The following is a 72,089-nucleotide window of genomic DNA, read 5'->3' as shown; positions in this document are numbered from 1 at the left end:
ACCACTTCGTGATCGTCCCACTTCTTGCTCCCGAGGTTGCGCACTTGGTTCACCAAAGTCTTGAGCCGGTTGTACATGTGTTGTGGCTCCTCTCCTTTGTGAAGCCGGAACCGACCGAGCTCCCCCTCGATTGTTTCCCGCTTGGTGATCTTGGTGAGCTCGTCTCCCTCGTGCGCGGTTTTGAGTACATCCCAAATCTCCTTGGCGCTCTTCAACCCTTGTACTTTGTTATACTCCTCTCTACTTAGAGAGGCGAGGAGTATTGTTGTTGCTTGAGAGTTGAAGTGCTCGATTTGGGCCACCTCATCCTCATCATAGTCCTCATCCCCTACGGATGGTACCTGCGCGCCAAACTCAACAACATCCCATATGCTTTTGTGGAGCGAGGTTAGATGAAATCGCATTAAATCGCTCCACCTAGCGTAATCTTCACCATCAAAAGTTGGTGGTTTGCCTAATGGGACGGAAAGTAAAGGTGTATGTTTGGAAATGCGAGGGTAGCGTAGGGGGATCTTACTATACTTCTTGCGCTCTTGGCGCTTAGAAGTGACGGAGGGCGCATCGGAGTCGGAGGTCGATGTTGATGAAGTGTCGGTCTCGTAGTAGACCACCTTCCTCATCCTCTTGTGCTTGTCGCCTTTCCGATGTGGCTTGTGGGAAGAAGATTTTTCCTTCTTCTCTTTGTGGTGAGAAGAAGATTTCTTCTCCTTCCCTTTGGAGGAGCTCTTCTTCTTCTCCCTCCTTTTGGTGCGGGATTCTTCCGATGAAGTGCTCCCGTGGCTTGTAGTGGGCTTTTCGCCGGTCTCCATCTCCTTCTTGGCGTGATCTCCCGACATCACTTCGAGCGGTTAGGCTCTAATGAAGCACCGGGCTCTGATACCAATTGATAGTCACCTAGAGGGGGGGGTGAATAGGGCGAAACTGAAATTTACAAATATAAACACAACTACAAGCCGGGTTAGCGTTAGAAATATAAACGAGTCCGCGAGAGAGGGCGCAAAACAAATCGCGAGCAAATAATGAAGTGTGACACACGGATTTGTTTTATCGAGGTTCGGTTCTCTCAAACCTACTCCCCGTTGAGGAGGCCACAAAGGCCGGGTCTCTTTCAACCCTTCCCTCTCTCAAACGGTCCCTCGGACCGAGTGAGCTTCTCTTCTCAAATCAAAGCCGGGAACAAAACTTCCCCGCAAGGGCCACCACACAATTGGTGCCTCTTGCCTTGATTACAATGGAGTTTTGATCACAAGAACGAGTGAGAAAGAAAAGAAGCAATCCAAGCGCAAGAGCTCAAATGAACACGGCAAATCACTCTCACTAGTCACTAGGGTTTTGTGTGGAATTGGAGAGGACTTGATCTCTTTGAATGTGTCTAGAATTGAATGCCTAGCTCTTGTAGTAGTTGGGAAGTGGAAAAACTTGGATGCCATGAATGGTGGGATGGTTGGGGTATTTATAGCCCCAACCACCAAACATGACCGTTGGCTGGAGGCGTCTGCTCGATGGCACACCGGACAGTCCGGTGCACACCGGACAGTCCGGTGCCCCTGCCACGTCATCACTGCCGTTGGATTCTGACCGTTGGAGCTTCTGACTTGTGGGCCCTCCTGGATGTCCGGTGCACACCGGACATGTACTGTTTGATGTCCGGTGCACCGGTATGGGCATGTCTGCCGTCTGCGCGCGCTGTGCGCGCATTAAATGCACCGCAGGGAGCCGTTGGCGCCGAAAAGAGCCGTTGCTCCGCTGGTACACCGGACAGTCCGGTGCACACCGGACAGTCTGGTGAATTTTAGCGGAGCGGCTGCCACGCGAACCCGAGGCTGGCGAGTTCCGGAGACCGCGCTTCCTTGGAGCACCGGACATGTCCGGTGCACACCGGACAGTCCGGTGAATTATAGCGCGCCGGCTTCCGAGAAATCCCGAGAGTGAAGAGTTTGAGTCTGAGTCCCCTGGTGCACCGGACAGGTACTGTTCACTGTCCGGTGGCACACCGGACAGTCCGGTGCGCCAGACCAGGGGTGCCTTCGGTTGCCCCTTTGCTCCTTTATTGAATCCAAAACTTGGTCTTTTTACTGGCTGAGTGTGAACCTTTTTACACCTGTATAAACTACATACTTGGGCAAACTAGTTAGTCCAAATATTTGTGTTGGGCAATTCAACCACCAAAATTATATAGGAACTAGGTGTAAGCCTAATTCCCTTTCACAAGACACCGGACAGGTTTTGGGCCGAAGCGGTCAACACCGCCAGCTACGCCATCAATCGGTTATATCTTCACCGAATCCTCAAGAAGACATCCTATGAACTCCTAACCGGTAAAAAGCCCAACATTTCATATTTTAGAGTATTTGGTAGCAAATGCTTTATTCTTGTTAAAAGAGGTAGAAAATCTAAATTTGCTCCTAAGACTGTAGAAGGCTTTTTACTTGGTTATGACTCAAACACAAGGGCATATAGGGTCTTTAACAAGTCCACTGGACTAGTTGAAGTCTCATGTGACGTTGTGTTTGATGAAACTAACGGCTCTCAAGTAGAGCAAGTTGATCTTGATGAAATAGGTAATGAAGAGGCTCCGTGCATCGCGCTAAGGAACATGTCCATTGGGGATGTGTGTCCTAGGGAATCCGAAAGGCCTCCAAGTGCACAAGATCAACCGTCCTCCTCCATGCAAGCATCTCCACCAACTCAAAATGAGGATGAAGCTCAAGTTGATGAAGTAGAAGATCAAGCAAATGAGCCACCTCAAGATGACGGCAATGATCAAGGGGGAGATGCAATTGATCAAGACAAGGAGGATGAAGAGCAAAGGCCGCCACACCCAAGAGTCCACCAAGCAATACAACGAGATCACCCCGTCGACACCATCCTCGGCGACATTCATAAGGGGGTAACTACTCGATCTCGGGTTGCTCATTTTTGTGAACATTACTCTTTTGTTTCCTCTATTGAGCCACACAGGGTAGAGGAAGCTCTCCAAGATTCGGATTGGGTGGTGGCGATGCAAGAGGAGCTCAACAACTTCACTAGAAATGAGGTATGGCATTTAGTTCCACGTCCTAACCAAAATGTTGTAGGAACCAAATGGGTCTTCCACAACAAGCAAGATGAGCATGGTGTGGTGACAAGAAACAAAGCTCGACTCGTGGCCAAAGGATATTCACAAGTCGAAGGTTTGGATTTCGGTGAAACCTATGCACCCATAGCTAGGCTTGAGTCAATTCGCATATTATTGGCCTATGCTACTTACCATGGCTTTAAGCTTTATCAAATGGACGTGAAAAGTGCCTTCCTCAACGGACCAATCAAGGAAGAGGTCTATGTTGAGCAACCTCCCGGCTTTGAAGACAGTGAGTATCCTAACCATGTTTATAGGCTCTCTAAGGCGCTTTATGGGCTCAAGCAAGCCCCAAGAGCATGGTATGAATGCCTAAGAGATTTCCTTATTGCTAATGGCTTCAAAGTCGGCAAGGCCGATCCTACACTCTTTACTAAAACTCTTGAAAATGACTTGTTTGTATGCCAAATTTATGTTGATGATATTATATTTGGGTCTACTAACGAGTCTACATGTGAAGAGTTTAGTAGGATCATGACACAGAAATTCGAGATGTCGATGATGGGGGAGTTGAAGTATTTTCTTGGATTCCAAGTCAAGCAACTCCAAGAGGGCACCTTCATTAGCCAAACGAAGTACACTCAAGACATTCTAACCAAGTTTGGAATGAAGGATGCCAAACCCATCAAGACACCCATGGGAACAAATGGGCATCTCGACCTCGACACGGGAGGTAAGTCCGTGGATCAAAAGGTATACCGGTCGATGATTGGTTCATTGCTTTATTTATGTGCATCTCGACCGGACATTATGCTTTCCGTATGCATGTGTGCAAGATTCCAATCCGACCCTAAGGAATCCCACCTTACGGCCGTAAAACGAATCTTGAGATACTTGGCTTATACACCTAAGTTTGGGCTTTGGTACCCTCGGGGATCCACATTTGATTTGATTGGTTATTCGGATGCCGATTGGGCGGGGTGTAAAATCAATAGGAAGAGCACATCGGGGACTTGCCAGTTCTTGGGAAGATCCTTGGTGTCTTGGGCCTCAAAGAAGCAAAATTCGGTCGCTCTTTCCACCGCCGAAGCCGAGTACATTGCCGCAGGTCATTGTTGCGCGCAATTGCTTTGGATGAGGCAAACCCTGCGGGACTACGGTTACAAATTAACCAAAGTCCCTTTGCTATGTGATAATGAGAGTGCAATCAAAATGGCCGACAATCCCGTCGAGCATAGCCGCACTAAGCACATAGCCATTCGGTATCATTTTCTTAGGGATCACCAACAAAAGGGGGATATCGAGATTTCTTACATTAACACTAAAGATCAATTAGCCGATATCTTTACCAAGCCTCTTGATGAACAAACTTTTACCAAACTTAGGCATGAGCTCAATATTCTTGATTCTAGAAATTTCTTTTGCTAGCTTGCACACATAGCTCATTTGAACACCTTTGATCATATCTCTTTTATATGCTATGACTAATGTGTTTTCAAGTCTATTTCAAACCAAGTCATAGGTATATTGAAAGGGAATTGGAGTCTTCGGCGAAGACAAAGGCTTCCACTCCGTAACTCATCCTTCGCCATCGCTCCAAGAAAAGGACCTTGTCTTTGGGGGAGAGAGTAAAAGCCCAAAGCAAAAGGACCGGACTTCGTCTTTGGTATAATCTTAACTCATTTACTTATGACCAAAGAGGAAGATAGTACTTCGATGGGCTCTAATGATTCCGTTTTTGGCGATTCATGCCAAAGGGGGAGAAAGTATGAGCCCAAAGCAAAAGGACCGCACCACCACCAATTTCAAAACTTAGTCTTAGTGTTTTCCAAGAAGTATTTATCAATTGAGATCCTGTTGTGTTCAAAAGGGGGAGAAAGTAGTATTTCAAAATGGTATATCAAAACCCTCTTGAACACTAAGAGGAGGATTTAATTTTAGGGGGAGTTTTGTTTAGTCAAAGGAAAAGCATTTGAAACAGGGGGAGAAAATTTCAAATCTTGAAAATGCTTTGCAAACTCTTATTCATTTACCTTTGACAAAAGATCTTTGAAATGGATTTACAAAAAGAATTTGCAAAAACAAAACATGTGGTGCAAACATGGTCCAAAATGCTAAATAAAGAAACATTCCATGCATATCTTGTAAGTAGTTATATTGGCTCAATTCCAAGCAACCTTTACACTTACATTATGCAAACTAGTTCAATTATGCACATCTCTGTTTGCTTTGGTTTGTGTTGGCATCAATCACCAAAAAGGGGGAGATTGAAAGGGAATTAGGCTTACACCTAGTTCCTAAATAATTTTGGTGGTTGAATTGCCCAACACAAATAATTGGACTAACTAGTTTGCCCAAGTGTGTAGATTATACAGGTGTAAAAGGTTTATCCTCAGCCAATAAAAAGACCAAGTTTTGGATTCAATAAAGGAGCAAAGGGGCAACCGAAGGCACTCCTGGTCTGGCGCACCGGACTGTCCGGTGTGCCACCGGACAGTGAACAGTACCTGTCCGGTGCACCAGGGGACTCAGACTCAAACTCGCCACCTTCGGGAATTTCCAGGGGCGACTCGGCTATAATTCACCGGACTGTCCGGTGTACACCGGACAGTGTCCGGTGCACCAAGGGAGGTCGGCCTCAGGAACTCGCCAGCTTCGGGAAACTCCAACGGCTAGTCCACTATAATTCGCCGGACTGTCCGGTGTGCACCGGACTGTCCGGTGCGACTCCGGAGCAACGGCTATCTCCGCGCCAACGGCTCTCTGCCGCGCATTTAATGCGCGCTCTGCGCGCGCAGATGGCAGGCTCGCCCATGCTGGCACACCGGACAGCAAACAGTACCTGTCCGGTGTGCACCGGACACCCAGGCGGGCCCACAAGTCAGAAGCTCCAACGGTCAGAATCCAACGGCAGTGATGACGTGGCAGGGGCACCGGACTGTCCGGTGTGCACCAGACTGTCCGGTGTGCCATCGAACAGACAGCCTCCCAACGGCCACATTTGGTGGTTGGGGCTATAAATACCCCAACCACCCCACCATTCATTGCATCCAAGTTTTCCACTTCTCAACTACTACAAGAGCTCTAGCATTCAATTCTAGACACACTAAAGAGATCAAATCCTCTCCAATTCCACACAAAGCCCTAGTGACTAGTGAGAGTGATTTGCCGTGTTCATTTGAGCTCTTGCGCTTGGATTGCTTCTTTTCTTTCTCACTTGTTCTTGAGATCACAACTCCATTGTAATCAAGGCAAGAGGCACCAATTGTGTGGTGGCCCTTGCGGGGAAGTTTTGTTCCCGGCTTTGATTTGAGAAGAGAAGCTCACTCGGTCCGAGGGACCGTTTGAGGGAGGGAAGGGTTGAAAGAGACCCGGCCTTTGTGGCCTCCTCAACGGGGAGTAGGTTTGCAAGAACCGAACCTCGGTAAAACAAATCTCCGTGTCTCACTTGCTTATTCGCTTGGGATTTGTTTTGCGCCCTCTCTCTCGGACTCGTTTATATTTCTAACGCTAACCCGGCTTGTAGTTGTGTTTATATTTGTAAATTTCAGTTTCGCCCTATTCACCCCCCCCCTCTAGGCGACTATCAATATTCGATTTTAGTATGGATGCCAACGGAATGTATCCAAATCCGAGTCCCTTGTACTAAGCCCATGGCTCCTTTGATGGCTCTACACCAAGGAAGGCTAGGTCTTCACCACCGTCCGGGTACGAGATGAGGTCAGGGATGGGAATTCTGAGGCCAATGAAGGGCTCCAAGTGGCTATGCGATGTTAGTGCTCGAAAGGATTGTCCTAAACACTTAATAGACCATGTCTAGCAGGTTATCTAAAAAACTGTTTTGCACTGTTTGCATAGTAGAGTTTGAGTACAAGAATGCTGATAGATAAGCTGCTTGAGATAGTCTTACTTTATTATCATAGTGATAGTCGCCTAGAGGGGGGGGGTGAATAGGGCGAAACTGAAATTCACACAAAATAATCACAACTACAAGCCGGTGTTAGCGTTAGTAATAATAAATGAGTCCGCAAGAGAGGGCGCAAAACAAATCGCAAGCAAATAAAGAGAGTGACACGTGGATTTGTTTTACCGAGGTTCGGTTCTTGCAAACCTACTCCCCGTTGAGGAGGCCACAAAGGCCGGGTCTCTTTCAACCCTTCCCTCTCTCAAACGGTCCCTCGGACCGAGTGAGCTTTCCTTCTTCTCAATCAACCGGGAACAAAACTTCCCCGCAAGGGCCACCACACAATTGGTGCCTCTTGCCTCGGTTACAATTGAGTGTTGATCACAAGAGCAAAAGAGAAAGAAAGAATGCGATCCAAGCGCAAGAGCTCAAATGAACACGGCAAATCACTATCTCTAGTCACTAGGGTTTTGTGTGGAATTGGAGAGGATTTGATCTCTTTGAATGTGTCTAGAATTGAATGCCTAGCTCTTGTAAGTGGTTGAGAAGTGGAAGACTTGGATGGCAATGAATGTGGGGTGGTTGGGGTATTTATAGCCCCAACCACCAAATGTGGCCGTTGAGGAGCCAGTCTGCTCGATGGCGCACCGGACAGTCCGGTGCACACCGGACATGTCCGGTGCCCCTGCCACGTCATCAGTGCCGTTGGAATCTGACCGTTGGAGTTCTGACTTGTGGGCCACTCTTGATGTCCGGTGGCGCACCGGACAGCTCCTGTTCATTGTCCGGTGCGCCAGTATGGGCAAACCTGACGTCTGCGCGCGCTGCGGCGCATTTAATGCCTCTGCAGGTAGCCGTTGGCGCGGGATAGCCGTTGTGCTGGAGTCACACCGGACAGTCCGGTGCACACCGGACATGTCCGGTGAATTATAGCTGACGAGCCGTTGGCTTTTCCCGAAGCTGAAGAGTTCCTGAGGCCGCTTCTCCATGGCGCACCGGACACTGTCCGGTGTACACCGGACAGTCCGGTGAATTATAGCGCGAGAGCCCCTGGAAATTCCCGAAGGTGGCGAGTTCGAGCTGGAGTCCCCTGGTGCACCGGACACTGTCCGGTGGTGCACCGGACACTGTCCGGTGGCACACCGGACAGTCCGGTACGGTTGGCTCTTTGCCCTTTTGTTGAACCCAACACTTGGTCATTTTATTGGCTATGTTGTGAACCTTTGACACCTGTATAACTTATACACTAGAACAAACTAGTTAGTCCAAAGATTTGTGTTGGGCAATTCAACCACCAAAATTATATAGGAACTAGGTGTAAGCCTAATTCCCTTTCAATCTCCCCCTTTTTGGTGATTGATGCCAACACAAACCAAAGCAAATATAGAAGTGCATAATTGAACTAGTTTGCATAATGTAAGTGTAAAGGTTGCTTGGAATTGAGCCAATAAAACTACTTACAAGATATGCAAGGAATGTTTCTTTCTTATATAACATTTTGGACCACGTTTGCACCACATGTTTTGTTTTTGCAAATTCTTTTTGTAAATCCATTTCAAAGATCTTTTGCAAATAGTCAAAGGTACATGAATAAGAGTTTGCAAAGCATTTTCAAGATTTGAAATTTTCTCCCCCTGTTTCAAATGCTTTTCCTTTGACTAAACAAAACTCCCCCTAAAAGAGATCCACCTCTTAGTGTTCAAGAGGGTTTTGATATACCATTTTTGAAATACTACTTTCTCCCCCTTTTGAACACAATAGGATACCAAATGATAAAGACTTTTGGAAAGCACTAAGTTTTTGAATTTGGTGGTGGTGGTGCGGTCCTTTTGCTTTGGGCTCATTTCTCCCCCTTTTTGGCATGAATCGCCAAAAACGGAATCATTAGAGCCCTCGAAGTGCAATCTTCCCCTTTGGTCATAAATAAGTGAGTTAAGATTATACCAAAGACGAAGTCCTTTTGCGTTTGAGCTTTTACTCTCTCCCCCAAGGATGAAGTCCTTTTCCTTGATGCTCATTTCTCCCCTGAAGAAGAGAGAGTTGCTCGGAGTGATGGCGAAGCATGAGTTACGGAGTGGAAGCCTTTGTCTTCACCGAAGACTCCAATTCCCTTTCAATATACCTATGACTTGGTTTGAAATCGACTTGAAAACACATTAGTCACAGCATATAAAAGAGATATGATCAAAGGTATTTAAATGAGCTATGTGTGCAAGCTAGCAAAAGAAATTTCTAGAATCAAGAATATTGAGCTCATGCCTAAGTCTGGTAAAAGATTGTTCATCAAGTGGCTTGGTAAAGATATCGGCTAATTGATCTTTAGTATTAATGTAAGAAATCTCGATATCCCCCTTTTGTTGGTGATCCCTAAGAAAATGATACCGAATGGCTATGTGCTTAGTGCGGCTATGCTCGACGGGATTGTCGGCTATTTTGATTGCACTCTCATTATCACATAGCAAAGGGACTTTGGTTAATTTGTAACCGTAGTCCCGCAGGGTTTGCCTCATCCAAAGCAATTGCGCGCAACAATGTCCTGCGGCAATGTACTCGGCTTCGGCGGTGGAAAGAGCGACCGAATTTTGCTTCTTTGAAGCCCAAGACACCAAGGATCTTCCCAAGAACTGGCAAGTCCCCGATGTGCTCTTCCTATTGATTTTGCACCCCGCCCAATCGGCATCCGAATAACCAATTAAATCAAATGTGGATCCCCTAGGGTACCAAAGCCCAAACTTAGGAGTATAAGCCAAATATCTCAAGATTCGTTTTACGGCCGTAAGGTGTGATTCCTTAGGGTCGGATTGGAATCTTGCACACATGCAAACGGAAAGCATAATGTCCGGTCGAGATGCACATAAATAAAGCAAAGAACCAATCATCGACCGGTATACCTTTTGATCCACGGACTTACCTCCCGTGTCGAGGTCGAGATGCCCATTAGTTCCCATGGGTGTCTTGATGGGTTTGGCATCCTTCATCCCAAACTTAGCAAGAATGTCTTGAGTGTACTTCGTTTGGCTAATGAAGGTGCCCTCTCGGAGTTGCTTGACTTGGAATCCTAGAAAATACTTCAACTCCCCCATCATCGACATCTCGAATTTCTGTGTCATGATCCTACTAAACTCTTCACATGTAGACTCGTTAGTAGACCCAAATATAATATCATCAACATAAATTTGGCATACAAACAAGTCATTTCCAAGAGTTTTAGTAAAGAGTGTAGGATCGGCCTTGCCGACTTTGAAGCCATTTGCAATAAGGAAATCTCTAAGGCATTCATACCATGCTCTTGGGGCTTGCTTGAGCCCATAAAGCGCCTTAGAGAGCCTATAAACATGGTTAGGATACTCACTGTCTTCAAAGCCGGGAGGTTGCTCAACATAGACCTCTTCCTTGATTGGTCCATTGAGGAAGGCACTCTTCACGTCCATTTGATAAAGCTTGAAGCCATGGTAAGTAGCGTAGGCCAATAATATGCGAATTGACTCAAGCCTAGCTACGGGTGCATAGGTTTCACCGAAATCCAAACCTTCGACTTGTGAATACCCTTTGGCTACGAGTCGAGCTTTGTTCCTTGTCACCACACCATGCTCATCTTGCTTGTTGCGGAAGACCCATTTGGTTCCTACAACATTTTGGTTAGGACGTGGTACTAAATGCCAGACCTCATTCCTCGTGAAGTTGTTGAGCTCTTCTTGCATCGCCACCACCCAATCCGAATCTTGGAGAGCTTCCTCTACCCTGTGTGGCTCAATAGAGGAAACAAAAGAGTAATGTTCACAAAAATGTGCAACCCGAGATCGAGTAGTTACCCCCTTATGAATGTCGCCGAGGATGGTGTCGACGGGGTGATCTCGTTGGATTGCTTGGTGGACTCTTGGGTGTGGCGGTCTTGGTTCTTCCTCATCCTCCTTTTCTTGATCATTTGTATCTCCCCCTTGATCATTGCTATCATCTTGAGGTGGCTCGTCTTCTTGATTTTTCTCTTCATCATTTTGAGCCTCATCCTCATTTTGAGTTGGTGGAGATGCTTGCATGGAGGAGGATGGTTGATCTTGTGTACTTGGAGGCTCTTCGGATTCCTTAGGACACACATCCCCGATGGACATGTTCCTTAGCGCGATGCATGGAGCCTGTTCTTCACCTATCTCATCAAGATCAACTTGCTCTACTTGAGAGCCGTTAGTTTCATCAAACACAACGTCACAAGAGACTTCAACTAGTCCAGTGGACTTGTTAAAGACCCTATATGCCCTTGTGTTTGAGTCATAACCAAGTAAAAAACCTTCTACAGTTTTAGGAGCAAATTAGATTTTCTACCTCTTTTAATAAGAATGAAGCATTTGCTACCAAAAACTCTAAAATATGAAATGTTGGGCTTTTTACCGGTTAGGAGTTCATATGATGTCTTCTTGAGGATTCGGTGAAGATATAACCGGTTGATGGCGTAGCAGGCGGTGTTGACCGCTTCGGCCCAAAACCGGTCCGGTGTCTTGTACTCATCAAGCATGGTTCTTGCCATGTCCAATAGAGTTCGATTCTTCCTCTCCACTACACCGTTTTGTTGTGGCGTGTAGGGAGAAGAAAACTCATGCTTGATGCCCTCCTCCTCAAGGAAGCTTTCAATTTGAGAGTTCTTGAACTCCGTCCCATTGTCGCTTCTTATTTTCTTGATCCTTAAGCCAAACTCATTTTGAGCCCGTCTCAAGAATCCTTTTAAAGTTTCTTGGGTTTGAGATTTTTCCTGTAAAAAGAATACCCAAGTGAAGCGAGAATAATCATCCACAATAACTAGGCAGTACTTACTCCCGCCGATGCTTATGTAAGCGATCGGGCCGAATAGATCCATGTGTAGGAGCTCCAGTGGCCTGTCAGTCGTCATTATGTTCTTGTGTGGATGATGAGTGCCAACTTGCTTCCCTGCTTGGCATGCGCTACAAATCCTGTCTTTCTCAAAATGAACATTTGTTAGTCCTAAAATGTGCTCTCCCTTTAGAAGCTTATGAAGATTCTTCATCCCAACATGGGCTAGTCGGCGGTGCCAGAGCCAACCCATGTTAGTCTTAGCAATTAAACATGTGTCGAGCTCAGCTCTATCAAAATCTACTAAGTATAGCTGACCCTCTAACACACCCTTAAATGCTATTGAATCATCACTTCTTCTAAAGACAGTGACACCTATATCAGTAAAAAGACAGTTGTAGCCCATTTGACATAATTGGGAAACAGAAAGCAAGTTGTAATCTAATGAATCAACAAGAAAAACATTGGAAATGGAATGGTCAGGTGAAATAGCAATTTTACCCAAACCTTTGACCAACCCTTGATTTCCATCCCCAAATGTGATAGCTCGTTGGGGGTCTTTGTTTTTCTCATATGAGGAGAACATCCTTTTCTCCCCGGTCATGTGGTTTGTGCACCCGCTGTCGAGTATCCAACTTGAGCCCCCGGATGCATAAACCTACAAAACAGATTTAGTTCTTGACTTTAGGTACCCAAACTGTTTTGGGTCCTTTGGCATTAGATACAAGAACTTTGGGTACCCAAACACAAGTCTTGGAGCCCTTGTGTTTGCCCCCAACAAATTTGGCAACTACTTTGCCGGATTTGCTAGTAAGCACATAAGATGCATCAAAAGTTTTAAATGAAATGGCATGATCATTTGATGCATTAGGAATTTTCTTCTTAGGCAACTTGGCACGGATTGGTTGCCTAGAACTAGATGTCTCACCCTTATACATGAAAGCATGGTTAGGGCCAGAGTGAGACTTCCTAGAATGAATCTTCCTAATTTTGCTCTCAGGATAGCCTGCAGGGTATAAAATGTAACCCTCGTTATCCTGAGGCATGGGTGCTTTGCCCTTAACAAAGTTAGACAAGTTCTTAGGAGGGGCATTAAGTTTGATATTGTCTCCCCTTTGGAAGCCAATGCCATCCTTGATGCCAGGGCGTCTCCCATTATAAAGCATGCTACGAGCAAATTTAAATTTCTCATTTTCTAGGTTGTGCTCGGCAATTTTAGCATCTAGTTTAGCTATATGATCATTTTGTTTTTTAATTAAGGCTAGGTGATCATGGATAGCATCAACATTAATATCTCTACATCTAGTGCAAATAGAAACATGCTCAACATTAGATGTAGAGGGTTTGCAAGATTTAAGTTCTACAACCTTAGCATGCAACATTTCATTCTTGGTTCTAAGGTCGGAAATAGTAGCATTGCAAACATTAAGATCTTTAGCCTTAGCAATTAAATTTTCATTCTCTAATCTAAGGCTAGCAAGAGATGCATTCAATTCATCAATCTTAGCAAGCAAGTCAACGTTATCATCTCTAAGATTGGTAATTGAAACATGTGAATCAACCTTAGCATTTAAAGTAGCATTTTCATTTCTAAGGTTGTCAATCATCTCACGGCAAGTGCTTAGCTCACTAGATAGTTTTTCACATTTTTCAACTTGTAGAGCGTAAGCATTTTTAACCTTAACATGTTTCTTATTCTCCTTGATTAGGAAGTCCTCTTGGGAGTCCAAGAGGTCATCCTTTTCATGGATGGCACTAATTAGTTCATTTAATTTTTCCTTTTGTTCCATGTTAAGGTTAGCAAAAAGAATGCGCAAGTTATCCTCCTCATTTTTATCATTATCCTCATCACTAGATGTTTCATATTTAGTGGAGGACCTTGATTTTACCTTCTTTTTGCCGTCCTTGGCCATGAGACACTTGTGGCCGACGTTGGGGAAGAGAAGGCCCTTGGTGACGGCGATGTTGGCGGCGTCCTCGTCGTCGGAGGAGTCGCTTGAGCTTTCGTCGGAGTCCCACTCCCGACAAACATGAGCATCGCCGCCCTTCTTCTTGTAGTATTTCTTCTTCTCCTTTCTTCTTCCCTTCTTGTCGTCGCCCCTGTCACTGTCACTAGACATAGGACATTTTGCAATGAAGTGACCGGGCTTACCACACTTGTAGCAAACCTTCTTGGAACGGGGTTTGTAGTCCTTCCCCTTCCGTTGCTTGAGAATTTGCCGAAAGCTTTTGATGATTAGGGCCATCTCCTCGTTGTCGAGCTTGGAGGCGTCAATTGGTTGTCTACTTGTAGACTCCTCCTTCTTCTCCTCCGTTGCCTTGAAGGCCACCGGTTGCGCCTCGGAGGTGGGAGGCTCGTCAAGCTCGTTGATCTTCTTGGATCCCTTAATCATGCATTCAAAACTCACAAAATTCCCGATAACTTCCTCGGGGGTCATTAGTGGATATCTAGGATTCCCACGAATTAATTGTACTTGAGTGGGGTTAAGGAAAATAAGAGCTCTTAGAATAACCTTAACCACTTCGTGGTCATCCCATTTTGTGCTCCCGAGGTTGCGCACTTGGTTCACCAAGGTCTTGAGCCGGTTGTACATGTCTTGTGGCTCCTCCCCTTGGCGAAGACGGAAGCGACCAAGCTCCCCCTCGATCGTTTCCCGCTTGGTGATCTTGGTGAGTTCATCACCCTCGTGCGCCGTCTTGAGTAGGTCCCAAATCTCCTTGGCGTTCTTCAATCCTTGTACTTTGTTGTATTCCTCCTTGCTTAGGGAGGCAAGGAGGATAGTTGCGGCTTGGGAGTTGAAGTGCTCGATTTGGGCCACTTCGTCCGTGTCATAGTCCTCATCCCCTATTGATGGTACCTGTACACCATACTCAACAACATCCCATATTCTTTTGTGGAGAGAGGTTAGATGAAATCGCATCAAATTACTCCACATAGCATAATCTTCACCATTAAAAGTTGGTGGTTTGCAAAGGTGTATGTTTAGGAATGCGAGGGTAGCGTAGGGGGATCTTACTATACTTCTTGCGCTCTTGGCGCTTAGAAGTGACGGAGGGCGCATTGGAGTCGGAGGTAGAAGTTGATGAAGTGTCGGTCTCATAGTAGACCACCTTCCTCATCCTCTTGTGCTTATCGCCTTTCCGATGCGGCTTGTGGGAAGAAGATTTTTCCTTCTTCTCTTTGTGGTGAGAAGAAGATTTCTTCTCCTTCCCTTTGTTGGAGGAGCTCTTCTTCTTCTCCCTCCTTTTGGTGCGGGACTCTTCCGATGAAGTGCTCCCGTAGCTTGTAGTGGGCTTTTCGCCGGTCTCCATCTCCTTCTTGGCGTGATCTCCCGACATCACTTCGAGCGGTTAGGCTCTAATGAAGCACCGGGCTCTGATACCAATTGATAGTCGCCTAGAGGGGGGGGGGTGAATAGGGCGAAACTGAAATTCACACAAAATAATCACAACTACAAGCCGGTGTTAGCGTTAGTAATAATAAATGAGTCCGCAAGAGAGGGCGCAAAACAAATCGCAAGCAAATAAAGAGAGTGACACGTGGATTTGTTTTACCGAGGTTCGGTTCTTGCAAACCTACTCCCCGTTGAGGAGGCCACAAAGGCCGGGTCTCTTTCAACCCTTCCCTCTCTCAAACGGTCCCTCGGACCGAGTGAGCTTTCCTTCTTCTCAATCAACCGGGAACAAAACTTCCCCGCAAGGGCCACCACACAATTGGTGCCTCTTGCCTCGGTTACAATTGAGTGTTGATCACAAGAGCAAAAGAGAAAGAAAGAATGCGATCCAAGCGCAAGAGCTCAAATGAACACGGCAAATCACTCTCTCTAGTCACTAGGGTTTTGTGTGGAATTGGAGAGGATTTGATCTCTTTGAATGTGTCTAGAATTGAATGCCTAGCTCTTGTAAGTGGTTGAGAAGTGGAAGACTTGGATGGCAATGAATGTGGGGTGGTTGGGGTATTTATAGCCCCAACCACCAAATGTGGCCGTTGAGGAGCCAGTCTGCTCGATGGCGCACCGGACAGTCCGGTGCACACCGGACATGTCTGGTGCCCCTGCCACGTCATCAGTGCCATTGGAATCTGACCGTTGGAGTTCTGACTTGTGGGCCACTCTTGATGTCCGGTGGCGCACCGGACAGCTCCTGTTCATTGTCCGGTGCGCCAGTATGGGCAAACCTGACGTCTGCGCGCGCTGCGGCGCATTTAATGCCTCTGCAGGTAGCCGTTGGCGCGGGATAGCCGTTGTGCTGGAGTCACACCGGACAGTCCGGTGCACACCGGACATGTCCGGTGAATTATAGCTGACGAGCCGTTGGCTTTTCCCGAAGCTGAAGAGTTCCTGAGGCCGCTTCTCCATGGCGCACCGGACACTGTCCGGTGTACACCGGACAGTCCGGTGAATTATAGCGCGAGAGCCCCTGGAAATTCCCGAAGGTGGCGAGTTCGAGCTGGAGTCCCCTGGTGCACCGGACACTGTCCGGTGGTGCACCGGACACTGTCCGGTGGCACACCGGACAGTCCGGTACGGTTGGCTCTTTGCCCTTTTGTTGAACCCAACACTTGGTCATTTTATTGGCTATGTTGTGAACCTTTGACACCTGTATAACTTATACACTAGAACAAACTAGTTAGTCCAAAGATTTGTGTTGGGCAATTCAACCACCAAAATTATATAGGAACTAGGTGTAAGCCTAATTCCCTTTCACATAGGACGAGGGAGCAATGAGACTTAGGCTTACAAATGCTCCAGACATGAGGAGCATGAGAACTTATAACTACAAGCGTCCTAGAGCATAGGATGCCTGAAAACATAGTCTCATGGGTGCCTGAGGGGATAGGAGGCCCGAGACATAACCTCTAGTTAGTGTACCTTAGGTTTCAAAACGTTAGGAGGGCGTGAGCCTCATAAAAGTCGAGGAGGCCCAAATGATTACCAGTAGAGATGGCAATGGGTACCCGAAACCCGAATACCCGACGGGTTTTACTCGATATGAAGGCGGGTATGTGATGATTTCTCTTCCCGCGGGTATGTTAATGGGTAAAAACCTCTACCCGTTGGGTAGACGGGTACGGGTATGGGTTGGTACTACCCATACCCGTCTACCCGTGGGTAAAATATACCCGCATCAATAGCAATATAAGCATCTAATAGAGTCTAACTTAGCTAGAATAAAACTCTTCTCTAATTATCATTTGTCTAGATACTAAGTTATGTAATCATATAATTTGTTATATGTGAAATTGAAGTTGTTTTTATATGTTTCTTTAATATTTTGAGTGATTGGTATATTGGAATTTAATTCTTTCCTAGTGGGTACGGGTTACCCGACGGGTAAAAATACCCGCGCGGGTATGGGTATGGGTAAGATTTTATACCCGCGAGTATATATGGGTAACCCGACGGGTAGAATTTTTTTTGATGGGTACGGGTATGGAATGGTACTACCCGACGGGTATGTACCCGTTGCCATCCCTAATTACCAGAGTATCACAGTAGATGAGTCATCCTACTTAGACACTTTGTATAAAGTTATATAGTGTCGAGCTTCTCCCTTGTGCGGAGCCATGGATGTGTGGTGGTTCTGTGCGGTAAATAATACTTAAAAAAGAAACGTTAATACCAATTAAAACCATTGATCCACACCATTGCTCTTCTAAGTGCATGTACAACCTACAAGAGACGACTAAGAGACTGTATGATACAACCTAGAGCCTGCGAATTATAAATATAATTAAGACATTATGTATGAAGAGTAGTGTAGTAGAGACGAGCTATTCGTTTTTTTTTTTGTTGCAATTAACCCTTTACATACCCTTAAGTGATCAAACATTGAATGGGGCTTGTACAACCCTGAGTTTTTTTTGATCGGTTCTGTATATTATATAAGAGATGACTATAACTTAATCGATGCTTAACGCTAGAGATCCGAGGCCGCTATAATTTGTCAAGCAAGTAACGACCGTGCTGCAGCTGGGTGCGCTGCACCTCACCGGACATCTCTCGAGCCCGTGCCAGGCTTGCGGTCAGACGACCCCATTAGACTATCGCAAAGCAGCCGTATTTTGTCTCCTCGTGTTACGATTACATAAAAAAACTAGCTACGCCCCTAACCCAGCACGTCTGAACTGAAGCATTCAGAGAGGAAAGGTTCCCTCTGCTGGGCGCGCGCAGGCAGAATCTAAGCGCCAGCGCGTCGCTGCTCGCGGACGCCCCGACACCGGAGGGGGCAGCGCTGCCGCGCTCATGTGTGCCCCGACGACGGGTCGACGGTGAACCAGACCAGCGCAGCGCAGCTCGGTTGGTTGGGTTGGGTTTCGGTCGATGGGATTATAGGGGGGAAATCAAGCGAAGCCGCTGTCAGTCGGTCTCAACAGTCGTTGTCTGAAGCAGCTCTTGGATGCGATTGGAGTTGGAGGAGCTGCGACGCTCCGCCGGATCCGCAGGCCCTTCTGTGTGCCGCAAACAGTGGTGTGGTCACCATCTGAGTTCGTGACACCAGCAGCCCAGAGGAGTGTTTGAATAAGTCCTAAAGATAGAAGGTAGAAATCAGCCAACACAATTAGAGGAAGTGCTCACCGCATGACCCAGATTGTTGGGATGGCAGCAATCAGTCACGATCATGCCGTGATTGGCTCAGTTATTTGTATCCTTATATTACTGCATGTACTTAGTTTATAAAGCAATGAACACTCACCAGAAAAGCTATTGCTTGGCATCAACAAGACTCTCCTGTGTCCACTCGAGTGTGTGTGCGTTAATCATCCTAGAGGCCGGATTACTGACATTTGGTACCAGAGCCAAGTCCTCGACGTCGCTATGGCATCGCAGCCGCGTTCCAAGCAGCCGCTAATCGGTGATGGCTCCGGCGAGGAGAAAGTCCAGCCGTCGCGCTCGCCACCACGTCGTCGAGGTCGCTCACATAGCCGCCACTCGCGCAACCGGAACTCCGGGTCGCGCGTCATCGAGCGCATCGTCGAGCGACCGTCCGCGAACGTCGCGTGGCCGATGCTGACCCGGACCAACTATCCGGAATGGGCCCTGGTCATGGAGGTGAACTTCCAGACTCTCCGTGTCTGGGACGCCGTCCACCACGGCATCCCCGACAATCCCGACGAAGTCGAGTACCACGACGATCGCCAAGCGATGTCGGGCCTCTTGCGTTCGGTTCCATCCGAACTCTGGGGCACCCTCGCCACGAAGGACAGCGCGAAGCAGGCCTGGGACGCGGTCAGGACGCTACGGATCGGCGACGAGCGCACGCGTGATGCGACTGCGCAGCAGCTCCGCTGAAATTTTGCCAACCTCACCTTCAAGGAAGAGGAGTCCGTCACTGACTTCGGTGTCCGCATCACTGCGCTCGCCACCAATCTTCGCACCCTCGGCGACAACATCAGCGACATCGAGGTAGTCAAGAAGTTGTTGCAGGTGGTCCCCAAGAGCCTGAATCAGGCCGCCGTCTCCATCGAGATGTTCGTCGACCTGAACCAGGCGACGATCGAGGATGTAATCGGGCGTCTTCGCGTGTTCGAGGAGCGCGCCAAGCCCGCACAGATCACGGACACCATGGGACGCCTGATGTTGTGCGAGGAAGACTGGGAAGCCCGTCGCAAGGAACGCCGCGAGCAGGATAACTCCGGTGGCAGCACAAGCTCCTGCAACCGCGGCAAGCACCCAGATCGTGGACGCGGAAGGGGATCCACGCCGCGGAACGATCGAGACGGGAAGAATACGGCCACAGGAAGCGCCACCGGTTGGAAGTCGCCGCCGGGCACCCTCTGCCACAATTGCAGAAAGGGGGGCCATTGGGCCAAAGACTGTCGCGACAAGAAGAAAGTCGTAGCCCATGTCGCGGAGGCCCAGGAAGAAGAACCGGCCCTGATGTACCTCGCGGTGGAAACAGAGGAAATCGCGCCGGGGCCGCTGCCCGCGCCACCGGGGAAGGTCGCGGGGCCGTTGCCCGCGCGCGCCATGGCCGCCCCGCGGAGGGGAGCAGGCGTTTGCGCCGCCGGGCCGCGCCTCCAGGGCAGGACGCATGCGCCCTTGTATCCGTCGCCGCCTCGCTCGTGCTCCCTCTCCACGCCGGCATCGTCCACCTCATCCCCGCGGGCTCCGATCCATATCCACGAGCGCAAGGTTCTCCCCCATCTCAGCAGCGAGGAGGAGAAGGAGGTTGTGGCCCCTTGTCGGTGGGTGCTTGATACCGGCGCGACGAACCACATGACTGGATCGCGCCGCCTCTTCGTCGAGCTTGACACCGGCGTCACGGGAACTGTGAGGTTCGGGGACGGGTCGGTGGTCGACATCGAAGGGAAGGGCGCCGTCCTTTTTGCCCTCAAATCCGGCGAACACCGCCGGCTCGACGGGGTATACTACATTCCACGGCTCACGACCAATATTGTGAGTCTCGGGCAGATGGATGAGGAAGGTTTGAAGGTCGTCATCGAGGAGGGGGTCCTGCGTCTCTTCGATCTGCAGCGAAGATTGCTGGCTAAGGTGTATCGATCACCCAGCCGGCTCTACCTCCTCGACATGAACATCGCTGCCCCGGTATGCCTCACAGCGCGGGTCGGCGACGTGGCGTGGCGCTAGCATGAGCGTTACGGCCACTTGAACTTCCAGGCGCTACGCAAGCTCGAGCGCGAGGAGATGGTCCGTGGCCTCCCCTCCATCGATCGGGTCGATCAGGTGTGTGAAGACTGCATCCTGGCGAAGCAGAAACGCGCGCCATTTCCACAAGCCGCCAAGTACAGAGCTCAGGAGGAGCTTGAACTTGTCCACGGTGACCTATGTGGCCCGATCTCGCCGCCGACGCCCACCGGGAACGCCTACTTTCTGCTACTAGTTGACGACATGAGTCGATTCATGTGGCTCACCCTACTGCGCTCAAAGGCGGATGCCCCATCGGCGATCATGTCGTTCCAAGCTCGCGTCGAGCGCGAGTGCGGCAAGAAGCTGAAAGTGCTGTGCGCTGATAATGGCGGTGAGTTCACCTCAGTTCAATTTGGTGAACAATGTGCAGGTGAAGGGATTCAGCGCCATTTCTCGGCGCTGTACACACCACAGCAAAACGGCGTCGTCGAACGCCGGAACCAAATGGTCGTGTCGATGGCCAGGAGCATTCTTCGCGCCCGCGGGATGCCGGGTCACTTCTGGGGAGAGGCGGTTCACACTGCAGTGTTCCTGCTGAACCGGGCGCCCACAGCCGCGCTTAACGGAACGACCCCGTACCAGGCTTGGTACGGGAAGAAGCCGGCGGTGCACTTCCTGAAGGTGTTTGGGTGCGTGGCGTACATCAAGCACCCGTGTCCACACCTCAGCAAGTTGGAAGACCGGGGACAGAAGGTGGTCTTCATCGGCTATCAGGACGGATCGAAGGCTTATCGCTTCTACGACCCCGTCACCGAGCGCGTCCACGTTTCGCGCGACGCTGTCTTCAACGAGGGAGCGCGCTGGGACTGGGGAGGTGCCATAGACACCGTCGACATGCACCCCTTTACTGTCGCGGAGGAGTACGAGCTGCGGCACCAACAAGTTGAGGGATCGGCCCTAGAGCCTGTCTCTCCCGAAGCGCGCACGCCAGCACCGTTGGCGTTGTCACCGCGCTCTGCGTCGACCCCATCGACACCGGCGCCGCGCACAGTGTCTCCAACGGCACCCAGCACGTCGGCAACAGCATCCTCGCCCTCGACACCGCAGGCACCGCGGACTCAGATCAAGTTCGCGACGCCGCTCTCCACCGACCCTAGCTTCAACGCCGATGATGTGGGGGAGCTTCGATACCGGACGCTGGACAATATTCACAGCGTGGGTGCAGCGCCCGGGCTGGTCCACCATGATGACGAGGATGCTGAACTGCATGCTGTGAGCGTGGAGGAGCCCAGGACCTTGAAGGAGGCCGATGGTGACCCAAATTGGGTTGCCGCGATGGAGGAGGAGCTGGCGTCGATCCATGACAACAAGACATGGTCACTGGCCGAGCTTCCGCGTGGTCACCGCGCCATAGGCCTCAAATGAGTGTATAAAGTCAAGCATGACGAGAAAGGCAACATCGTCAAGTACAAGGCCCGCCTCGTCGCCAAGGGCTATGTGCAGCAGCCAGGCGTCGACTTCGATGAGGTCTTCGCGCCGATCGCATGACTGGAGTCCGTGCGTCTGCTCCTCGCCATCGCAGCGCACTACGGCTGGGGCGTCCATCACATGGACGTGAAGTCGGCTTTTTTGAATGGGGAGCTCCAAGAAGAAGTCTACGTCCAGCAACCCCCCGGCTTCATCGACGACAAGCACAAGAACAAGGTGCTGAAACTCCACAAGGCCCTCTACGGGCTCCGTCAGGCGCCACGCGCGTGGAACCAAAAGCTGGACGCCGAACTGCTGGCTCTCGGGTTCACGCGTTGCATGGATGAACACGGGATGTACACCCGCGGCAAGGAAGGAGGGCGCCTGATTGTGGGCGTCTACGTTGATGACTTGATCATCACTGGTGGAGATGTCGGCGCCGTCACAAATTTCAAGGTACAGATGCAAAGGATCTTCCGCATGAGTGATCTCGGGCTGCTCTCCTACTATCTTGGCCTTGAGGTCACCCAGGGGGCGCACGGGATCACGCTCCGCCAGAGCGCATATGCCACCAAGGTGCTGGAGAAGGCAGGCCTGGCCGGCTGCAACGCCAGCGCCACGCCCATGGAGCCAAAGCTGAAGCTGCTGAAGGAGAGCACGACGCCGAGCGTCGATGCCACTGAGTACCGCAGCCTAATTGGCAGTCTGCGGTACATGTGCAACTCCAGGCCGGATCTGGCGTACTCGGTGGGGTACCTCAGCCGGTTCATGGAGGCGTCGCGCCAGGAACATCTCGCTGCTGTCAAGAGAGTCCTCCGCCATGTGGCAGGGACGATAAACTGGGGGCTACACTACCACCCAGGCAAGAAAAATGGAAGTGCTCCTGAGCTGCAGGGGTACTCGGACAGCGATCTCGCAGGTGACGTCAATGACCGTAAGAGCACCAGCGGGCTTATCTTTTTCCTGGCAGGTGGCCCGGTTGCCTGGCAATCGACCAAACAAAAGGTGGTTGCCCTTTCTTCGTGCGAAGCGGAGTACATCGCGGCTGCTGCAGCGGCATGTGAGGCCGTCTGGCTATCGCGATTGCTGGCCGAGCTCATCGGAGGGCCAGTCCGCGCGCCGAAGCTGAAGGTGGACAACAAGTCTGCCATAGCATTGATGAAGAACCCTGTGCACCATGACCGGAGCAAACATATAGACGTAAAGTTCCATTTCATCCGGGAATGCTGTGACAGGAAGCTGATCGACGTCGAGTTTGTTGGCACCAAACTGCAGCTGAGCGATATTCTGACGAAGGCGCTCGATCGTACCAGGTTTCAGCCGTGGTCTGATCGGCATGAAAAGATTAGGCTAGAGTCTCTAGGACTTAGGAAGAGATTGTTTGAATAAGTCCTAAAGATAGAAGGTAGAAATCAGCCAGCACAATTAGAGGAAGTGCTCACGGCATGACCCAGATTGTTGGGATGGCAGCAATCAGTCACGATCATACCGTGATTGGCTCAGTTATTTGTATCCTTATATTAATGCATATACTTAGTTTATAAAGCAATGAACACTCACCAGAAAAGTCATCGCTTGGCAGCAACAAGACTCTTCTGTGTCCACTCGAGTGTGTGTGCGTTAATCGTCCTAGAGGCCGGATTACTGAAAGGAGCGTACGTGAGTGACCGTCCCCCCTCCGGCCAGCCTTGTCTGTCGTCGGAACAAAGTTTTTTTTTTCTCCATTGGTAGCTTAATCATCCTGCCGCATCTCGATCCACCATCCGAAACCACACGGCAGGTGCTCTTCATCATCTCGCCCGTACGTTCGGCGTTCCCCGTTCTTCTTCCCTGCACGAGGATAGGCTAATCAGAATCTCACAAAAGTGGTTGGTAGAGAGGCCCGCCCAACTGCCGCCGACACCAGATCCGCAACAGAACGGGGCCGGGGGCTCTAGGCGCAGCAGCCAAAATGCATTGCACTTGCACACTGGACGCCGCGCTCCTGTCCTGTCAGCCCTGCCTGCGTAGTGCGTAGATCCGAATCCTTTTAAGCTCTTTGTCCATGTAGGCCCCTCTTTTATCCTTGTTTTATACACTCCAATCCGTTCTCGAAAATACTATATAGTGTATACAAAAGGTGGAGAAAACATATCCTGTCCCTGCTTGGTTTTCATATACGGGTTTGTTGTACAACTGCATCGCTGAGAGCTTGTCTGTGCTGTGGATGGTCTACATGCGTTTTAGTCCGGGGTTGTGCGGCCTTTTTACAGTTCAAAGCTGGAACAACGAACAAACAGTTTTTTATTTGGGGAAAAATAATAATCTGAATTTCTTTAATTCAGCTTGACTAGATCAACAAACAGTCCACTCCCCGGTTGGTTCACCGGCCTTCTCATCTCTCAGCTCTAACAGTCCATGATCCGCAGAAAATACTTCTCACACAGTCCGGAGTTTGAGCGAGAGGAGGAGAAACAGACTAAAATGACATCTGCGACCATAATTAATTGTCAGCTGCGACCCCCACTTGCATTCTCACAGTCTTCAGGGCCTCCATCCGCAAGGCAAATGCATTGCACTCGCTCGCACATTGCCGCTACCTTCTGCCACCTCCGGCCGCCTGCCTTCATCGATCCTGAGGCTGGAGAGCATCTGTTGACACAAAGCCTGCAGTGCACGCGCGCGTACCGCACTGCCCTCTGTCTCCTGTCCGTGAGAGCACCCTACAGGAATCTTTCGCACACTCACTCACTCACTCTCTCTCTCTCTCTCTCTCTCTCTCTCTCTCTTACCCCGCCTTTACTTACAAAACGGGTTTGGTCAACCGCAGCATTGGGAGCTAGAGTTTGCTGGACGAATGGAATCGTGGCTTGCGAGGGCATGCACTGTCCCTGTCACCCAGCGAGACGGCGCCGAGAGCAGAGAGAGAGATCCTGATGGGATCCATCCATCCGCACAGTGCACTGAACATTGCCCAATGATCAGTCTGGTTGGTCTCCGATCTGATGGAGGATGCACTGAACGTCGGACGTCCCGCTTTAAAAACCCGACGACCCTACCTATATAATATATATCATGCGAACAGTATTTTTTTTTCCCTTTTTCACTCTCTCTTTACTTTCAAATGCACAAAATATTTGTATTCCATTCGCATTAAGCTAGCAGAGTTTTTTAAACAGCAGATATCACGTTCGAAAGGAGCGTCCTAAAAAAAGTCTGGAAAGAGTACCGTCTTCAAATTTCCCATGAGTCTATAAGGGCTGTGATGTGATCAGGTTTGAACCCCTCCCGGTTCTCGGAGCGGCAAAGTCGGAAATTTTTGCTGGAACTTCCGACAAGGTGTTCTCTTTCTCTTTTGTAGGGCGTAACTCTTCCATTCGGACTTCGAGTTGGACGTTGAGTATATGTTTTTGTTGACCATATCAATGAGAGGAACACAACAACAACAAAAATCTATTGTACATTTTTTTACAACTTTATAAAATGTGCAATTTTAGTTGAAATATTTAGTTGCCAATAGTTATAAGGTATTCTAGATTTTAGTATTTTTATATGCACTAGCACTGCTTGTGTGGGTGTTGGCCAATTAGTGTTTCAGGCTTCTAGCTACGGGAAGATCATGGATGTGAGAACTCAGATGCTGTTTTGTTAATTAACTTCAATCATGAATTTTGTAGATTACGTGGCTCTTTGTCGAGCCAACAAGTACTTAACTTCACACTTGAATGCTACAACTTTTAGCCAAATTCAAACTTGGCGAGATGGAGTTCAGTGTTGATGGCCAATGCCTCTCAGTAAAGTTATGTATGCTTTCCCTCAGTCAAAAAAGAATATAATTTAAAAAAATACAATCCAAGCATATTATCAACACCGTTTTAACTTTAACCAAGTATATCAATATATATAGTATTATTAAATCAAATAGGTCTTATTGAATCTATCATGCAATATATATATATTTTGTCTTATAAATATTAGCTTAAACTTTTTCTGGAACGAGTATTAGATCAAATTTCAGTTAATCTGGCTAGGAAGGGCAAGTTAAATTACATTTTTGCGAGAAAGTATGAACGAACATCTACAACCACGGCACCACGTTAAATGGGCAAAACGGAGGTTGATGACAAATAGACAACATCTGTTATTTGTGCCCAAATTAAGCGTACAAAATCACAATAATGTAAGTTCCAGAGTTGCTAAGATTATGCTAGGCCGATCGTGCGCACGTAGGATATAGTGGAAAACAGAAACTAGCAAAGTGGAACCATTTAGGCGCCCATGGCTTACGTTCCAACCACACTAAACCCAAATCATCTGCTTTGTTTATTCGCATTACCCTTTTCGTCAATGGTTTAGTTTATGTTTGACCACAAGGCACCGCAATGGATTAAGTAGCGCTGATTCAACTGCTCTCCGAGCATCTTTCTCCGAACCCATCGTCGTCTGAACAAAATCCAAGAAATCACAACCGATCACCGCTCCGTCGCACCTGCGATTCCTGAAATGCTCACCGGGCAGCTGCCCGCTCCCGCATTTGGCCACCACAGATAAGAAATGATACGACGATGCTCGCCAGGATCATCTTCTGCGTCGTCGTCGCCGCCGCCGTCCTCGCCGTCGTCCTCCTTGCCACCGTCTCCCCGCTGCCGCACCGGTCGGGCAGCCGCAAGGGCGCTGCAGGCCAGCGCACCTTCACGGTGTACATCCATCCCACGGCATCGACAGCCGTGCGGCAGGAGCAAGCCCAAGGGCGCCGGCAAGAAGCGAGCGCGCTGGTGTTCCACCACCGGATGACGGCGGGGCCGGAGAGCGCGTCGAGGGCCGTCGGCGCGGCCTCTGGGTTTCTGCTCCCGGCGGGCGAGCGGGGTAGTGCCGTGGCGTCGGTGTTCGACACGGTGCACCTGACGTTCGACGGCAGCGCCGGGCTGTCCGGCAGTCTCTGCGTCGAGGCGAGCAACGAGAAGGCGCGCCGGGCCGCGAGACGCCGGCACGGCGGGGAGGAGGAGGAGGTGCTGCGAGTGGTGGGCGGCACTGGCGCGTTCTCGTTCGCGCGAGGGCATGCCGTCCTGCGGGGGCAGTGGTCCCGCCCCGGCGCCACGGCGGCGGCGCTTCTTCTTGAGCTGAGCATTTTCTCTGCTGAGAGTGATCAGCTGATCGCCCATTAGAAAAGAAAAGAAAAGAATCGGAGCGATCAGTATGTCATAATAAACGATCCAGTTTTTGTCTTTTTTTTCATTTGTGATTTGAATTGGCAACGTGTTTTTTTTTAAAAATGTACATCCTTCGTTCCAAATTAATTATAAGATATTTTGAATTATCTACGTAAGTAACTTTTCACATGCACTTAGATATACAATATATCCAGATACATAGCAAAAGAAATCCATCTAGAAAAAGCCAAAACGTCCTTGAAATTACATTTGGCCCTTAGGTGATCTTTTGTGGATTGAATGACAACATAATTAAAAATCTAATAATTTAATGTTCAATATGAGATCGAATATATTTCATAAACATAAAGATTGCATATCACGAAGTGTATCAAATATTGAATGAGAAGAAAAACTTGATGGTATTCTACATGGTGTCTAAAGGAAGGCCAAAGTTGTGTGTTGTTGTATTTCATAAACATAATTAATCTAGTTCAAAGAAAACACATCAATACAAATAGAGTTGATGAAATGGCGTGTGTGTTGTGGGATACCATGGATTCATGCGAAGGAAATATATTTGGCAAATGACAAATAACACATTGAATTGATGAAAATGGATTGGTCTCATGTAGTGTTGGGAATTGAGCCGGCCCGGTCCGGTCCGAGCCTATCGTGCTTTGGGCCAAACGGTCTCGAGTCAAGAAGGCCCAATTTTTTGGGACATGTCGTGCCAGCCTAAAGAGTAGAAACAGGGGTCTAGCCCGGTTCTAAAGCACGTTGGGTCTTCGTTGGGCCGTGTCGGTCCAAGCCCGACCTATATATTCGAACCACATAAAATTTAAATATCACAACAACATAAAATCCATAGCTTACTAAATTAAAGATATTAAATGATGATAGCATCATTTGACCATATAAAGTCCAAACATTACAACAATGTAAAATCTATAGATTACTAAATTAAAGAAACTAAACAAAATGTGCTTCATTTGGCCGTGCCGGCCAAAGCCCAGCCCATGTTTGCGAGCCATGCCTGGGCTCGACGGGCCGGAATTTGAGGCTCGACCGAAGCCCGTCTTTGGGTCGTGCTAGCCCGACCCAGATATTGGGTCTGTTTGTTTCAACTTTTTTCAGCTTCTGGCAACCAGAAGCTGCTGCAGACTGTCAAACATTCAGCTTTTCAGCCCGCTTCTATGAGAACCGTTTTAGTCAAAACCGACCAAAATCAACGTGAATACAGAATCAGCCAAGTCGTTGGAATAATAGGAAACTGTCACTATCTATATCCTAAACCCTATGGACTATTTTATCTTCATCCACACATAATCTCCATGATACACAGATTTTCTTCGCAGCCAGAATCTCAAAAAAGCTATTCAGAAAAAAAAACGTTTATGACGAATACTGCTTTGGGGGCTCCTGTTTTTGGGCTGTGCTCGTGCTGACCCAAAAACCCAGCCCATATTTTGATTGGCTTGATTTGCATGAACAAGAAGAGTTCGATAGTGGATTGACTTTGATCAAGTATTCAATGACGAGTCAAGGTCGGATAGGTGATGATATGCGAAGCAAAGGTCAAATAATCAATGAGACAACTTATAATATAAGACTTTGTCCATATCGGTTTGCTTCTATGGACAAATATATGGAAAATTACTATACATTATTATTGATCAAGCTGGAAGAATGAAGGAGGAAAAATAGAGCGATGCCATTGTGGAGATAGATATTGAAATGAAGAGTAAGGGTGTCAAACCAAAATGAGAGGAGATAAGAAATATTGACGCAAACGCCGGCCGTTCCGTTCCAAAATGAAGAGTAAGACCGCTTCCCCCGTTCCGTTCCAAGGGCAAGCACGTGACGGAAAAACGCCGGCCGCTCGTTCGTTCGTTGGGCCCCGTCGTCTTCCATACGCACGGAACGACGGCCGGCCGACGGTTTCGTGCTCGCATCGGCCATCGATGCCGAATTGCCGATGCATGGTACCACGGCAGCTCCCTTTATGCTGCGCATGCATATATACCTGCACTAGTCCAGGCTCCACGGTTGGCAGGTCGTGTCAGTCCAGCGAAACGTCTCGGCGTTCGTCGTCTGGCGAGGCCACGTCGACGTCGGCCAGTCGTGACGCTCATGCGCTACAATTTCTTCCCGCTGTCGTCTGCTCGGCTTTGCCAGGACTCATGGAGGTAGTTTTTTCATGGGATCTACACCGGAATTCCCAGGCAACCTGGGCCTTGCTGCAGCCCAATTAAACTGTTCCAGAGATGGAGAAGGGGCCTGGAGGAGGCTCCACAGTTTCTGGACATCGTCAATTCGTCGTGTTCCAGGGGCTAGGGCCTTCCCTTCTCTTTTCTCGAGGAGCAAAATGGACCCCGGGTAACTGCAGTCTCAATTTCTCGATAGACACTCCTGGCCCTGGGTTATATTTACCGACTAAGGCCTTGTTCGGTTATTCCTAATACACATGGATTGGATGAGATTAGAAAAAATTAAGAAGAAGTTTGACTTAGTTTGGATTCAAACCCATCCAATCCCACTCAATCCACATGGATTGAGAGCTAACCGAACAAGCCCTAAGGGGGTGTTTGGTTGCTCCTGCTAAAGTTTAGTCCGGGTCACATCAAGCGTTTGACTTTTAAATAGGAGTATGAAATATAGACCCAACCAACTGGACTAGATTCGTCTCGTCTTTTAATCTTCGGCTGACAAATTAGTTTTATAATCCGACTACATTTAATACCCGGAACAGAGGTTCAAACATTCGATCGGACATGGGCTAAATTTTAGCGGGGTGTAACCAAACACCCCCATAATTCATTGCCGTCCAAGTACACGATTAAGGGCTAGTTTGCGAACCACATTTTCCAAACTAGCCCTAAAACAAGAATTTCTTTGAACAAACTATGCAGATTTTGTAAACTTAGATGATCTGACTCGGAAAGAAGTCTACTTAACTCTAAAGATCATTGGTGCTAACATGGTTTCAAAACTACTGAAAACCCATTAAAGAAGTCTACTGAAACTCTACTAAAAAAACGATCTGAATAATCACTGGTTCCGTGGCATGCTAACATGGTTTCAAAACTGCCTCAGGGTGTGTTTGGTTTGGCTTTTGGCTTTGGCTTTTACCCCCTAAAAGCCAAAAGCCAAACCAAAGGACTGGATCTAGGAAGCAGCTTTTTCTAAAAGCTGACTTTCTTGCAGTGCAAAACTGAAAGCACCTCTAGACCTGCTTTTAGCGGCTTTTGGATGGAAATGTGAAAATATATATGGAAAAACTTTTAGTGGTTTCCACCAAACACTTTTTAGCTTTTTAACAGCTCACAGCCCACAGCATCTTTTCTCACAGCTCATAGCCCACAACAGCTTTTTTTACAGCCACAGCCCAAACAAACAGACCCTTAGTTGAAGGAGAGGGAGAGATGTTAAGCCCTTTTCATTTCGCTCATATTGCCTACATGTTTTAACTGGACTTTACCGACCACTGGCGGACACAGGATCTGAACTTAGGGTAGTTAGGGATAATTTTTTTTGACATGTAATACCGTGTATAATTCTGTACCATATATATTATCAATTCGGTACATGAGCAGAAAACAACCAAAATGTCTCATAAAAAGTTTAATTCATCATATGAGCAGTAGTCGGGAGTCTAACTAGACTACCCATTGGGTCCGCCGCTGTTACCACTTACCAACAAATTAGTTTTCTTGGATAACTTACCGAGCCTTCCTTTTTTCTTGTTTTCGCTCGTAGACATCTCTACTTTTATTGCGTGTCCACGAGCCACGGTTTGGATCACGAGTATCGAGCAATGAGTGCTGGCCCAGCAGATGGTAGTGCAAGTATTCTGATTCTACAGAATCCACTTACATTTTTAAATTCTTTTCAAAACAATGGGCACGCAGGATCCAGAATCTTTCTCCCCCGCACGCTAGATTGCAGGGCAGTAGGGCACCACGATAAAAAAAGGCGAGCATAAAGTTTTCGACACGCGCAAAGCAAATGGAGGTGGGACTGCAGCCAAACTGTGGCGTGCATTTGGTTGGATTCGTGGATGTCAGATAGGCTCGAAAATGTATCGCCAAGTAGCAGATTGAGTGCCTACTTTCTGCTACATTTCAGGCTTTCTCCACCCAGGCGACAAAAGGCTATTCATGTCTCTCTTTCCTCTGCGAGAGAAGAGAAGAGAGAGGACACCAACCAGTGTGGATGGTGGGTATTATCTGAACTTTTATACATCAGAACCCACATTAGTACAGTAAAAAATCCAACCGGATATGCACGGCGCAATCGAGTAGTAGAAACAAGCTGAATGGAAACGGCTTGCTGGCGAGTTACAGACCGCCCTCCCTCCGGCACAGACAAGACAACTCACACGGATCCACGCCCATTTGGGGCGACACGACACGCACAACAAACGAACAAATGGCCATCACACCTCTCACGTCCACGAACGAGAGATGTAAAAACGTGCGAGACCTGAGAGGCTGGTGCTGAGACTTGGAGCGGTAAAAGATCTGGAACTTCTCAGCCATTCTCTTCCCGTGCTGATCTCTCTGGTCGTGTGTCACTGTGAATCGCGATCGCGTGAGAAATCCCATGTCTGGACCGAGAGCGCCGGACGGAGAGGACGGCCGCACTGCACGAGCGGTGGCTACGGGCTCATCCCCATCCTGGACGCCCTGGACGCCACCACGTTGCGCGCGTGCGAGTCGCACACCTGCGTGCTGAATTTGCACCCGTGCCGCGCCCTCCACCCGCCCGCCGCGGGCCTGGACCCGTCCGCGCTGCGGCCGCCGGGGGACCGGCTGCCGCTGCCGCTGCCGCCGCGCCCGTCGATCTTCTTGATGGCCCTGCGCATGCTGGAGCACTCGCGCTCCAGATCCTGCACCCGGCTCGCCATGCTGTCCATGTCCAGCCGCAGCACCTGGCTGTCCTGCGCCAGCGCCGTCGCGCCTCGCCACGCCGCAGCCTCGCGCGGAGCGGCGCCGGCGGAGGGCGCCAGGAGCGTGCCCGCGATGGCGCGCCGGAGCTGCAGCTGCTCGAAGAAGAGCACCTGCAGGACCGCCCGCAGCGGGAGCCGCTCGTTCTGCGCCGCGTGCGTGCACGCCTCCACCGTCAGCTTCCGGCAGTCCACCACGCCCACCACCCGGTCCCGCTCCTCCGCTGTCAGCCGCGGGTGCGCCTGCAAATTTTAGTAGCCAGTCGGTGGGTGGCCAAAAGAGACGGAGGTCTTTGGGCGTGAGCGTGACAGCTCGAAAGGAGACATATTTTCTTTGTCCTTTTAGCGTGGACGACATGTTCCGTGGTGATCTGGCACGTACCTTGAGGTAGATGTCGACGGCGCGGTAGACGCCATCGTCGTAGATACGGGCATGGTCGGGCAACGAAAGCGCGAGGTCGCAGAACTTGGCGGGCTTGAGGTTGGCGTCTGACGCGACCTCGGCGAGGTAATTGTCCACCAGCTTGCCCACCTGCACCATGACCACGGCGGACGGCCGCGCCACGGCCACCGCTTCCTCCTCCTCGATCGCGGCCGAAGACGACGCCTCCCCGCCGAGCTCCTCCTCCGCGAGGAAATACCTGACGATCCGCTGGACGCAGTCCACGTCGTAGAGCGTCTCCGCGGTGCCGGAGTAGCTCGGGATGAGCACGTCCTCCAGCGCGGCCTGCTGCAGCTGCGTGGCGGCCTTCCGCTCGAGCGCCGCGCGCGCGGCGTCCGACGCGCGCAAGATGTGCGCCGTCCGCAGCAGCGCGAAGAGGAACTTGGCGGTGACGACGCGCCCCGAGCACTTGTCCGCGGGGAGGCTGGCGACCACCGCCTCGAGGAGCTCCTTCTGCTCCACCTCGGAGGACACGGGCGCGGACGCGAGGCGGCGCCGCATGGACCTCGACAGCCCCGGGATGGTGCCCCTGGCGTAGGACACGAGGCAGCTCTCCCTGGCCTCCGCCCTGACGTCGCCGCGCGCGGCCATGGCCGCCATCACCCGCTTGTACATGCGCAGGCCGAGCACGGCCAGGTCGTCGAACCAGGACCGCGACGCGGACGACGAGCGCGCGGCGATGGCCTCCACGCAGCGGGACACAATGCCGAGGTCCTCGGCGAGCGGCAGCAGCTCCTCGCAGGACTTGAGCGCCTTGGTGGCGTCGCCGGGGTGCCGCAGCACGGCCTGGTCCAGGTACGCCTCCGCGCGCGCCGCGAGGTTGTCCTCGGCGTGGTCCTCCGTCATCTCCAGGTACTCGGCCGCGCACCGCAGCGGCGCGACGTTCCAGGGGGTGAGGTCCACGCGGACGCCGTAGCAGAACTTGGCGGCCGCCTCGAACGTGCCCGGCCCGCCCGGGAAGTCGGGGAACGCAATGCAGTACGGCTGCCCGTCGCCCTCCCCCTCCGTCCTAACCTGCTGCTGCTCAGGCTCGGCTTCTTCCTCCTCGATCTCTGTTTCCGCAGCACCGTCATCGTCTCCGTCACTGCTCCTCACCTGTCTCCTCCGCTGCCGCCGTCCCCGCGTCGGACGCTGGTCCTCCTGCTCGCTGAGCATGCGGTGGATCTTGAGGCTCTTGGACATGAGCGGGAACTGCGCGGGAAACGCCTCAGCGGAATTTCATCGAGCAAGACGCAGCCCCCGACGACTAGAGCAGCCCAAGAACTCACCTTGTGGAGGTGGAAGGTCATGTCGTGCACCTCGAAGACGACGTCGCTGGGCAGGCCCGTGGTGCAGAACCTGGCGCGAGATACGGAACGCATCGTCAACACGACGGACACGCGAGGGGAAAGCAACGGAATCCTGCATGGAATCGAAACACCGGCCGCAATTCAAATAGTACAGCCAGCGGCGCTCACTACTTAACTCACCATGCCTGGCCCCTCGACGAGCCGTGCCGGACCGACGACGACATGGCCGCTGCCCTGGCCGCTACGCTGAGTCAAGCCACGACTACGATCCGGAAGGAGGAGAGGAAGGATGGCATCTACAACATCAACTTCCCTCGCTCGCTCCGTCGCTCGTAGCCGTATGGATGTATGATTGGGTTGGGGCGGGCCGGTAGGTGTGGCAATTCAGGGCGCCTACCTGGCCAATTAAATTGGCATCAGAATCCCACTTCCCAGGCCAGTGTCAGCAGAAGAGGAAGTTATTGCTGTGGGGATAAACAAGGAAGGACAGGACAGCCGATGTATGGAAAGCTACGTCTCGTTGCTGCTGCTCGTGGTTTGGTTAAAAATCTTTCGGTCATCAACCGGCTGCCGGCTTGCCGCCGCTCATCTACTGCCGTTTTTCTTCTTCTTCTTCGTCTTTCGTGCGTGTTCTCTTGGCTGTGGCTGGGGACCGGCGCGGGCGCGGCGGTGGAGGGGTGGGCGATGAGGTGCGTGCGTGTGACCTAACCACTCCACGTCAAGCAAGCATGAGAGGGAACGCTTGGAAACTTGTTGGGCGGGCGGGTAGACCTCACCTACGCCTGCCTGCCTGCTTGCGTCGGTCTACGGCTATGGATTTGGACAGCCGGGAAAAGGGAATGAAATTATAGCAGCAAAAGGCGGTCTCTTTCTTGCGTCGACAGTCGACACCCAACAGCAAAACCTTTGTGAAAAAGATATGTGGATTGGATGCCCTCGGAAACAATTTCAGGCGGCGAACCGCGTAGTACGGCGCAGCCGAGAAATGAACAATCGATCTGCACTACTGCGCTCCATGTTTTGGTTTCAGTTCCCTACTAGTATACTTTTTTTTGTGTGTGTGTGTATGAATGTTGTTGGGTTGCCACTGCCGCCTGTCGAGTACTCTTAACTGTAAAGCAAACTGGTACTAATAATAATACAGTAATGTTTCGAGCAGTACGCGCTACGCCATGTACGTAGATTTGTTTTTTTTAACCAGAATTCTTGCTCCTTTTTTTTCCCTTTATTCTTTGGCGCTGCTTTTAGGTGTGCGCTTTGCCGCTGGCCATTTCGTTTTCGCACCGTTCCCTTTTCTCTCTCCCCTTTCCCGCGGTCGTTTTCCTTTTCCAGGCAGCCCGACGCGGCCGGCCACGAGCGACACGGGTGCGCCAGGATAAACAGAGCTAACGATTAAACGAACGACGACCACCAACTCACACTTACTGACAAATGACAATTCATATACTTGCACCCTGGTGCAGAGTGAAACCATTCCCTTTTCCCGCCGGCTAAATACTAACTGAGTAGCTGTGCAAGTGAATTTTCGCATCAGTTCATATAAATTTACTAAAAAAATTCGAATACATGTCCAAGTCGTACAGATCATGGCCCAGGAGAAGCCAGCCAGAGCTGGTTTGGTAAAAGGGAATGTGATCATATATATGAAAATATACATATAAATCTGTGAACAGTTTTGACAACTATAATGAAAATAAAAATTACTGAGCATATAAACTGGAATAAACATATGTGGAATCAAGTGTCATAAACTGGCGTAAGATTATTGAGCTGACATTACTGATCCGAATCAAGTGTCATAAATCAGCTTGCAAACTGACATAAATGTATGTGGAATTTATCATAAGCAATTAACAGATATGGATACATGTACATCTACTTAGCATACATGTATGTGCAAATATGCATAACACTGCTTTGTGTAATGCATAAACTAGTCAGACTGTGAAGCATGACTGTATGAAATCTGTGAACAGTTTCGACAACTATAATGAAAATAGAAATTACTGAGCTGACATGTTCAGATGGAGTCTGATCAAAGCATGGACGACTGTCGGGGAGATCTGTTTCTGCCGCTTGTTGGACGCCGCCAGTAGACTAACAATTATGGTATAAATGGATTAGAAGTTTAGTAAACTACTAATAATAATATAGAAAAAACAACGAGGCGGTGTACTCATACCTTTATTTGCGGCGTCGCATCAAATATCGGTCGGAAGATTCCGTATGTGGTGTTGCTTTAGGAGTGACGTTTGTGTTGGTCGGCATGTTCTGGCCACCGTCACCATGTTTACCCTGAAAAAATTGTAATGGTTATATGCTATTTAAAGAAAACGATGAATACAACCCTTCAATGAAAAATACAAGTAATAAGAAAAACATTATCACTGGGGTTGTAGGTGTTTTGTTCTGTTTCGTTATATTTGTATGAACCAGTGGATCAATATCAGCTTCACCGGGGCAACTTTCTAATAGTACACGAATATGTTGTTGCCTTAACAGTAATTCATGTACCTGTGTGTCTGTAAACTGCGTATCCTGCTGGGATGCTGGCGTAGACATATCAGGTACAATTGGGGGGGGGGGGGCGGACACGTACATCCTTTTTATGTATCATGTAAACAAAAAAACATTGTTTAAAATAATGGCATCAAAACGATATCGACAAATGATTGCATAACTTTTTTATATTGACGTAAAGACCATAAAACTGACTAACCTGCCGTATGGGGAAGAATATCATCTGATTTTGTAGTTGTTTTCTGCACATCATAACCATCTTCATTGTCCCTCGACTCAGCGCGGAGGACCTCATCAATTAACTCGCCAAAAACGTAAGTTAGATTGTATTGTTTCTCAACAATCTGCTGAAGAGTCTGTTTAATAACTAAACACGCCTTACCAACCTTCGTATCAAAATGTGACAACTTCTCTATGAAACACAGGCGGTGGCGGGATGGAAGCTGATTCAGCTTGCTTGATATCAAATCCCTGATGAGCGGGAGTTCGATGTGAATTGTGTGTTGTCCAGGTGGGTCAGGACGAGGTACATCAAAAGTGTTTGTCCTGGTCTTATGCTGTTGTAAATTGAAAAATATTAAGTAAATATATAGCGTATCACTGAATATTATGTTGAAATTCTATGACAAAAAGTATATAAATAGAATCTTGCCTTAAATTGTGCTTCAACAGGTGGTACAGCTGTGTAGCAGGTCTCTGTGGTGCTTCAGAACTAAAAAAAGGCGTGAAAGATGGAGTAAAACTTATACACACATATTAAATTGATAAATGTGATTCATATGTTTAATGTACAATGCACAAAAAGCATCATAAATATGCTTACAAACTGGCATAAAGGTATGTGAAAGTTATCATATGCATATAAAAAATGATAGACACATAAAAAAATACCGAACAATGTCCAAATGGTTCTTCTCCTTTGCGTATCTTGCCCTTGTCAGCTCTTGTCAGTGCTTGAATAATATTCCTATCAAAATATTTGATGCGTGGTGTTCCACGTTTATTCTGAGGTGCCGCTGAGTCATGAAGATGATCCAAATAATACAGCTACAAAAATCATAACATGAGTCATTGTGAGACATAACAAAGCATAATCTACGTGTATATGGATTTTGCATACAAGAATATGGCTACATATAACAGACAAAAAAGGATATGCTTACAAGAATGACGATGGAACATCCGTAAATGGTTGTAGAAACGTTCGTAACGCTCCTAGTATGTCACTTCTTGGCAGCTTGGCATAAATCATTGAAAATAAGCTGGCACCAGTCCATCTGGTGGAAACGATCCATCTCCTCAGTTAAAAGAACCACATGGTTGGTTATTCCCCAGCTGGCAGTAGGGAACAACAACCTATTGAACAGTATCAGGAAAAAGGATCTGATGCTTAGATCATCGTCAGACCCTTTTCTCAGACGATCTTGAAGAGCTGCAACCCCAAAATCTTCTTTCGATAAACCAAGTTCAGCCCTTAAATTGTTGGCAGCAACAGCTTCATCGATGCCCAATGTCGTTCCTCCACTAGCATTTGGTAACCCCAAAATAAGGTGCACCGTATCCTTTGTAATTTTGAGCTCCTTCCCTGGGCCGGCTCGAATTGTCATGTCATTATGGTCAAGCTTTTCCATCAGCCAAGCTAGATGTGATCTACTGCCGAGTGCGTCAAGTCTCATATCAAGAATACTGGAAAATCCTCTCCGTGCAATAGCTTGGCGTTGTCTATCATTTAATATCTGGATGCTTACTAATACGTCTTGGGGGTTGCATCTCACATTAAGCCTCTGCTGAAAAAATGTATACAATGAATATCATAAACATTTACATCTGCATAATCGCAACTCAATGTTTAACTCAAACCTCAACACAACATGATTTCATGCAGAAAATGATATATTGCCATAGACCATAAATTCTAACCTGTCGGGGGGGGGTCCACTACTTTCCTCCGCTTTGTAACTATCTTCTTCAAGACTTTTGGAGGACTGTCATCGAAGTTACGCTTCTTCGATAATGGCATAAAATCATCGTCCTCATCAGCAGCCTGCCTTGTTTCGTGTCTAACAGATTCCGCTGGAACACGGGGTATGTCAACACTAAAGCACTCTTGAGTAGACTGAATTATAATCCGTTTTAGATTAGATGGAGGTCGTTCTACGTTCTTCATGTATGATGTTCCTGCCAAATCAAACAACACATATACATAAAAACGTAAAGGAGCAATAAAAAGATAAGCACAAGTCAATTGAGTTCAGTTCATGACCATGCATTCCATTTGAAAGGGAAATAGGCTCAAACCTTTTCCTAAATGATTTTGGTGGTTGAATTACCCAACACAAATAATTGGACTAACTAGTTTGTTCTAGATTATATGCTCTACAGGTGCCAAAGGTTCATCTACAACTATACTAAATCGACTGTCCGGAATACCGTAGATTATTCCGGACAGGAGAAGCTTTTTGGAAAAACAGACTATGCGCGGACCGTCCGGGCCCTTGCGGCGGACAGTCCGCGACACCGAGTTGACTTCGACCAGGAACTACAAATCAGGGACAGTCCGACTAAACCGCGGACCGTCCAGCTACAACGCGCGGACCGTCCGGCTATAATTCGCGGACAGTCCGCAGGTGAAGACCTGGTTCAGCCCGAAGGTGACAAGTTGATCAAAAGGAATTATATAGCTGGCGCGGACCGTCCGGGACCAAGGGCGGACCGTCCGCGTGGTGTCACCGAGGCAGATAGCCGTTGATCTAACCGTTGATCTGTCAGAAGTATCCGTTGAAGATGTCAGAATCGACCGTTGGAGGGTCGCGGACCGTCCGGGCCCTAGCCGCGGACCGTCCGCCAGTGCAATTTCTGGCAGATACGCCCCAACGGCTATATGGGTGGTTGAGGGCTATAAATACCACTCCAACCGTCCACTTCATGGTGAGGGAGCCCAAGCAACATTCCAAGTCATCTAGTTGACATACTCAAGCCCTCCCAACCACATATATTCATTGATACATCATATACACAAGATCTAGCCCACTACAACCAACACAAGTGCCACAAAAGAGAGTGCAAGCAATTGAGAGCTACTCAATTGAGTTTAGCCCTAGTGCCTTGTGAGATCCATTGAGAGATAGTGTGAGCTTCATCTTTGTGTTCATTTGCGCGTGGAGTTTTGACTCCCATCGAACTTCCTCCAAAGTTTTGGAGGCTTGTAAAAGCTAGCAAGAGACACCAAAGAGTGTGGTGGTCCTTGTGGTATCGAGAGTGATCCTTGAAAAGAAGAAGAGCTCGCCGATCCTTGTGTGATCGGTGGAGAGAGGGAAAGGGTTGAAAAAGACCCGTCCTTAAGTGGACTCCTCAACGGGGACTAGGCCTTCGAGGGCCGAACCTCGGTAAAACAAATCACTCGTGTCTTGTGTGCTTATTGCTTGTGATTTGTTTGTTCTTTCCCTTTCTAAGTTTCTCTTGCATTACTCTTTGCTAATTCTATTTGGTGTTGCTTTAAGTTATATTCTCATTTAGTGAAGCAACTCATTGCAAGAGAAAACTTGTGTTATTACTCTTCTTACTTAAGCCTCTTGCTTTATTCTCATAGACTTATTAATAGTATTAATTTATCAATTCCGCATTATTTGAAAGCAATACTCTTTACAAGCAAGGACTTAGTTTTTATACTCCGATAATTATATATCTTGTTCTAACCACTAATCAAGGGATCTAGTTGGGGGATAAAGTTTTAATTTCAGGTTTCGCCTATCCACCCCCCCTCTAGGCGACTTTCAATTGGTATCAGAGGAAGGCACTTCATCTTGAGTCTAACAACTCGAAGTAATGGCTCATAGAAGATCCCAAAAGAACAAGAAGACTCCTCCATCGAACACAACTCAAAAGGAGGTAACTCTTGAAATATTATTTGATGATTGTTCTAATTATGACTCATGGTCCTCTAGTGTGATAAATGCTTTTAGAACCATAGATCCACGATTAGAACAAATTATAGACAAGAGTATTTTTCCCTCTAATTTCAATGGAAAAATTAATTCCGAGGAGGATCAAAGATGTTATCGCTTAAACTATCTAGCTTTTGACATCTTAACTAATTCTCTTAGTAAAGAAGATTATCGTGCCTTCATATCAAATTATGACGAATCAATCCATGATGCGCATGATATTTGGACTAGAATTAGAAGCAAATTTGATGAGTCCTATTATGATAGTCCATTGTGTGCCTCTACTTCCTTTAGTATTTGTGATACTAACCCTTGCAAGGAAGAAGAAGAAAATGATCGATGGAGACCAAACGATGAATCCACCTCTCCAAAAGGGTTGTCCTCCCATTTCGATTCCCACATGTGTTGCGTGGCTAATGCAAATGATAGCGGAAGCACAAATGAGGATGAGGAGGAAGAAAGAAGCTTTGTGCAACTCTACGCTCGCCTAAGCCAAGAAGATAAGGCGGTCATGCTCAAACTTCTAGAAAGAGCGAGAGAGCAAGGCGAAGCTCGTCAAAGGCTAGAAAGTATTCTCTCCATGAAGATGCAATGCTTTGACGAGTTGACTAAAGAACATGAGGAGCTAAAGTGCTCTCATGTTGATTTGGTCCAAAGGTATGAAACTATTTCAATTGAGCAAGATAACGCTTTACATTGTATAGCTCAATTAGTAAATAAGAATACCTTGCTTAAGGACCAAGTAGAAAAGCTAAAAATTGAAAATCTAGCTTTTCAAGAAAAATATGATATGCTCCTATGCTCTCATGAAAATCTTAGAGATGATCATATCATATTAAACATTGCTCATGAGGTTGTGATAGAAAATTTAAAATCCCAACAACCTCACTCATGCACATGTATTCAAATTGATACTATATTACCATGTGCTAATGCTTGTTGTCCGTCGACAAGCAAATCTTCCTTTGAGCTAGAATTTGCAGGAACAAACGATGATTCATATCAAAAGCTCAAGGAAGAAAATGAGAGGCTAAAGATGAGCTTGACACAACTAAAAGGGAAATGCATTGCCCAACCTTCTCAAGATAACCGTGATCTCATGGTGAAGAAGCTTGAGACGGGAACAACCGTGGCATGCACTACATCCCTTGAAGAAAATGTCAAGGATTTGAGGATTGCCAAGAGGAAGAAACAAAAGAAGAAATTCAACACCTCCTCCAAAAGCCTCAATCACGCCTCCACAAAAGGTAACATCCAAGGTAATGATCAAGCCACAATTCACATTAAGAGGTGTAGTGAATGCTTTGAAAAGAGGCACTTGATTAGGTCATGTCCCTACATTAAAAATGGCTTGATTATTAACAAGGATGATAGACTTTGTTTTAAATACTCCAAGAAGGGACACTTGCTTAGATCTTGTCCCCATTTAAAACAAAAAGGCATAAGGTTAGAAAAGAAAGTTTTTACTAACCATGTAGCAAGCAACAAGCAAGGAAAGAAGAAAGCTTCAAAACTTGAAAAACGCCTATGCTACACATGCCGAAAGAAGGGACATCAATGCAAGGATTGTCCCATTGGTAACAATTCCACTCCTAGCTTGTCAATTAATTCTCATATAACTAGGCAACCCAAAATTGCAACTTGTGCTAGAAAGGAAATTTTACCTAGTGCTAACACAAAGGACTTTTGGGTTCCTAGATCTTTGTTAACTAACCATGATGGACCCATCAAGCGATGGGTACCAAAATATGCTTGACAAGATTTGTAGGAGAAGGAGATGATATGAAGTCTTTGGGGTGCTTGAGAGAGTTCATCCAATTGTTATCAACTCAAGCTATCAATCTTCAATGATCTATATATATGATTGACCCAAGGTTATTTTTCAAATTGCTATGTCTTAAACTCATATCATCTCGAGGAAGTTATTATATGTTGTAGGAAGTGAAGAGATATCATGTGCAAAAATCAAGGCCTACAACATGGAGGAAAGCCAAAGGATAGTAACACTTATCTTTTAAGTGCAAGTATTTTAGAATATCATTTCTTATGCGTCTTGTGTAGTCACATAGAAAAATTGAAGCACTTCAAATACCTTTAAATTTATGTTACCATTCTTTGAAGAATTTTCTATCATATGGTAGATTGCATACTCATCATTTCCATCCTATGACAATCTACATGCTTTAAATTGTTGGAAGTACCACATGGCATGTTTTTCGCTAAGTTATTCTATTATTGCCATGTATCTAGATATAGAGAGATTTTTCAAGTTCCTAAAAGAACAAGGTGTTATGTAAGGAATTCAAATCCTTAGGACACTTATAAAAGGAAAACTCTCTCTATAACTAGATTAGTGAGACTATTGATTTTATTTAAGTAACCCAAAGTAGTCTCACTTGTAGAGAATAAGTTTCTCTTTGGAAGCGTGTAATCTAACATGAAAAGAAAAATCAATCCAATGTTTTATGATGTATTTCTACTCGCTCAAAATTGGATATGATTCTTTCACATTTACCACTTTCCAAATCATGAATTAGATTTATTCCTAATCTCAAATGATTATTTATGCTTGTTTTATGAGTGAAAATTGAGCATAACATCATCTATGGATAATCTAGTTCATGCTATGAAGTTTCCATGTTTTAGTAATCTAGCTTTTCATTCCTTATCAAAATGATTACAAACATGGAAACTAGTGCTTGTATTACTAACAAAGCATCTCTTGAGCTTACTTTTGAATATCTACAAAAGAAAGTGCACAAGCCTCATGGGTTGCTCTTCACCCAAAGGAAGAAAGGTAAAAAGCAAAGGTATGGGAACTCATCTCTTTAATATAGTTCCCATCAATACTTGTTTACTCTAAATTATGTCTTTGTGAAGAAATAGATTCTTTATTAAATTTAAATTGGCTAAGTTGTGCATTCAATCTCATTCTCATTAATGCACTTATCCATTAGAATCTATTCATACCTTTGCAATAAATGTTCTCATATTGAATTGTTTTATGTAATAATTATTAAAGTTCAATATGAAGAATTAAATTCCTATGATTGATCAAATTGTTAAATAGTGCATGTTCCTCTTTTCAAGTAAAAGTGCACTAATGTTAAGGATTTTACTTCATGTCTGTGTGACTTATGGATGATGAACTGTGTTATTTCCTATCTAAAAGAAATCATCCTTCATTATATACTCCCTTGTGTTACTAACATCCTTCTTGAGTATTTTCAATAAGTTTGAAAGAGAAAAAAAACCACTGCAAAGGGAGGACTCTCAAATGAAAGAGGAGAACATCAAGAACAACACCACCTACTTCTACGAAACAATCAATGGTGTGGTTGTGAGTATTCTAAATCCTTTCATAATGAGAATACTAGGCTCAAGTTGTTTATTGCAAATTTAATGAGCCTTGATCAAGATGTATAATGCTTCTCTCTATTTGTCCTTAAAGTAAATGCATCCATTCATTCAAATACTTGATGCATATCTCTAGGGGGAGCCTCTATCTACATCTTGATTGCAATGAGACTGTCACTTTATCTTAGTAATTTCATAGAGTCTCTTGCATGAGATTAAGTTTCTCATAAAGTATGCTACTTCAAATTAATCCATCTTGTTAAAGTGATGTCATCTTTATCAAGGATTGTAGTTTTCATTGCTAAAGTAGCATATTTATTGGATTCTCCTATTTTTGAGCTTGATTGCAAATCTAATGCCTATGTTGTTCTTTTGATCGCATTTGTTGTTTGATCATTGAATAACTTCAATTATCACTTGTGCTTCTTAGTGTCTCATGTAACTTCAATTTGATTTCAATTGGTAATTTCAATCGACATCTATCTTGATATGCACTAAGTGAAAAGGAGAATTCATGATACATTTATGCAACTTGTGATCCGTTTGATATATGCTAACAATAACTTGAAAAGATCACTAGTTGTAGAACTCTCTCTTGTGCAAAATATTTCCATATATTGTCATTAAGAATAGGTCTTAAGCATCTAAGACTAAGGACAAAGCACAATGAAGAGAGCGTCTCTATGCGAAGGAACAAAACAGTAAAACTACTTCCTTTCATTCAAACATGTACCCAAATCTTCCTCTTATAAGCATTCTTTGCATATCTTAGATAGAAGGAAGAGAAAGCATGTCCTTTGCGTTATACCTGCTTCATACCTAGTTTAACTTCTCAAACATTCATTTTTTACATCTTTGTTTAAACTGGGTGAAGTAATTTTATTGTCAAGGAACTTAAAGCTTAACCTTGTAACGAGGATAAGCTGCCTTTTGTTCCAAAAGGTGGATGGTCCTTAAGTCTCCTTGAAATCCTTAAGGGTAAATGCTTGAGATATTTGTAACATGCTTTCATAAGTGCATAAAATGTCATGAACATCACACTTATACTATGACACAATGCACTTTACACTCTTTATGATATAGACATGGTCTCATTAACCTAATTATGTGCACTTGGCATTTTAGACCAAAAATTTGTTTTCCTCTCTATGCACATATTTAGGGGGAGCAATCTATATTGTATAGAATTGTTTAAGCTTAATTGACATATCCTTTTTAATCATGTCTCTTTCCTTTAGTACATTTGCATATTTCTTATCTTCATTGTGTGCCAAGGCTAAGACTAATATGTTTTCATGAGCATCTCATGTATTAAGTCTTAGATTGAAAGGGAAATAGAGTATTCGGCAAAGACATCGCTTCCACTCAACTCCATTGGTATTATCCACTCTTTGCCAGTATCCCGCCGTCTCTCCGTATTTGGTATAATCTTCACTCATGTTTTATTTGCCAAAGGAGAGAAAGTAGTTATTCAAGGGCTTATATTTCACTCAAAGTATCCGTTTTTGGCGATTCATGCCAAAGGGGGAGAAAGTATTAGCCCAAAGCAAAAGGACCGTACCACCCACCACCTAGTTTTAGAAAACTAATAATTTTCAATTGGTAAATTTCAAATTGGTATCTTATTGTGTTCAAAAGGGGGTGAAAATAGTATTTTCAAAATCAATATCTTAAAACCCTCTTGAACACTAAGAGGAGAATTTCATTAAGGGGGAGTTTTGTTTAGTCAAAGGAAATGCATTTGAAACAGGGGGAGAAAATTTCAAATCTTGAAAATGCTTCTCAAAATCTTATTCATTTATCCTTTGACTGTTTTGCAAAACACTTTGAAAAGAATTTCCAAAAGAGTTTGCAAAAACAAAACAATTGGTGCAAGCATGGTCTAAAACATTAAAGGTAATTTGGCCTAATTCCAAGTAACCTTTGCACTTACCTTATGCAAACTAGTTCAATTCTACACTTATATATTTGCTTTGGTTTGTGTTGGCATCAATCACCAAAAAGGGGGAGATTGAAAGGGAAATAGGCTCAAACCTTTTCCTAAATGATTTTGGTGGTTGAATTACCCAACACAAATAATTGGACTAACTAGTTTGTTCTAGATTATATGCTCTACAGGTGCCAAAGGTTCATCTACAACTATACTAAATCGACTGTCCGGAATACCGTAGATTATTCCGGACAGGAGAAGCTTTTTGGAAAAACAGACTATGCGCGGACCGTCCGGGCCCTTGCGGCGGACAGTCCGCGACACCGAGTTGACTTCGACCAGGAACTACAAATCAGGGACAGTCCGACTAAACCGCGGACCGTCCAGCTACAACGCGCGGACCGTCCGGCTATAATTCGCGGACAGTCCGCAGGTGAAGACCTGGTTCAGCCCGAAGGTGACAAGTTGATCAAAAGGAATTATATAGCTGGCGCGGACCGTCCGGGACCAAGGGCGGACCGTCCGCGTGGTGTCACCGAGGCAGATAGCCGTTGATCTAACCGTTGATCTGTCAGAAGTATCCGTTGAAGATGTCAGAATCGACCGTTGGAGGGTCGCGGACCGTCCGGGCCCTAGCCGCGGACCGTCCGCCAGTGCAATTTCTGGCAGATACGCCCCAACGGCTATATGGGTGGTTGAGGGCTATAAATACCACTCCAACCGTCCACTTCATGGTGAGGGAGCCCAAGCAACATTCCAAGTCATCTAGTTGACATACTCAAGCCCTCCCAACCACATATATTCATTGATACATCATATACACAAGATCTAGCCCACTACAACCAACACAAGTGCCACAAAAGAGAGTGCAAGCAATTGAGAGCTACTCAATTGAGTTTAGCCCTAGTGCCTTGTGAGATCCATTGAGAGATAGTGTGAGCTTCATCTTTGTGTTCATTTGCGCGTGGAGTTTTGACTCCCATCGAACTTCCTCCAAAGTTTTGGAGGCTTGTAAAAGCTAGCAAGAGACACCAAAGAGTGTGGTGGTCCTTGTGGGATCGAGAGTGATCCTTGAAAAGAAGAAGAGCTCGCCGATCCTTGTGTGATCGGTGGAGAGAGGGAAAGGGTTGAAAAAGACCCGTCCTTAAGTGGACTCCTCAACGGGGACTAGGCCTTCGAGGGCCGAACCTCGGTAAAACAAATCACTCGTGTCTTGTGTGCTTATTGCTTGTGATTTGTTTGTTCTTTCCCTTTCTAAGTTTCTCTTGCATTACTCTTTGCTAATTCTATTTGGTGTTGCTTTAAGTTATATTCTCATTTAGTGAAGCAACTCATTGCAAGAGAAAACTTGTGTTATTACTCTTCTTACTTAAGCCTCTTGCTTTATTCTCATAGACTTATTAATAGTATTAATTTATCAATTCCGCATTATTTGAAAGCAATACTCTTTACAAGCAAGGACTTAGTTTTTATACTCCGATAATTATATATCTTGTTCTAACCACTAATTGAAAGTAGCCTAGAGGGGGGTGAATAGGCTAATCTGAAAATTTTCACAACAAACTTCGAAAGATTGTTAGATACACAGTTCGACTGGTGCAGGCCGGTTCAACAGCTACGTGCGCAAGTTGAACCACTCTGAACCAATCCAACTGTTTAAAAACTTTAGACTAAAATCTACTCGAAAAGTACTTCACAAGTTCTTGAAAGAAGTAAGATATAGCTAAGTGAGGATGAAAAGATGTATATGTAAAGGCTATTTTTACTTCTAGATAAACTCTACAGAGAAATCTTTATGTCAATCTTGCAAGTAAAAGAACATCTCAAGTTGAAACAAGCAAGAACACAAGACACAAGATTTAATCCGAGGTTCGGCCACACCACAAAGGTGTCCTACTCCCCGTTGAGGAGCCCACAAAGGGCCGGGTCTTTTTCAACCCTAATCCTCCAAAAGCCGACCACAAAGGTCAAGGCAATCTCTTCTTATCTTAGCTCAAAGAGCGGGTAATACAAACTTCTTAGGGTCGTCCACAAATTTGGAGACTCCCAAGCAACCTCAAAGATCTTGAAACCTAGGGTTTCAAGAACACCAAGAACGCACAAGAGGGGTTTGCACAAGCTCAAGTCTTTGAAAGAGAGATGGGAGAGGAAAACCAAATCGTGAGCACAAGCACAAACCTCACACCCAAGAGCTCCTCCAACAAGGTTGAATCTTGAGGAAGATTTAAGTGTGAGAGAGATGGAGAGATGAGTGCTTTGTCTCAAGTTAGGTGAGCAATAAATGAGTGAGTGTTCAGCCGTATTCAAGAAGAGAGAGAGGGAGGGGTCTATTTATAGTCACGGCTCAAAAACTAGCCGTTTGACTAAAAAACCCGTTGAAAACCGGTTGAACCGCCCCCAGGGGCGGTTGAACCGCCCCCTGACAGCTCAACAGACTGTCTGCCAGTCTGACTGCCAGACTGACTGGCAGACTGACCTGAGACAGACCAGGACCGGTTGAACCGCCCCCCCCAGGGCAGTTGAACCGCCCCCTGAGACCAGTTGAGCTGCCCCCAAGGACAAGTTCAGCTGGTCTAGACCAGAGAGTTTTGGAGAGAAAACCCCAGCTCAGCTGCCCGGGGGCAAGTTCAGCTGGGTATGGTCAAAGAGGTCCACAGCTGAAGTTGAAGTTCAGCTGGAGTTGAAAAAGTTCAACTCAGCTGAAGTCCAGCTCAGCTGAAAAGCTCAGCTGCAGCTGAAGAAGCTCATCACAGCTGAAGTTAAGTTCAGCTGGAAAGCTCAGCTGCAGTTGAAGAAGTTCAGCTGCTTTTCAGCAAGAACACTCTAGGTTTCTCAACCCTAACCATGGTCAACCAAATAATGTTAAAGTGATTTTTGGTTTTCAAAAATAGCTTTTGAATTTGGGGACTTGAGCTATAGCAAACACCTGTACCTGTGCGAAAAAGAACAAGGAAGAATTACATCATGCAACACAAGATTTTACACAAATTTTATACGTCCGTTGCATGAAGTCCTTGGTGCTTCCTTAAGTTCCTGTTTCCTTTTAATCAAACACTGAGAACAAAAACTGTTAGTACCCTTATTTGTTTTGTCATTAAATCACCAAAACCCTCACTTGGGGTTGATTGCACTTACAATCTCCCCCTTTTTGGTGATTGATGCCAAAACAATTAAGGTCAAAAAGATATATATTTGCAATAGAAAGTTTCTTTTGAATGATTGTATGTAGATGGCTCCCCCTAAATGTGTGCATGATTGTGAATCCAACGTTTTGACATAATATGTCATGTGAGCAACACATTTAGAGGTAGTGACAAAAACCATGCTAAATACAATCATCCGAGGGGTGCAAAAGTGTCATAACAGGAGTTGTGATGCACATGACTATCTCTAAAAACACATTATTTTTACTTCATAGCAGAGTAGTCATTACAAACTGATAGAACAAAAGATGATGGCCAGAAGACCATCATATTCCTTTGAATAACAATCCAACAGTTTTATTTCATACAATGGTAAAGTACAAACCACAACAGTGGCCGAAAACGAAAATAATCCAAAAGAAAACCGAAAGAACCACAAAATAGAAAGAACCACAAACTAGAGATTGGATTTTCTCCCCCTTTTTGGCAACAAGAACCAAAAACGGAGAGAGAGAGACAAGGATACAAGAATCAGTATCCTCCAGGAGGAGGATACGACGGAGGATACGATGGAGGATATGAAGTGTAGTCAGGGAAAAAAGTCCTCATCGCGTCCTCCTCAAAAGTGGAGTCCCGAGGTGGCTCATCAGCCGCAGAAAAACCGGATGCCGAAGATGTACGATGATCAGGAGGAGGTGGAGGGTGGTAACCAGAGCCGGATGGCCTAGGGTCACCAGGAATGGGTCCAGGACCCGGGTAAGGAGGCGGAGGGTGGGAGGATGATTGACCCGGATCCCCATGGTAGGGAGGCGGGACAAACTCCTCGCGATCATCAACATAGACTTCTTCATCTTCATCGTCTGCAGACATAAAAGGCACCCCGTAGGCCTGCTGGTGCCACTCATTGATCTCCGGGGGAGGAGGATGGAGAGGCACATCAGGCGAACGAGGGACAAAAGGCATGCCCATGGAGGAGGCTTGACGACGAAGATTGTCGTCAGTCTCCCGCTGACGCCGTGCCACCTCATGGACATCAGCAGAAATGTTGCGGCACGCGGAGAAAAATGCCGCAAGCCCATGGAGCAAGCGAGCACCCATCCCGCGGCCACGACCTCGACCACGACCACTAGCACGTGGCATGGGAGATCCGCGGCCAGGAGAGGGACGCGAGGCAGCAGCGGGGGGAGAGGAGGAAGGATGGTGAGGAGGCTGGCGAGGTGGCTCAGAGGAGGAGGCAGGGCCTCCAGACCGTGAGGGAACCCGCTTTGTACGAGCAGCTGGGTTGGAGGAATCAACCCAGTAGGGTACGTAGCGGGAGTGTTTGACAGGTTTTTCGAAGTGGGTCTGGGTGACCACTTCGATCAACTTCATGATAAAGGGTGCATGAAGACACCCTCTGAGAGGAGACCAGGAAGCACGGACGATCTCTTCCCAGATCATGTCAAACACATTGATGCGGGCGAGACTGTTGGGAGCAAGGAGGAGGAGGAAGACTCGACTCTCCCCAAGGACGTTCATTTGATTACCGCCCTTTGGGAGAACGGTCATCCGGGACAAGGAATTAAGGTACCTGTAGTACCTATGCATGTTAGCGGTTGTCCAGAACTCCCGCTCAGTAGAGACATGAATGAATTCCGTCTCTTCCCGCATGGGCAGCCGAATGCCATGCACTCGCATGTTGCTGCCCTGAATGTCTGTATCAGAGAAGCCCAGAATATGGGCAAAACGACGATAACTGACTTTGTGCCAGTTACCCTGGATAAAGAAATACATGACTGGGTACTCATACCCATCGGCTTCCTCATCTACTTTCTTTATCCAGAGGGTGGCATAGAACTGAGCTACCACCTCATCGTTCCAGGGGTATTCCATGGTCATAATGTTACGTAACCCCTTTCTCTCTCAGTGAACGAGAGCTGACGACATGTCAACATCTCCCATATTCTCACAACCCTCCCAGTCAATAAATCTATGTCGGACGACTGGGTGTTTCTTGGTAAGAATGACAGAATTGTAGAAGTCAGCCTGGAAAAGATTCCAGAACCGAGGGTCCTGGACACCAGGATGACGAGGAGTGAGAGTAGGGTTGGAAAACCTCAGACGCTGAAGGGTTTCTATTCCCTTCTGAGTGAAGTCGATGGGAGATTCATGCGGACCGCGGCTGACGTTCGCCGGATGCATGTGCAGTCCGGTGACGTAGAGAGCATCAGGCGCCGGAAGGTCGACGAAGTCGTCGAAAGCCCCATCCTCCTCTTGGCAGGGAGCATACCCTGAGGAAGACGTGCTACGACGAGGACGAGAGGCGCCAACCTTTTGGCGTCTCCCGCGAGTCGGCTGCGAGGGCAAGGAAGAGCCCTCGCCAGGCATCCGACCAGAGCCACGTCCTCTCTTAGAGAGGGAGCGACGAGGCGGAGGAGAGGGGATGGGAGATTCCTCCTGAATCTCGTCGGAGTCGCTGCTAAACTCAACCACAGAGGGGTTGCGGCGACGCACCATGATTGAAAACGGTGGTGAAACTGTGAAGCGGTTGAAGTGTGTGAAGGAAAGGCTCTAAAGGTTGTGAAGCGACCAAGGCGAGAGTGAATGAAGTGGGAAAAGAGATGAGGAAGAGTGAAGTATATATAGGCAGTTGAGCTGGTCCTCAGAACCAGTTCAACCGCCCCCATGGGCCAGCTCAGCTGGTACTGACCAGTGTGGTCAGAGAACCAGAAACAACAGAGGAAAAAATTCTAATTTGCGCGCAGCGCAGGGGGAAGTGACCTGACGCAGCAGACTGCATGCAAAAAAAAAAAAAAAAACTGCGCGGGGGAAAAGACAGGACGCTGCAGTCTGCAAGTACATGGCGTCGGGCGCGCAAGGCCAGTCCTCATGCAAAAAGAGACAGGACGACCGGACAGGGGCTAAGGTCCAAAAAAAAATTACTGCGCGCGCGACGTGACCGGACAGAAGCATGCAAAATAAAAAGGAATCCTGCGCGCGCCACATGCAAAAGAAGTCTGCATGCAAAAGAAAAAGGAATCCTGCGCGCCAGGGAAGAAGTGACCGCACAGGGGAAAAGACAGGACGCTGCGTGACTGCATGCAAAAAAGTAGTCTTCGTGATGCAGCAGCACAGGAAAAAACTGCGCGCCTGACACACAAACAAACAAAAAAAATTTCGCGAAATGACCAGTCACAGAAAAGTAGTGCGCCCTGCAGAAAGCGACCAAAAAAAACTGCGCGTCAGACACTGCTGCAGCAGAGCAGGCCTGCGCGGTCAGAACAGGCGGTTCAACCGGTCCACCAGGGCGGTTCAACCGCTTTTAACCAGGATGGTCCTGGTGAACACAGGTTAAAAACAGCTGAGCTGAAGTTCAGCTGCTAAGTTCAGCTGGCCTCCTCCAGCTGAACTAGAAAGTTCAGCTGGTCAAGCCAGTTGAACCCAAAAGAAATCTTAGCACAAAAGTGCATTCAAATTTCAATATTTTCACAAAGTTTTTTGAAAGATCATCACATAGCTTTTAAAACCATCAATCAAAAACAGTGAATCAAACAATTTTTGTGACCGTTTTCAAGTTAAGTTACGAGAATCTAAGATATTTAATTCACTCCTAAGAAAGCAAAACCTAGTCTCATCGAGGGGTTTTGTGAAGATATCGGCTAGTTGATTTTCGGTGCTCACATGAAACAATTCGATATCTCCTTTGGCTTCGTGGTCTCTCAAGAAATGGTGTCTGATGTCAATGTGTTTAGTTCTAGAGTGTTGCACAGGGTTGTTTGCAAGTTTTATGGCACTCTCATTGTCACACAAAAGTGGGATTTTGTTAAACTCACAACCAAAGTCTCGAAGGGTTTGCTTCATCCATAACAGCTGTGCACAACATGCCCCAGCTGCTATGTACTCAGCTTCTGCAGTGGAAAGTGCAACACAATTTTGTTTCTTGGAACTCCATGATACTAAGGACCGCCCAAGGAATTGGCAAGTCCCAGTAGTACTTTTTCGATCTACTTTGCAACCGGCATAATCTGAGTCAGAATAGCCAAGTAAATCGAAAAAGGAGCCTTTGGGATACCATAATCCTAGGTTTTGGGTGTGAACTAAGTATCTTAGAATTCTCTTAACTGCCACAAGATGGCAATCTTTAGGATTTGCTTGAAAACGTGCACACATGCAAACACTCAACATAATATCAGGTTTAGATGCACATAAATAAAGCAGTGATCCTATCATTGATCTATATAATGTTTGATCTACGGGTTTACCTTCCTCATTTAGGTCGAGATGTCCATTTGATGACATTGGAGTCTTGGCGTGTTTCGCCTTTTCCATGCCAAATTTCTTGAGCATATCTTGTGTATATTTGGTTTGGCATAGAAAAGTACCTTCCTTGAGCTGTTTGACTTGAAATCCCAGGAAGTATTTAAGCTCGCCCATCATAGACATCTCAAACCTGTTCGTCATTACTTTGCTAAACTCTTCACAAAATTTTTCATTAGTACTACCAAATATAATGTCATCAACATATACTTGGCACACAAATAATTCATTGTCAACCTTTCTAGTAAATAAGGTAGAGTCAGCTTTTCCTATTGTAAACCCATTCTTAATTAAAAATTCTTTAAGACAGTCATACCAAGCTCTAGGGGCTTGTTTAAGCCCGTAGAGTGCCTTGTGAAGAAGATAAACATGATTTGGCTTCTTTGGATCTTCAAAACCCGGTGGTTGCTCCACATATACTCTCTCTTGCAGTGGTCCATTTAGAAATGCGCTCTTGACATCCATTTGATATAGCTTGAAATCATGGTTAGTAGCATATGCAATTAATATTCTAATTGATTCTAACCTTGCTACCAGCGCATATGTTTCGCCAAAATCGAGTCCTTCCACTTGAGTATAGCCTTGGGCAACCAACCGTGCCTTGTTTCTTGTAACCACGCCATGTTCATCTTGCTTGTTCCTAAAGACCCATTTAGTCCCAATCACATTTTGTTTGGGTCTTGGGACTAAGGACCAGACTTCATTCCTAGTGAAGTTGTTCAACTCCTCTTGCATGGCAATTATCCAATCCGGATCACCCAATGCTTCTTCAACCTTAAGTGGCTCAAGAGAGGAAACAAACGAGTAAAATTCACAAAAATTAGCTAAACGAGATCGAGTTGTTACCCCTCTCCTGATGCTACCCAGGATATTGTCCACCGGATGATCCCTTTGAATTGTATGATGGACTCTTGGATGAGGCACTGATGGTTGTCTTTGAATTTGCTCCTCCTCATCATTCACTTGATCAAGAGGCACTTCACCATCAATGCTTTCGTGTTCATCTTCTACCACCGTTGGCATCCTTTGATGATTTTCTTCGTGGCTTGGATGACTTGAGGTTGATGGGTTTGCTTGAGTGGAGACTTTGTCACTCACCACCCTTGCACCCACATCAACTATCTCATTGGTCATCCATAAGGTTCCTTCTTCATCATCCTTTTCTTGAGGTCTCACCTCACCTATTGCAAGTTTCTTTATGGCCTCACAAGGTGGTTCTTCATTTCCTGCAGTGTCATTAGAAATATGCCCTTGCGAGCCATTAGACTCATCAAATGTCACGTCTATCGCTATTTCAACAAGACCGGTGGTATTGTTGAAAACACGATACCCATGCGCATTTGATGCATACCCAAGCAAGAAACCCTCGTCCACTCTAGGAGCAAACTTTGAGCTCTTGACTTTCTTGTTAAGAATAAAACACTTACAACCAAATACTCTAAAATAATCAACTTTTGGTTTGTTACCAGTGAGAAGCTCATAAGCAGTCTTTTTGTAGATCTTATGAAGATAGAGACGGTTGATTGCATGACAGGCGGTGTTGACCGCCTCTGCCCAAAAGTTGTCAGGTGTCTTGTACTCATCCAACATGGTTCTTGCAGCTTCAATTAGAGTTCGGTTCTTTCTTTCCACAACACCATTTTGTTGTGGAGTGTAAGGCACCGAGAACTCATGCTTGATTCCCTCTTCTCCTAAGAATTCTTCGACACCTGTGTTCTTGAATTCCGTCCCATTATCACTTCTCACTTTCTTGATTTTGAGCTCAAATTCATTTTGAGCTCGCCTCATGAATTTCTTTAGAATTTCTTGAGTTTCACCTTTATCACTTAAAAAGAAAACCCAGGTAAATCGAGAAAAATCATCAACAATAACTAAACCATACTTACTACCACCAATGCTAATGTAGGCCACAGGTCCGAAGAGGTCCATGTGAAGAAGCTCCAATGGCCTCTTTGTTGTGACCACATTCTTTGATTGATGTGGGACTCCATGTTGTTTTCCTGCTTGGCATGCGCCACAAACCCTATCTTTCTCAAATACAACATTTGTTAGTCCAATGATGTGATTATCCTTTTGAAGTTTGGCCAAATTCCTCATACCGACATGGGCTAGCCGGCGATGCCAAAGCCAACCCTTGTCGGACTTTGCCACTAAACAAGTCTCAGGCGTCACTTTACTTGTTGTGAAATCAACAAGATAAAGCTTGCCCTTCAAGCGACCGGTAAAGGCAAGTGAGGAGTCCTCCCTTCTAAGGATCTTCACATCCACATCCGAAAATAGGCAATTATAACCCATTCCACAAAGTTGTGAAACGGACAACAAGTTATAGCTTAAAGAATCTACTAATAAGACATTTGAAAGTGATTGTTGGTCTGAGATAGGAATTTTACCAATACCAATCACCTTACTTTTGCCACTATCTCCAAACACAATTTCTTGTGCTTCTTGAGTTAGTTGCAATGAATGAAACATGTCTTTCTCCCCGGTCATGTGATTTGTACATCCACTGTCAAGCACCCAACTTGACCCACCAGAGGAGTAGACCTGCAAAACAAGTTTAGGCTATGCTTTTAGGTACCCAAATTGAATTGGGTCCTACAGTGTTAGTTATAGCCTTGGGTACCCACACACTTCTTTTCATGACTTTTCGTTTAGTGTAGGCACCCACATATTTCACAACCAATTTTCCTAACTCCCAAGTCAACATATAATCACAAAGATATGAGCGGGAAATGGGAGCATTAGATTTTTGTCCACTTGAGGATCCTACTTCCTTCATCTTACTCTTTGTGGAACTCAAGTTAACCTTTACCTGAGGTGACTTGTCATTTGAGGAGTGAATCCTCCCCAAGGCATCATATAGGGTGGTTCCCTCTATGAACTTGGGGAATCTCCACCCCTTATGCACTGTGCTAGGGTTTTCCTTGGATGAGTTGAACCCAAGCCCCCTTCTTCCATTGTTGGTCTTAAGGGACTTGTACTTGGGTTCAACTTTCTTTAACCCATCATTGCTAGAGCATCTTTTCAAAATTTCTTTGACCTTCACCTGTGGACTATTCTTCCTTGCATGGTTAGTTAGACAACAAGAAGCATGATATTTGGCGCAGTGTTTGCAAGAATTATCATTTAAGCTAGACTTAGATTCAAGCACTAAAGATGATGCATTGATGTTCTTGCAATTTTCAAGTTGCACTTGAAGTTCTTGATTTTGATCATTCAAGCTTAACATGCTTGCTTCAAGTGCATTCTTTTCATTTGCAAGATTAGCTATAGAGGTTTTCATGTTAATTACTTCTTTATCTTTATTCTCTATAGTTATCTTAACTAAAGATACTTCCTTAGTCAAGACATCTAGCATTTCATCTTTATTGTGAAGCAATTCTTGAAGCTCTAGGTTTCTTTCCTTTTCAAGGATAAGCAAGTCTTCTTGAGCATCAAGAGTTGCTTTTCTTTTATCTAGCTTCTCCATTAATTTGGTGATAACATTGTATCCATTCAAGCCAAATTCTTTAATCATTTTATTTTTCATGGCAATTTGTTCATCATCATCATCATTTGAAAAATCATTACTAAATAAGGTTACCTTATCTCCTTTTGCCATGAGGCAAGTTTGAGTGTAGAATTCGTCTTGTAGGTTGGTGAAGAGTTGCGAGCTTGATGTAGATTGGATGGCCACGTTTGCCACCACTTCCTCTTCCTCGGAGCTAGAACTCTCTTCATCGGAGTTCCATTCTTCACCAATATGGGCTTGACCATATTTCTTCTTCTTGAAGTATCCCTTGGTCTTGCCCCCCTTTTTGAACTTGTCCTTCTTGTATTCCTTCTTAGCTTCTTGTTCCTTCTTGTTAGGACAATCCGCTATGAAATGACCGGTTTGGCCACATTCATAGCATGCCCTCTTCTTTCCTTTCCTTTGGAACTTGTCATTTTTCCTTACAAATTTCTTGAATGTTTTGATGAACATAGCAGTGTCTTCATCACTTGAGCTATCTTCATCACTTGAAGTCTCGACCACTTTCTTTGCTTTGTGGTCTTTGTTCTTCTTGGGATTGTCTTGTTCATTAGTGATCAATGCATGAGAGTCCCTTGACTTGATAGGGGCTTCTTCGGACTCGTGTTGTTGAATCTTTGCAAATAATTGATGAGGTGTCATATCCTCATAGTCATCACGATCCCTAATCATCCTTGCAAGACTCTTATCCTTTTCTTTATAAGCTCTCATGAACAATCTTGTGACCTTGGAGTCACTCCAATCTTCACTCCCAAGAACCCTTATTTTGTTGACCATTACCATCAAGCGATCAAAGAGTGATTGAAGCGACTCACCCTTTGTCCAATCATATCTTGCAAGCTCACTTTCCAAAGCCTCAACTCTATGTCTTTTAGCTTTGGGATCTCCTTCATGTGACATTTTAAGAATATTCCAAATGTCACGGGCATCTTCTCTTCCTTGAACTTTCCGGTATTCTTCCGGACAAAGACTTCCTTTAATTATGCTTACTGCTTGAGCATTTCGATGAACCTCTTGCATCATTTCCGGAGTCATCTCCTCTCCTTGGGCGGGCTTATACATACCTACATTAACAATCTCCCAAAGACTAGGATGCACACCGATTAAATGCGACTTCATCTTGTCGGCCCACTCATCATAGTTCAACTCACTAAGAGTTGGTAACTTTCCAAGTGGGGCAGAAGAGAAGTTGGGAATATAATTTCTAGAGTAATCGAATTGAACTTTGCTAAAGTCATTACCTTTGCTTTTGGTAGATGATCCTTCGGTGTTGAGACTTACCTTGCTCAATACCTTAGACACCAAAAGATCCACTAGATCGTCATTATAATCAAATGTTCCCTTACCTTTATCTTCTTCGGCCTTTCTTCTTGATTCTTCTTCTTCGGCCTTTTTCTTAGCATCTTCCTCTTTCATTTTGAGGAACATTCTCTCGGCAATCTTCATGGCGAGGTCGAGGACCTTGGGGTCCACTTCCTCACCGGAAGATGTGATGGGGATTTCCTCGAGAAGAGGATCCACATGGTCCCGTTGAGTAGACATGATCGTTTCCTCATGCGGTTAAGCGTAAAACGAGGTACGAAGCTCTGATACCAATTGAAAGTAGCCTAGAGGGGGGGTGAATAGGCTAATCTGAAAATTTTCACAACAAACTTCGAAAGATTGTTAGATACACAGTTCGACTGGTGCAGGCCGGTTCAACAGCTACGTGCGCAAGTTGAACCACTCTGAACCAATCCAACTGTTTAAAAACTTTAGACTAAAATCTACTCGAAAAGTACTTCACAAGTTCTTGAAAGAAGTAAGATATAGCTAAGTGAGGATGAAAAGATGTATATGTAAAGGCTATTTTTACTTCTAGATAAACTCTACAGAGAAATCTTTATGTCAATCTTGCAAGTAAAAGAATATCTCAAGTTGAAACAAGCAAGAACACAAGACACAAGATTTAATCCGAGGTTCGGCCACACCACAAAGGTGTCCTACTCCCCGTTGAGGAGCCCACAAAGGGCCGGGTCTTTTTCAACCCTAATCCTCCAAAAGCCGACCACAAAGGTCAAGGCAATCTCTTCTTATCTTAGCTCAAAGAGCGGGTAATACAAACTTCTTAGGGTCGTCCACAAATTTGGAGACTCCCAAGCAACCTCAAAGATCTTGAAACCTAGGGTTTCAAGAACACCAAGAACGCACAAGAGGGGTTTGCACAAGCTCAAGTCTTTGAAAGAGAGATGGGAGAGGAAAACCAAATCGTGAGCACAAGCACAAACCTCACACCCAAGAGCTCCTCCAACAAGGTTGAATCTTGAGGAAGATTTAAGTGTGAGAGAGATGGAGAGATGAGTGCTTTGTCTCAAGTTAGGTGAGCAATAAATGAGTGAGTGTTCAGCCGTATTCAAGAAGAGAGAGAGGGAGGGGTCTATTTATAGTCACGGCTCAAAAACTAGCCGTTTGACTAAAAAACCCGTTGAAAACCGGTTGAACCGCCCCCTGACAGCTCAACAGACTGTCTGCCAGTCTGACTGCCAGACTGACTGGCAGACTGACCTGAGACAGACCAGGACCGGTTGAACCGCCCCCCCAGGGCAGTTGAACCGCCCCCTGAGACCAGTTGAGCTGCCCCCAAGGACAAGTTCAGCTGGTCTAGACCAGAGAGTTTTGGAGAGAAAACCCCAGCTCAGCTGCCCGGGGGCAAGTTCAGCTGGGTATGGTCAAAGAGGTCCACAGCTGAAGTTGAAGTTCAGCTGGAGTTGAAAAAGTTCAACTCAGCTGAAGTCCAGCTCAGCTGAAAAGCTCAGCTGCAGCTGAAGAAGCTCATCACAGCTGAAGTTAAGTTCAGCTGGAAAGCTCAGCTGCAGTTGAAGAAGTTCAGCTGCTTTTCAGCAAGAACACTCTAGGTTTCTCAACCCTAACCATGGTCAACCAAATAATGTTAAAGTGATTTTTGGTTTTCAAAAATAGCTTTTGAATTTGGGGACTTGAGCTATAGCAAACACCTGTACCTGTGCGAAAAAGAACAAGGAAGAATTACATCATGCAACACAAGATTTTACACAAATTTTATACGTCCGTTGCATGAAGTCCTTGGTGCTTCCTTAAGTTCCTGTTTCCTTTTAATCAAACACTGAGAACAAAAACTGTTAGTACCCTTATTTGTTTTGTCATTAAATCACCAAAACCCTCACTTGGGGTTGATTGCACTTACACTAATCAAGGGATCTAGTTGGGGGATAAAGTTTTAATTTCAGGTTTCGCCTATCCACCCCCCCTCTAGGCGACTTTCACCATTACTACACAAAAAATCATGCAACAACACTACTAGGAAGGGTTTGAGGGTAGGGATAGGGAGACGCGCTGCTGCGTTCTTCATATATGATGTTCGAGCCAAATCAAACAACACATATACATAAAAAACTTAATAGATCAATAAAAAATCTGTTCATATGCGACGTCCAATTAATGTATACTCTGGATATTTCGTGCGTGCTGACCCTAATTGAACAGCGAGATGTTTATGGCATAACATATTGATGTATATATCATAATTTTGTCAACAAAGCAGCATAACACAGTACTGTAAATTGCATTGAGAGCACCTAGAGGGGGGGTGAATAGGTGATCCTGTGAAACTTAAACTTATAGCCACAAAAACTTGTTAAGTGTTAGCACAATAATCGCCAAGTGGCTAGAGATGTGTCTCAACAAAACACAATACCACAAAAGATCAACACAGAGAAGACACAGTGGTTTATCCCGTGGTTCGGCCAAGTACAAAACTTGCCTACTCCACGTTGTGGCGTCCCAACGGACGAGAGTTGCACTCAACTCCTCTCAAGTGATCCAATGATCAACTTGAATACCACAGTGTTATGCTTTTCCTTTCAATATCCCGTTTGCGAGGAATCTCCACAACTTGGAGTCTCTCGCCCTTACACTTGAGATTCACAAAGAAATACGTAGTAAGGGAGGGAAGCAACACACACAAATCCACAGCAAAATGCGCACACACACGGCCAAGAATCGAGCTCGAAAGACTATCTCAAAGTTCTCACTAGAACGGAGCTCGAATCACTGAGAATGACAAACGGATGCGCAAAGACTGAGTGTGGATGATCAAGAATGCTCTAAGGTTGCTTCGTATATTCCTCCATGCGCCTAGGGGTCCCTTTTATAGCCCCAAGGCAGCTAGGAGCCGTTTAGAGCAATTCTGGAAGGCTGATCTTGCCTTCTGTCATCGGGCGCACCGGACAGTCCGGTGCACACCGGACACTGTCCGGTGCCCGATTTCTTTCCTTAAACGGCGCAGCCGACCGTTGCAGATCTGGGAGCCGTTGGCGCACCGGACAGTCCGGTGCACACCGGACAGTCCGGTGCCCCCTTCCGACCGTTGGCTCGGCCACGTGTCGCGCGCAGATTCCGCGGCCGACCGTTGGCCCGGCCGACCGTTGGCTCACCGGACAGTCCGGTGCACACCGGACAGTCCGGTGAATTTTAGCCGTACGCCGTCGGCGAATTCCCGAGAGCGACCACTTCGCTCGAGGCAGTCTGGCGCACCGGACACGGTCCGGTGCACCACCGGACAGTCCGGTGCTCCAGACCGAACAGCCTTTTGGCTGTACACAGCCAACTTTTCTCTGACTTGATTTCTACTGTTTCAAGCACTTAGACACAATACATTAGTCTTCAAAACAATGTACTAAGGCTTAGAAACATACCTTTACTCTTGATTTGCACTTTGTCCATCCATGGGTATTGAGAGCACCTAGAGGGGGGGTGAATAGGTGATCCTGTAGAGACTTAAACTTATAGCCACAAAAACTTGTTAAGTGTTAGCACAATGATTGCCAAGTGGCTAGAAAGGAGTCTCAGCAAAACACAATACCACAACAGATCAAACACAGAGATGACACAGTGGTTTATCCCGTGGTTCGGCCAAGACCAACGCTTGCCTACTCCACGTTGTGGCGTCCCAACGGACGAGGGTTGCAATCAACCCCTCTCAAGCGGTCCAAAGACCAACTTGAATACCACGGTGTTTTGCTTTGCCTTTCAATATCCCGTTTGCGAGGAATCTCCACAACTTGGAGCCTCTCGCCCTTACACTTAAGATTCACAAAGAAATACGGAGTAAGGGAGAAACTAGCAACGCACACAAGACTCAAAATCAGAGCAACAACACGCACACAAGTCGCAACAAGAGCTCGCAACACAACTCAATGAGTCCACAACTCAACAAGAGCTCTAGATGCTATCACAATGAACCAAATGTGTGGAATCGATGTCTTGGTGCTTAGGAATGTTGTAGGAATGCTTGATGTTCTCCTCCATGCGCCTAGGGGTCCCTTTTATAGCCCCAAGGCAGCTAGGAGCCGTTGAGAGCAATTCTGGAAGGCTGATCTTGCCTTCTGTCTTCGGGCGCACCGGACAGTCCGGTGCACACCAGACACTGTCCGGTGCCCGATTTCTTTCCTTAAACGGCGCAGCCGACCGTTGCAGATCTGGGAGCGGTTGGCGCACCGGACAGTCCAGTGCACACCGGACAGTCCGGTGCCCCCTTCCGACCGTTGGCCCGACCACGTGTCGCGCACAGATTCCGCGGCCGACCGTTGGCCCGGCCGACCGTTGGCCCGGCCGACCGTTGGCTCACCGGACAGTCCGGTGAATTTTAGCCGTACGCCGTCGGCAAATTCCCGAGAGCGGCCACTTCGCTCGAGGCAACCTGGCGCACCGGACACTGTCCGGTGCACCACCGGACAGTCCGGTGCTCCAGACCGAACAGCCTTTTGGCTGTACACAGCCAACTTTTCTCTGACTCGATTTCTCCTGTTTCAAGCACTTAGACACAATACATTAGTCTTCAAAACAATGTACTAAGGCTTAGAAACATACCTTTACTCTTGATTTGCACTATGTCCACCCATGGGTATAGATTCACATTTAAGCACTTGTGTTGGCACTCAATCACCAAAATACTTAGAAATGGCCCAAGGGCACATTTCCCTTTCAATCTCCCCCTTTTTGGTGATTTATGCCAACACAACATAAAGCAACTAAAACAAGTGCAATATCACTTCAAATAAAACTCAAATTTATTTTGATTCAATTTGGCATATATGGATCATTCCTTTGCCACCACTTGGTTTGTTTTTGCAAATCAACCTCAAAATCCTATCTCTAAGTCAAATCCACTTGTAGAGACATCAAGAGAGGTTTTCCAAAGAAAATTGATTCAAGATTCCAAAAACTCCCCCTATTTCTCATAATCAATACTTCTCCCTACAAGAAGTCAACTTTTGACAAGAGAGACAACAAAAGAGTTTTGAAAAAGCTCTATTCTACTATTTTCAAAGACTCTATTTTCAAAATTCTCAAGTGGTAGCTAATCCATTTATCGCTTTGGCCTTTATTTTCTCCCCCTTTGGCATCAAGCACCAAAACGGGATCAATCTTGGCCCTTTAACCTCATTGCCTCACCAAATTCTTCAATTAAGAGCAAAATAGGCAATAAGAATTTAAAGATGAACTTGGAAAAGTTACTCTTTTCATCGGAGTGCAGTGGAAGTCTTGCATGGTCCAAGTCCACCTTTTCCCTTTCAATCCTTCTTTAAGACTAAAGCATCAAACTCAAGCACAGGGTTAGTCTCAAAGGGTCAAGTTGTAACACATCTCCCCCTAAACATGTGCATCACTTTGCAACGGACTTGTGAGGTCCAGGGAGTGTTTGTACAACTTGAGCACCATTATTAAGCAACAAAATGCATAAGGAATATGATCAGAGGCATAAACACATGTATGCTACAAATCAATCCAAGTTCCGCGAATCTAAGACATTTAGCTCACTACGCAACCTGCAAAAGGTCTTCTCATCTAGAGGCTTGGTAAAGATATCGGCTAGCTGGTTCTCGGTGCTAACATGAAACACTTCGATATCTCCCTTTTGCTGGTGGTCTCTCAAAAAGTGATGCCGGATGTCTATGTGCTTTGTGTGGCTGTGCTCAATAGGATTTTCCGCCATGCGGATAGCACTCTCATTGTCACATAGGAGTGGGACTTTGCTCAGATTGTAGCCAAAGTCCCGGAGGGTTTGCCTCATCCAAAGTAGTTGCGCGCAACACTGTCCTGCGGCAACATACTCGGCCTCAGCGGTGGATAGGGCAACAGAGGTTTGTTTCTTAGAGTTCCACGACACCAGGGACCTTCCTAAGAATTGGCACGTCCCTGATGTACTCTTCCTATCGACCTTACATCCAGCATAGTCGGAATCTGAGTATCCAACCAAGTCAAAGGTAGACCCTTTTGGATACCAGAGCCCGAAGCAAGGCGTAGCAACCAAATATCTTAGAATTCGCTTCACCGCCACTAAGTGACACTCCTTAGGATCGGATTGAAATCTAGCACACATGCATACGCTAAGCATAATATCTGGTATACTAGCACATAAATAAAGTAACGACCCTATCATTGACCGGTATGCTTTTTGATCAACGGACTTACCTCCTTTGTTGAGGTCGGTGTGTCCGTCGGTCCCCATCGGAGTCTTTGCGGGCTTGGCGTCCTTCATCCCAAACCGCTTTAGCAGATCTTGCGTGTACTTCGTTTGGGAGATGAAGGTGCCGTCCTTGAGTTGCTTCACTTGGAACCCAAGGAAGTAGTTCAACTCGCACATCATCGACATCTCGAATTTCTGCGTCATCACCCTGCTGAACTCTTCACAAGACTTTTGGTTAGTAGAACCAAATATTATGTCATCGACATAAATTTGGCACACAAAAAGATCACCATTGCAAGTTTTAGTAAAAAGAGTTGGATCGGCTTTCCCAACTTTGAAAGCATTAGCAATTAAGAAGTCTCTAAGGCATTCATACCATGCTCTTGGGGCTTGCTTAAGTCCATAGAGCGCCTTAGAGAGCTTACACACGTGGTCGGGGTACCGTTCATCCTCGAAGCCAGGGGGTTGCTCTACGTACACCTCCTCCTTGATCGGCCCGTTGAGGAACGCGCTCTTCACATCCATTTGGAACAACCTGAAAGAATGGTGAGCGGCATATGCTAGCAAGATGCGAATTGACTCTAGCCTAGCCACAGGAGCAAAAGTCTCCTCAAAGTCCAAACCTACGACTTGGGCATAACCTTTTGCCACAAGTCGAGCCTTGTTCCTTGTCACCACCCCGTGCTCGTCCTGTTTGTTGCGGAACACCCACTTGGTTCCCACAACATTTTGCTTGGGACGAGGCACCAGTGTCCAAACTTCATTGCGCTTGAAGTTACTGAGTTCCTCCTGCATGGCCAATACCCAATCCGGATCTAGCAAGGCCTCCTCTACCCTGAAAGGCTCAATAGAAGAGACAAAGGAGTAATGCTCACAAAAATTAACTAATCGAGATCGAGTAGTTACTCCCTTGCTAATGTCACCTAGAATTTGGTCGACGGGATGATCCCTTTGAATCATCGCTCGAACTTGGGTTGGAGGTGCCGGTTGTGCTTCTTCCTCCATCACATGATCATCTTGTGCTCCCCCTTGATCACACTCCTCTTGATGAACCTGTTCATCGTTTTGAGTTGGGGGATGCACCATTGTTGAGGAAGAAGGTTGATCTTGCTCCAATTGTTCCTGTGGTCGCACATCACCAATCGCCATGGTGCGCATAGCGGCCGTTGGAACGTCTTCTTCATCTACATCATCAAGATCAACAACTTGCTCTCTTGGAGAGCCATTAGTCTCATCAAATACAACGTCGCTAGAGACTTCAACCAAACCCGATGATTTGTTGAAGACTCTATACGCCTTTGTATTTGAGTCATAACCTGTTGGGGGCCTTCGGCTTCCGAAGGTCCTCAAAAACATGATTTAACAGTGTTTCTAGAGTGTAATGTGTGAACAGGTACCTTCGGACTTGTATCAAAGAGGGAGAAGCTTAAAAGATACGAAGGTTGACACAGCACCGAAGCTGTGAAGCAGGAAAGCTTCGGCATGTTCGCAGAAAAGGGAACCGACTTAAAGATGAAAAGGCCATTTAGACCTCGATAGAGTGCTATAGAATTATCACCAAATGTAAAGGGCATGTATGTAATTTTGTATGGGTTGTACCCTGTGCCTATAAATAGGTGAACAGTACCCCCGTACTGTTTACGCTGACTGGGCATTTGCTTTTGCGTCATACTTGTATTTTCATCTCCTTCCGAGCCGAAGGTACATTTGTAATTCGATATTATCTCTATTTTTCTATGATGAGATAATAAAAGTTAAGTTGATGATATTATATAATTATTCATGCTATCTTTTATGTTTCATATGCTTCGTCTTTCATTAATGTTTACTATGATAATGAAGGTTTGTCCTTCATAACCTTCGTCCGAAGATTGTTATATCCTAAGGGAAATAATGTTTCGAAGGACGAAGGACTTTATCGTTTAACATTCTCTGTGTTGCCTTGTTCTTAACTCATAGCAATTGAGAACAAGTCCCCAACATTGGCGCCCACCTCCGGTGAACTCACTTCCATTTCTTGAGCTTTTCAACACATTCGGCAAGCATCACCTTCGTCATGCCGCCGAAGAAGGCTTCAGCACCAGGGGCTGGCACGCTGCAGCCGCTGGACACTAATCAAGATGTCCTTTCTCTTAGGGAGGCACGAAGCCAGAAGAGGAAGGCTACCAGTCCAACACCTCCGGACGATGATCTAGATCTGGAGATTCAAAATCTGGAAATCCTTCAGCAGCAGGTTCAACGCAGGAAGGAAAAGATGGCCAGGGTAGCTGAACTACAGAGGCAGATAGACGAAGCCTCTGAAGAAGTTCGTCATCTTGCTCAAGACGAGCAACACCGAAGGCCTCAGCATCAAGACCTTCATCAGGAGGGTTTTCCCAACGAAGATGATTGGTATGACAATTTCCATCATGGGAATTTTGTTTTTGATGATGCTTCTCCTCTGTCCGCTGAGTTGCAGGCTACACCTTGGCCCCCGTCCTACAAGCCGCCTCAGCTCCCTGTATTCGATGGCCACTCAGACCCGAAGCAGTTTTTGATGAGCTACGAAGCAACAGTGTCTTCGTATGGTGGCAATGCTTCAGTCATGGCCAAATCTTTCGTTATGGCTGTCAGAAGTGTTGCTCAAACCTGGTATTCCTCCCTTCGACCAGGAACGATCACTTCATGGCAGAAGCTGAAGGATTTGTTGTTAACCAGCTTTCAAGGATTTCAGTCGAAGCCGGTCACTGCTCAGGCTCTGTTCCAGTGCACTCAGGACCACGAAGAATACCTTCAGGCATATGTCCGAAGGTTCTTGCGTCTGAGGGCACAGGCACCAACGGTGCCCAATGAAATTGTCATCGAAGCCATGATCAAGGGGCTTCGGCCAGGTCCGTCAGCTCAGTACTTCGCCAGGAAGCCTCCTCAAACTTTGGAGAAGCTTCTCCAGAAAATGGATGAATACATTCGGGCCGACAATGATTTTCGCCAAAGAAGGGAGGAGGCTTTCAGGTTTTCTGAAATGACCAGGGGCTTCGGAGGGAGGTTTTACCCGAGGCATGTGAGATCAATTCACAATTCTACACAAAATGATGACAGAGGAAGCCAACAGCAAAGGCCACAATGCTCCTCACAGGCTTCTGGACAACAGCAAAGCTCTTTCCGGCCACCAGCTCCAAGAGGCAGAGGCGCCAGGGGCTTCGGAGGAAGATTTGGCGATCAACCGAGAAGAATCTTTTGCTTATTCTGCGGTGAGAACAAAGGCCATACTACCAGGATGTGCCATGTTACTATACAGAAGCAAAAGGAAATAGCTGAAGCAGCAGCACAACAAGCCCAGCCGAAGCAGGTCATGCATACAGCTTCGTATCATTCGCCCTACATCCCAGAATATGTGGGCAACCATCCTGCAGTCTCTGCTGCTTCGGCGAGTCAGCCTCAAGCCTCCTGGCAACAGCCTCCGCCTCCACCTCCGTTACAACAGGGCCAGCAGCCAGAAGGGAGCCAATATGCTCCACACCAAAGGGACTTCAGAGAGCAGTCCGAAGCTCGTACAGTCAATAGCACCGTGCCGGAGTCAAAGCACATTTATTGACAAGTATCCTACCTTGATAGCAGCCTTTTCCATTTTAAGTTCTATTTTCTGTATAATAAAGAACATTTCGATTTTCATGTAATAGTTTTGTGGTTGGTTATAAGGAAAATCTATTTTCTCCGAAGGCTTAAGTTGCTGAAGTTTGAAAGTTTGCGGAGGACTTTCGAATTATTAAAAATCCTTCGAAGTAACAAAGTAACAAAAAGTCGTTCTAAGGAACGCAGAGTAAGTTGTTGAAGTTACAAAAAGTCGTTCCAGTGGGAGCGCAGTGTAAGTTTTTTGCTCCAAAGACGTTCCTAAGGGAATGCAGAGCATACAGCGAAAAGTCAACGCTGATACCGCCTAAGTAAAAGGCGAAGAAGCTCCAAAGACGTTCCTAAGGGAATGCAGAGCTTACAGCGAAAAGTCAACGCTGATTCCGCTGAAGTAAAAGGCGAAGAAGCTCCTAAGGGAGGCTTATAATGAAAAATTTTGTATGTTTTGTCACAGGAACGCGTGTATCTTTCGGAACAAATGTCATCTACATAACATAACATCATCACATCATTTTGCATAGCATAAGCATCATACATCATCTTGCATATGGCATAAGAAGGGGACACAATATTGATCTTCGGAAGTATGCTTTGAAAGAGTGAAAATCGTAAGCGTGGGAGACACAATCTTCATCTTCAGAGAATAGCTTCGGAGAATGTTTTCACGAAGCTTGGGTATTCTTCATCAAAGCATTATGGACATTGTTGTACATAAAATTTTTTTCTTCACGAAGCATGAAAAGAAGGGAAGGTGTTTTTTTCGCCGAAGGCTCAAAATCGGTACGTATGTAAAGTTTCATGCATCGTAAAGAATTGAATAATGAAAAGAGACTTGAATATTACATTCAAATGTACAAAATATTACATAAATCACAATTCAAATGTTTTTCCTAAAAACACCTAGTCTTCTCTTAATACTACTTCTGCAGCTTCATTCAGGAGTCGATTGACGACTTCGTCCATGATTGCTTCGGCCATCTGTTTAATCTCATCGTCTCCTTTCGGCTGAGGGCCTGGAGACGCTTCAGCAGTATCTGAAGAACAGGACACGGCTATGCTGCTATTACAAACGGAAAATGAGGCTTAAAACTAAAAATTACAACACAATACAAACTATTAGTTAATACCTAGTTGACCTTCGGGCTCTGTGCTCTTTTCAGCAGCCTTAGCCACTTCTCTAGCATCATGGATGCCCTTTTCACTTCTCTGAATAATTTCTCTTGCCATTTCTCGGCCACCGTTATCCCAGATATCAGTAAAAAACTTTCCACCAATTATGCTTGCTTCGGCCGAAGGATCTCTTGTATCTTCAAAGGACAAGGCAGCTTCGGACTGTGCTAAAATCTTTACATGTTCGCAGCCCTTCTTTTCTAAGATGGTGGCAATCCCTCTGGCGCCAGAGAAGGCGCATATATCACCTCGGCTATTTAAAATTTCTTCGAAGGCTTCAGCTTCGTGGTCAATCCATTCAATAACACCTTCGGGATTGCCTCTAGAAAAGTTTTCCTCACTTGAGAATGCTCCGACCTTGGCAAAGCTAGCCTTTAATTTCTTAACACAATCTATAGATTTGTTGTAGCATCTCTTTTTGGACGAACGAAGCTCTTCAACAGTCACTTCTAAGTGATCTGCCCATTGATCGCTGAGTTCACGCTTTGTTTCTTCGAGTATGCGTTCTTCCTTGGCTCTGGCCAGCTGTTTCCGAAGGTCTTCAATTTCGCGTTTTTGAGCTTCAGCTTGAATTTTAACAGCAGCTTCGTCCTCTTTTATTTTATTTATTAATGAGTATAATATTTTGTCTTTTTCGAGACCTTCGTTCCTCAGTTCAATTACTTCGGAACGAAGGTTGCTCAGGGCTATTGTACACCCTTCGTCTTCAGTATCTTTCTGTGCTCTGAGAGCATTGCTAAGTATCAAGCCCTGCAAAAAGAAATATGTGTGTGTGTCAGTGGGTTTAAATGAACGGAAAAATACAAGGATTTCATATATCGTACCTTTAAACTGTTATAAGCTAGGCTGTCAGCCAGATCGTTCTTTGACAGCACCGAAAGTCCGTCTTCTAAAGTTGGGAATCCGAAGCTTCTGCTTATCTCCCGACAGACAGAAATTTCCTTGTTGTCGGGGAGACAGTACAAGAAGTCTTCTTCTCCACTGCCATTGAATATTAACGCCCCCTTTGGATATTTCAGTTTTTGGGCATAGTGCTGGGCCTCTTGTTCTTCTTTTTCTGATAATTTTTTCCCCGAAGCATGACGAACAATATAATCACGAACTTTGAATGCTTCGGGGGCAATAACACCGGTTTCTTCAATAAAAGTTGGTTTTGTTATTTTTTCTGTCTCACTTTCCAAGGGTCTTTTCTTTGCGGGCTCTGAGGGCCCAGCTTCGGCTTCAGTATCTTGCTCTGGAGCTTTAGAACCCGAAGCTTCAACTGTTGTTTCAGGAGTGACAGCAGCCTTCTTCGGAGGGGTGCTTGAAGATTTGATCGTTTCGAGCACATCTAGCACATTAGCCATTCTCTTTCTTTTCGGAGTCACTGCTGGCACTTTTTGATTTTTTACTGTTTCAATGTTTGCCACAGGACTCAAAACTTCTGATGTTTTGGGGCCCTCAGTTGCTTCTTTTACCTGTTCCATTTTTTCTGTGGACGGCGCTTCGGCCCTCTCTTTTATTTCTGGTAACAAAATCTTTGATTGTTCCAATTCCATCTTTGATGGCACTTCGGCCATTTCTGTGACTTCTGGCAGCAGAGTTGGCTCAGTTGGTTTTTTAGCTTCGGTTGCCGAAGGAGTTTTTTCGGTAAACTCCGGCACCGAAGCTGGTTCGATGTAGCGCGGTCGGTGAGTGAGGACTTTTATTTTCTTTCTTTCAGGCTCTGGCTCGCTAGGAGCAGTTGCAGCTTCTTCTTTTGCAGAAGTTATGTTCTTTCTTTTCTGCTTTCGGACGGGGTAGCAATAGTCAGGGTAAACAAACCCAATTGCATCAAATACCCGATTCAGCCTCTTCTTTTTTCGGCCTCCGAAGGCCGCTGACATCGCAGTATCTTCGGCCTTCGAATAAGCACCAAGCAATTCGTCACTTAAATTTTCAATACTCTTTAGCCAGTCGTCATCTGGCTCAGTAAATTTATCTCCAAACTTGAAGGTGTACTTCAGTCTCACAAGCCCACCTTCGTCGGCCTCTTTTGTGGTTTCTTGAGGCATTTCCCATTTCTCCGCAAGAGGCCACACCCGGAAGGCAATATGCTCTTGTACTAAATCTCTTGTTCCAATAAAAGAGCAGATGACGCCAAAGGCCCTCTGGCATTCTTCGGCAGCTTCATTCATTTCCACCTTCGGCCTCCGAAGGCCGAAGCTTTGCCAAATAGGACGCATAATTATACCTTTGATGTCTTCTCGTGCTGATAAGTCATTCTTCACATAAAACCATTCTGTCATCCAATCCCCGGGCCATCTCTTCCGAAAGGTTGGTACGGGACAGCTTGCCCCGGACTGAGAGACGAAGCTGTAGCAGCCAAAGTTATTATGGTACTGTTCTTTGCCCCAAGGCTTTGTTTCATATAATAATTCATGAACATTACAGAAGCTCCTTGCGTCAGGCTTCAGACCTTGGCTTCTCGCGGCCCACACGAAGATATTTAGCCTTATAATTGCCTCGGGAGTAAGTTGATGAAGATAGACTTCGAAGATTTTCAACACCTCCACGACGAAGCTGCTCAAGGGGAATCGCAATCCAGCTTTCAAAAAGCTTCGATACACCACAACTTCATTTTCTTCAGGGTGTGGACAAGTTTTTTCCCCTTCGTCCGCCCTCACAATGGACAGATCCCGGAAATACCTTCCCCTCATATTGGCAAGATGGTTTTCTTTGATAGCTGATTTGCCGAAAACCGCATGACTTGGTCGCCAGGGGCGATCTTCGGAGTCTTCACCGCCACTATCTACATCATAACTGTCACTGTCACCAGTATCCTCAGACAAGCCTTCCAGAATTTCCTTGGTAATTTTTTCCGTGTTTGTCTTCGACATTGCTATAAGAAACCCCAAGTTTTTCTCTTCATCAAGAGTCAGCTTCGTCTCAGCAACAACATCCTTGTCTCCAGACATCTTCGGAGATACTAAAAACTGTTTTCAAATCCGAAGCTTTAAAAACTAAAGACTCAGAGAATCTTAGCGCGCAAAAGCTAAAATACGAGCAGGCGAGAGCAAGTGACAAAAGAGCGTACCAAATGAGCTCGCGGTATGCTCTTATTTATACGCTCGGTGCGGAAAAAATTGAAAGACCCCGCCTGTCAGTGAATGTTGCTATTCTAGCAAAGGGAAGGTGTTTTTTCGGACCTTCGGCTTAAAAGCCTTCGTCCATGTCGCAATCTAAATTTATTATTTTAATAAATTAATATTGCGAGGGGCTACTGTTGGGGGCCTTCGGCTTCCGAAGGTCCTCAAAAACATGATTTAACAGTGTTTCTAGAGTGTAATGTGTGAACAGGTACCTTCGGACTTGTATCAAAGAGAGGGAAGCTTAAAAGATACGAAGGTTGACACAGCACCGAAGCTGTGAAGCAGGAAAGCTTCGGCATGTTCGCAGAAAAGGGAACCGACTTAAAGATGAAAAGGCCATTTAGACCTCGATAGAGTGCTATAGAATTATCACCAAATGTAA

The 72,089-nt window shown here is 46.3% G+C and overlaps 1 protein-coding gene across 1 annotated transcript; it reads right to left on the bottom strand.

The window, feature by feature from the left end:
- Nucleotides 1–31,168: 31,168 nt before the first annotated feature.
- LOC103643978 (BTB/POZ domain-containing protein At5g66560) lies at nt 31,169–34,783 on the bottom strand. The gene is made up of 4 exons (XM_008667153.4): nt 33,812–34,783; nt 33,611–33,680; nt 32,283–33,533; nt 31,169–32,143 (listed from the first exon to the last, which is right to left on the bottom strand). Exons 1-4 carry the CDS (start codon nt 33,853–33,855, stop codon nt 31,613–31,615), a joined length of 1,896 nt encoding a protein of 631 aa, XP_008665375.1. The 5' UTR covers nt 33,856–34,783; the 3' UTR covers nt 31,169–31,612.
- Between the last annotated feature and the right edge of the window lie 37,306 nt (nt 34,784–72,089).

This window comes from Zea mays, chromosome 1 (genome assembly GCF_902167145.1).
Source record: "Zea mays cultivar B73 chromosome 1, Zm-B73-REFERENCE-NAM-5.0, whole genome shotgun sequence".
NCBI classification, from domain to species: Eukaryota; Viridiplantae; Streptophyta; class Magnoliopsida; order Poales; family Poaceae; genus Zea; species Zea mays.
The sequence above is the reverse complement of the archived record's forward strand: the minus strand, read 5'-3'. Positions and strand labels throughout refer to the sequence as shown.

Excerpts from the sequence above, each read along its gene's own strand:
- LOC103643978 (XM_008667153.4), bottom strand. The coding sequence starts at position 33,855 with ATGTCGTCGTCGGTCCGGCACGGCTCGTCGAGGGGCCAGGCATG. Across the intron at positions 33,681-33,811 it reads TCGTCGAGGGGCCAGGCATG|GTTCTGCACCACGGGCCTGC; the intron begins GTGAGTTAAGTA and ends ATCTCGCGCCAG. Across the intron at positions 33,534-33,610 it reads TGACCTTCCACCTCCACAAG|TTCCCGCTCATGTCCAAGAG; the intron begins GTGAGTTCTTGG and ends TTTCCCGCGCAG.